The 72,089-nt window shown below is 45.5% G+C and overlaps 1 pseudogene; it reads right to left on the reverse strand.

The window, feature by feature from the left end:
• Nucleotides 1-33,875: 33,875 nt before the first annotated feature.
• On the reverse strand, nt 33,876-34,441 carry LOC121835155 (annotated as a pseudogene).
• Nucleotides 34,442-72,089: the final 37,648 nt, after the last annotated feature.

The raw sequence follows: 72,089 nt of genomic DNA on the forward strand, positions 1-72,089 counted from the left end.
GGACATGTTCTGTTACGCACTGATAATGACTAGTCATAAATATAACTACATGACTTGAAGTTAGGATTAACTGTGTTCAAATTCTGTAGATTAATAAATAACACATTTTAACAAAATTAAAGCCGGTTTTGCATGCACGAATTTTCTTAATTTTTTAAACAAGGTGTCACGAACGTGAAAGCTAGGTCACATTTTGAGGAAGTGTAGTTGTCTTTCGAATTTTTTTTTTTTAATGTCCTCTGCGATAAAAAAATAAAAAAGGCCTGAATGATATTTTAGCAAATCTATCATTGTCTTCGTCCTAATCAAGCCGTGTGTTCTGACACTTGTTTTCAAAAATCTGGAGTTGGGCAGGTTGGTAAATGATGGATTCGAAAATCGCCAGAAAACAAAGACAACAGAATGAATAGACGAAACGATGCGCTACTGTCAACTGAATTTGTATTCGAAAAAACAAACATAGGTGTGTATATATATGTTTGTTTTTCCGAATAAAAATTCAGTTGACAGTTTCGCCCATTGTTTCGTCTATTCCTTCTGTTGTCTTTGTTTTCTGGTGATTTTCGAACCTAACTTGTTTTAAGTAGTGTTCAAAATAAATTCTGTTCCTTTTGGACAGCAGGATTCTTTATATCTCTCCTAACACGTGAACCTTTGCAGCTATTGTAACCATTTTTTTTTTATTTCCGAAATACTTTTATTATGATGCATTCATTATCTTGAGCCCTTATGAATCCCCCCCACAAGGCCCGGATACTTAACAGCGGGATAAATGCCGTTTTGTTTTATTTCTATATCTTAAAAGACGGTATTAAAACTTCAAAGTAAGTTGTGGCGCTTCTGCCTCTAGTGTCTGCATGCAGAGGTCCGTCGGACACCTTTGCATGGACATATGCAATTCTATCGACAGGTGCGTATTTGCACAAAGCCCCCACATTATCGTGATTTGGAAGAGTGGAAACAAAGCGATCAACACAACAGTCGCACTCTACATAATAGCTCCGAGAACCACACGGAGCAGCCCTTAAACGCGCAAAAAACATACTTTCTCCGAGTGTTTTCTTCACGTTCAGCTTCGTATTTCAAAACGACTTGTGCCTGATGTACGACCAGCACTAACCTAATCAGAATCTGGCAGGGTATTTGCTTAGTACCTCCGCAGAAGATATTTTTTTTTAATACAAAAAGCGTTAAGCATTTGGGTGTAATGAGAATAGCCGCACATTACACTCGACAGACATAAAAGGTGAAAGCCGTATGAGCACTATAACGCCGTTCGGTCGATAGTGATCATAGAGCTTGGCATCAGGTTGTCATGTGACAACATAGAATGAGGTCACACGATGACGCTCACGTGACGTTACGATGTCACGTGACGTCAATACCCACACAGCATGCACCCAGCTCCTTCACAACAATTTCGGTGTGTCTCCATCTTCCTCAGATAGCATCGAGACCTGCTTGACTTTTTTTGACGTGCAACTACGTCTTTCTCCGCGCTTGAAAAGAGGGCGCAAAATCGCAAGTCGGTATTACGAAAGAGTGGCCACGGGAGTGACGTTTCTCTTGAGTATAAGTCGAATGACGTCGGGTCACATGACGTAAATTGATATCACGTGGACTACGAAGAAATTTAGTCTCCCCCATTAAATAAGCCGCGAATATTGACGTCACGTAACCTAGACAGCAGTTTTGTTTCCAAGCTAAATTTGGCGGAAAACTTGATGTCATGACCCCTAATTTAGGCGGAGAAACAAAATTTCGGTGTTAGAGGACAATAACATTGAGGGCGAAAACTGGACGACACGTTTCTCCAACTGGCAGCGTACCTTTATTTTGACATGCGTCACCAGACGCGACAGTCACCGCTCAGAGTTGGAAAGATTGAAGACTATGGGGAAGGAAGGGACGAAAGGGGCGGAGGGAAAGAGAAACATGTTTTCGAGCCGGCGGTGCACGCCGAAGTCAAAGAAGAAGGGGGGGGGGGGGGTAATAATAAGGCAAGTAACCTTTAGGAAGGATTAAGGCGTGGGTGACCTTACTTCAGTGGCGCCTACGTTTGTCGCGTTTCCGGACGCAGAAAGGAAACATCGGTGTAGGAGAAACTAAGCGATGCGGATTCAATGTTTTGCGGCGAATGGCGCATGGCGATGGCTTCGATAATTTCGCGGCCGTATCTTGACCTATATGTTCCAACAGCGGTGGCTGAAAACTCTGGTTTGCAGGACGGGCAGAAGCCGACGTGCTGGGCTATTGGATGAAGGCTATGGAGGGATGGGTTGGAAGCCGCCTGTTTTACCTTGTTTGCGTGCTCCCTCAAGCGGTCGTTTAGACAACGGCTTGTCTGACCTATGTATCGCGAGCCGCACTTGAGCGGGATCGAGTAGACGCTGGCTTGCTAATAAGGAAGGAACTTGGTAGCGTGTTTTTTTGAGGCACGCCTTTGGGGCAGTTGGTTTATTAACCTGTGTGCCATGTAGGAGCACTAGCGATTTGATTCTGTGGGAATCGTTGTGCACGTATGGAATGCACGCGAAGCGGGATGCGCGTGGCCTGCCCTTCGGTTGTGTGTTAGTGGCCTGGGTTGTCATCCGTTTTAACCGGGTCTCGAGTAAGTCTTTTGGGTAGCCCGCCTTGATGAGGCGGGTGAGCTGTAGGGAGCAGCTCGTCGAAAGCAGGTGAGCGCATGACTTCGATCGGGATGAGGTCAGGAGGTTTTGAACGACTCCGCTTTTTACGTTTCTGAATGGTTACTGTGGAAGGGAAGCACTGGTTTGCATGATCTTGGCTGGAAAGACCAGCAAATACCGGACTCCGAGGGATGCAGGCGAAGAGCCAAGAACTGCATTCCATCCTGTGGGGGGGCCTCGCTGGTAAATTTTAGGCCGAACGAATTATCTGAGATCATCTGTGCTATAGTTTTAGGATCTGAGGTGGCTTGGTGAATGATAAGGTAGTCGTCAACATATCGGAACACGGATGTGCTCTGGGCAAGAGCAGCAAGAGCTTCAGAAACCTGCCTATCCTCAAAGAACAGGTAGATCTCGCTTAAGATGGAGGCCAGGCACGAGCCGAGGTAAACCCCGGTCTTCTGGGCGAAGACCTCTCCCTTGTGCTCCACTATGGTTGAGCGTAGGTAAAGGTCCTGAACGGTGATCCAGGAATGCCTGGATCACCGTTCAGGCCATGTTCCCGGTGGAGAATCTACCTTCGTGGAAGCGGACGGTCCTGCAGCCGGCGCTGATGAAATCTTGGCGGTTGGCCTCCGGGATCTTCGCGGCCATTTCGTGCACCGCTGCTAGGTTGTAAACTCTCGAAGCGGTAGCTGCAGAGTGAGCTTAGGTCCCTTTAACAGGAAGACCTTGGTGGCCTGTGAGAGCTTGACTTTCGAGATGTTAAGCGGGTTCGAGCTGCGGCTTGGAATGTTGTGCCATTCTGGTCTTCAGACGCCGCAGGAACTGAACCCACGACGTGTCCAGGAGGTGACCCGCCGACTCCCTGAGGAACTTGTAAGGGGGCAGGGAAGCGAAGTCGACCCCCAGGTGCTTTGACATGGTGGTGGAGAGCAGAGCCTGCATGAGGCGAACGTACGAAGACACCTCTTCACGCGTTATCTGTTCGACATTGTAGTGCATGGGCAGGCCAGTTGCTTGACTGAAATCCGAAGACGCCTCCTATGCCCATGTGAAACTGTTTCTTGCGGAAACCCATACCCAAGACCCTGGGCCGCAACTGGCGATCTCATTTTGGAGATGATTAGAGAGGCTTGGAAAAATCCCTCAGGGACAAATGCTGACGGGACTGGTTGACTCGCTGATGGACGGGACTCGCGATACATCGGTCAGACAGGCCGTTTTCTAAACGACCGCCTGAGGGAGCACGCCAACGAGGCAAAACAGGCGGCTTCCAACCGATCCCTGCATAGCCTTCATTCGATAGCCCAGCACGTCGGCTCCTGCCCGTCTTGAGAACCAGAGTTTTCAGCCAGTACCACTGTTGGAACATAAAGGTCGAGATACGAACGCGAGATTAGCGAAGCCTTCGCCACGCGCCACTCGCCGCCGAACATTGGATACGCATCCCTTTGTTTCTCCGACGCCGACGTTTCCTTTCTGCGTCTGGAAATGCGACAAACGTAGGCACTAGGGAGCCTAGTAGGCACCATTGAAGTAAGGTCGCCCAGGACTTCATCCCTCCACAAGGTTACTTGCCTTATTATCACTCCCCACCCCCCCCCCCCCTCCCTTTCCTTCTTTGACTACGGCGTGCGCCGCCGGCTCAAAAACATGTTTCTTTTTCCCTCCGCCCCCACCCTCCCTTCCTTCCCTATGGTCCCTAATACTTCCACTTCTGAGCGGTGACTATCGTGTCTGGTGACGGATGTCAAAATAAATGTACGCTGCCAGCTGGAGAAACGTGTCGTCCGTGTTTCGTCCTCTATGTTATCCTCCTCTAACACCGTAACTTAAGCAGCACGCTCCAATTCCACGAGAAACTAAAGCTGTGCGTAACTAATGTGAGACCAGGCCCCGTGACATCAAGTTCCTAACCAAACTTAGCGTGGAAGCTGAATTTGTGTATATGTCACGTGATGTGAGGTCACTGGACATCAATTCACGTCACGTGACCCGACGTCAGCTGACTTATGCTTAAGAGAGACGTCACTTCCGTGACCAAGTTTGCGTGATATCGACTCGCAACTTTGCACCCACTCGAAGCGCGGACGATGACAGTTCTACGTCAAAACGCATTTATTCTCCGTGAGATTTTACGACAGAAATAACAATGCGTCGTACAACACAATATTGAGAGGACATAAACGAATCTCGGCGTGGGCGTATGGTATCCCGAACTCCTGCGGAAGAAAACCTGATTACCCAGGACGCCTGAGCACGACTCTTTCTTCGTAGATTCTTTCATAATTTTTCCAGGTACAAAGCGAACCTCGAAGATTGGAGGCCTTTGAAAGAAAGCTGGCATAAAAGAAGCCCCTCCGCACACTTCACTCAAATTTGTATGTTTCTTGTTTCCTTTTATTTTTATCCGCATTTTCTATCGCTTACGATGGCAATCTTTTTCTTGTGTAGGTGATCTGGTATGAAAGATAAACCCGAGAAACATGTCTCAGGAAAACAACAACAACGTATATAACTGCTTTCTGTTGCGACGAGCACATATCAGGAAACAAACACGGTATTAAACACCGTTCCACCTCATGATGGACCGAAGCCGCCGCTACGAGCCAACCTAGCGAATCCAGCCCTGTGATTGCATCACGTGACTAAGCGTTCCGCGCGGCGCTGCGCCCATCCTAAATGTCACGTGCCACTCAGCAACCTTTGCTTGGCAGCGATTTCCCGTAGATGTCTCCTTTGTTCGTCCTAAGGCGAAGTTTAGAAAAGCAACAGCTTTGGTTCGGGTTGGAGTTGCAGCGAAAGAACAGCGCCGAAGCACGGCCACCTTTGTTTGGATCGCTTCTCTGGTACATGGAGCGTCTCGCCTGTCGGAGCTCTGAGGAAGCGCTCCGTGTCTTGGGACTGGCGCTGTTTGGAAGAGAAGAGTGACGGGACAATACACCGTTTCAACTTACAACGTATACCGCAGTGGATGCTATAGGAGCCATCGGTAGCCAATCCAGTGCAATGTGGGCGCCACGTGACCTTCGAGAGGAGCGCATCGAAACGTGGGGACTGTTGTCACGTGACACGGGCACGGCGCCAGATCTGCGTGGATGGTGTGTAGCGTCCGTCGTGGTACGTACTGGGTGCCAACTGGGTATAAGTTGTATAAGTACGGGTTTTCCTGACGTTTCAGGAGGAAGACAAATCGGGTCGCTCAGGAACGAGTGGAGAGATGACGAGCAGATGGCGAGTTCGCAAGAGCCCGCTCCGGACAGACTCCACGTCGTTCATTGGGCAGAACAGAGTGTGACGGGGTTGACAACTGAAAAAAGGGTAAAGTTAAAAAAAAAACAAAAAAAAAACAAGCGTACGTTTGAGAGAAGGTGCATCTAGCGCCGAAATGTAAACAACATTGAGCGGAAACTTCAAAAAAACAAGCTGTCCTTTGCAGGGCACATATAAACAAAGTTGATGGTTATAAGCAAGCGAATGGAACACCCGATGTACGAACCGTAAAAAAATACGTGTTGTACGTCGGATGGTTTAATTTCTGCTTTGAAAACAAAAACAAGGCAGAAAGATACCAAAACAAAGTACTTCATAACCTTGATTTTTGTTTGAATTATTCTTGTGTTCTGAACTAGAACGATAAAAGTTAATGAACCGTTCTTCTGCCAGAATAAACGACGCATCCGAGTCGACCCGAAAGCACAATGGATCATTGCGACAATTTAGTTCACCTCGCAGTAAAACGTTGTTTAACTTCTAGGCCTGTTGAAATTTTACAGAACTGACTATTGGGCCAGCTACAGGCTGATTCACACATACCCGCTTTCTTACGTTACTTTACGTTACGTTCCAAAAATTCACCGGAAAATCTGTGCTTCGTATCAAGCGTGGCTAGGCGCTTACTGTAAAAAGGCTCTATAAGACTTATTTTACCGCCAGATTTTGTTTTAGAGTGTACCCACTTATCCTTCCAATCAGAGCTCTGCGCCCTCACGTCCTGCGCGCTTCAATCTCTTTCTCTTCTTTGCTATCTTTCAGTATAACCGCGGTACATAAAAGGGACAGATATTCTAACAGGGCTGAAACGTCCCGCATGTTTCCCATTCAGCGCTAGCCCACAAGCAAACAGTCGGACTCACTATTTTTTTGTGTTTTTTATTTACGATCAGACAAAACGAACAAACTTTCTTTTCAACGAGCAGACGCGAAGACTTACGCAACAAGTAACGAACAAATAGAGGCACAAACGATATGGACATTACAGGGTGGTGAAGAATAAAAAAAAAAACCGGGAACAAGAAATACAGCATATACGATTTGTTCGCGCCTATTTCCGACCCCGGATGGGAAAAAAGAAGCGAAGAAGCTCTCACGCAGAATGAGCCGAAGGTGTTGGGAATAAGGCTTCCTATCTTGCAACAGGGGAAAACCAGCGTATCTTTTTATCTGTACAGGACCTGTAGTGGTGCAAGCATCGGTGTCGGCGCGGTGGAAACGCCATCGCCATCTCGCTACAGCCCGGATCAGCGTCGTAGGTGGGGATGCGGAATATTATAATCGCGTAGTTTGCTGTATTACGTTGTTCCGCTTGTTATTTTGGTGAATGGGGCGATCTTAGGATGGCGCCGCTGAATGCCTGTGTCGTCAGGATCCGCGGTTGCGTCGTAGTGTGTGCTTATATCCGTCGCTGGCTCGGAAAGCGTGTTATTGCGCTCCGTTTGCTCCAGAATTTATTTTGGGGCATTCGCACAACACCGCGTTGCTTAGTCGAGTCTTGTGATAACTGCGATCAAAGTGAGGAAATAGTCATTTGGAGAGCAGCTCTCCTCAATTACCCTCCAATCTGGGGATAATCTATGTTTGCGCCTCGGCCAGGAATATTAGAACTACCCTACACAATTTGGCACGTTGGTACCTTAGACCAGTGGTGGCCAGGGTGACCCGGCCACAGAGCCACAAACAAAACCACTGAACTTCTCAGGGCCGCCTGGAAAAGGAAAGGCAGAAAAAGGGGGGGGGGGGGGGGATGGGGGCAAACGTTTGTGCCATGCAGTAAATGAAATTCGAACTTCTTTAGATCTATCCGAGTCAGAAGCAGTCCAATTGTACGTACGGCAGCAGTAGCAGAAAATTTTCAAACCAATTTCAATTTAAAATGCGTTCCATTTCTCTTTTTGGGGAAGTGCTCGCCTGACGGGGAGGGAGGGGGGTTAGGTTTACTAGGGAGCCGCGAGCCGCACTTTAACACGCAAAGAGCCGCAGCTTGGCCACCCCTGCTTTAATCCCACGTTGTGAAAAAAATAAAAAAAAACTATCTTCAAATTTTGGTTTAAAAACATGCTTTTCGTGTAAGGCTCGTCGAATTATGAGGCGCTGGAGAAAACGAGCCTTCGGCGTTAAGTCCTCAATTTAAACTCTTTTGTTCACGTTCCACCCATTGAAAACCAGGCGGAAGGAGTCTCAGCACGGACCTTGTATCGCTGCACCGCAGTATTCTTCCGGAGCATTGCTGTCACCATGGCAACGAACGCCGATTCTCCGAACGCTCTCTGCTATCCAAAGTTTAATATCTTTGCAATGAGCAGCCGCAGACTTTCGCCGCCAAGCGGCGCGAATGGGGGAGGGGAAATTAACACGCCCCCAGTGATACACACGCCGTCCGAAAAGGACATTCCATGTTTGTAGCCATGGTGACGGCAATGAAAGCAGACGGCCTTTATGCTGCGGAAGAACACTGTTGCGAAGCGATACGAGGTGCGTGCTGAGGCGTTTGCCGCATGCTTTTCAATGGGGGGGGGGGGGGGGGGGGGGGGGGGACGCGAACAAAGAGAGATAAAAAGAAATTAAGGACGTTTACAATCCCCTGTAACGCCAAATTAGAGCGCAGCTCTTAAAGAGGAGGAGGGAATTGTACTGGAGGGAGAAGGTGGAATGTCCCCCACTACTATACTCGGCGACAACTTTTCTTGGCAATGCAGTGGAAGGTACGTCCCGCGTCCACTCTTCCATTTTGAGTGTACGCAGGCTCTCCTCCTCTCCCCGGAAATGGGGGAGGAGGAGAGCCTGCGTACACTAGAAATGGGAGAGGGGACGCGGGACGTACCTTCCACTGTATTCCCAAGAAAAGTTGTCGCGGAGTATAACATGGGTGTGGATTGACGTGCCCTCAACGCAAGTCGCACAAAATGCACATCTTTGGTGAGAGCATCGCATGTACACTTGGCGACATCGTCATCGTCATCGGCACTGATGACGTTATCAGTGACGTCATCAGTGACGTCCCGTGTCTCATAATGCACCGCGTGGTTACGCCGACGGCGACGCCGCTCAAGCCAGAAACTGGCGCAAGAGCTGGGCTCTAAAAAGGACTTAACGCAAAAGGCTGGTTTTCTCCAGCGCCTCATAATTTGACGAGCCTTACACAAAAAGAGTGTTTTTCAGCCATTCAGGGCCCTATTCTTTTATTTGTAACAGGAATCTAAAAATCAAGGTGCCCACAACTTCTGCCAGAAAACACTGAAATAGCTAAATTAAACAAAAATTACGCCAACTAGATCGAACTAATAAGATCAGGTAGACAAAACTTGTTTCGACTAAGCTGGGCACATGCCATGACGCCACGTGGCGTCACGAGGTGACATCGCACGACGTCACAGTGTCACATAACTTTACAATGTCACATTATATCATGACGTGAAGCTATGACATCATATGACTGTGACGTCACACGACGTCATGGTGAATGTGACGTCACACTCTCACGTGACATCGTAGTGTCACACGACGCCATAATGTCACATGATATCACAGTCCTTCTTGACGTCTCTTCGCGACACTTTTTTGTTCGAATCCGGCAGATAAAACACGTTTTGTGTTTACACAAAGAAGGATTGGGTTTTGTGTATGTTTATACAGCCTGGAACTTGGTCTGGCTCAATCGGCGACGTGTTTCCCAGCTGTAGATGAGAAATTTAGCCAGTGCAGTACAACCGCTACCCTGGGGTCTTTAACGTGCACCACGCAGTAGTGATACACGACCGCACGCCGGTACGATGCTCATCCAGATCGAAACCTGCGGGAGTGGGGATTGAACCCATATGTGTTTCCACACACACACACAAAAAAAGAAAAAAAACAGACGCGCTATACGCTTTTTCGGCTTACATTGAGCGAGATGGAATATGCGTCTTTAATGACTCCTAGCTTTTACTCGCCACCATATTCAGAAGAAGAACGATGCTGCCAGAGCCCATCGGAACCACTAATCAACCCACCGTTACTAGATCAACTCAGTTATGGAACTTCCCATAGACGCTGTACATTGTAAGAGGTCCGAAATCGTGTCCGAATTTTTTTTTTGCAGCAAGGTGGCGCTGCCGGCGCATTAATCCGCGCATTTTCGTCTGCTACTGCTCCGCGGCTGCCAACCGCAGCAACTGTTTGCGAGTCCCAACCCGATTCCTCGGCGAACAGCATGGTTTACAGTTGGTTTTCGCCCTTTCGCCGGTAAAAAAACAACTTAAGCATGATAAGCGGTAGGACCATGATGGCATACGCTTTGTATTATATCAAAACGCCGCCGCCTTAGCTGTGCTGACAGCGCGAAGCGTTTCGAACAACCCAAATTCGTCGGCGCCACAATCAGGTTGCTACAATCAGGGCAAGTATGTACAAACAAGTATCGGTATTTCCCATATGTGACTGCCAACTGCAGCAGAAACCATTTGAAAGTCGTCTGCTACTGCCAGAAAAAGCTCCACGACCATCCGTAAGCTCAGTAGGCCAGATGCAACGGCCACAAGCGCGCCTTCAATGATGATGATAGCGAGTATTAATGCGGAGCGCGCGCCCTCTAACAGGCGCCACGCAAAGGGACCCCCCTCTGGAGTGGAGTTCCAGAACTGAGTTGGTTCTACTAACGCTGAATCAACCTACAAAACACAAAACACCTTTTTCTTTTTTTGCACCGCTTGAAATACGATTTGTAGACCCGCGCGATCTTGCGTCAGGTGAATTGCGAGAGGTAATTTGCGGCCTCCCTGCATCGAGCAGCCGCGGGGAGAAATCGAACTCCACTTGCCGTTGAGAGAATCCTTTATTGGCACGAAAAACTCGCGAATGGAAAGCTGCTGCAGGGTGTCGAAAGAGGGCGCCGGGATTCATTGTGGCGCTCACTTGTCACGCACAAAGCACGCACGCCGATTTTGCCCCTGGCGAGTTTTTCACACGCGACTTCTTTTGTTTCTCTTTCTGTGCCTCAGTCCGTTTTTCCTACGCTGAGCAGCTTTTTTTTTTTTTTTTTTTTCTTCGTAAAGGGATGGTCAGGCTGCTACGACATCATACAAAAGGTACACTGCATACTTCTTTTGAGACCTGTTGTTTTCTTGTTTGACGGACCTCTCGTGCTGCTTAAACAAAATCACTCTTAAACCATGTTCAAGCTAATGACCTTTTTCTTTTTCTGTGACGGTTGCCACATTGAATTTTAACGTACATAGGTTGGAGCAAAATACTACAGCCTCACTATTTTTTGACTGGAAAGCGCCACAACTCAAGGGGTTCGTGCCACTAGTTTCCTTTCATTTTCCGGCTATAATATATTTATTTAATTTATGTCTAACAATTTACTTTATTAATGCGAAAGCCATATATGTCTCATCGTTCAGTCGACCTTCAAAGTCCTTGAAAGAAAACACGCCGGTGACACGAATGGTATTAAAACCCACGGTTCGCCACTGGTGCAAAAGATGGCGTTACTTAAACCAGAATCGGCGGAATCGCGCGCGCGTGGCGCAAACCCAGCGGGAGGGGAGGACACTCGCTCGGGCAGCGAAGAGCGGCCTGCGACATGCCGCGAGATTAACGGCGCCAAAAGTGCGTCGTGAGAGAGCGCGCTGTCTTCGGAGGTTCGCTATCACAGGGATCGGTGCTTGGACATTTCCTTTCAAGCCGTCTAAAGGCCCGTTCACGCACATGCGTCCGTAGCGACCGGAACGACCGGAACAACCGAAAGGACCGCTGCAAGGGTCTGCAACCGCCAGTTGCCATAGCGACGGAGGGACGCACGCACGTGTCGTTCACGACGCAAGGAGTTAGAGCGAGCCCAACTTTCCCCGCTGCGTTGGAAACAACCGAAACAACCGCAACGACAGACCAATCATAGGTCGAAGAGAATAGGTCGCGCGTGTTGCACGCCGGTCGGGGGCCGGCTCCTTCTATTTGCAAACACGGCGTCGGTGGTGATCGTCGACGTGGACGGCGTGTTGAAAGCTCATCGTTCCGCGTAAAAGCGCTATCCTTCACTGTGAATTTTCGTCATGTGTCGCTAGATAACCCAGCACGTACTAGAAGGGAAGACCCACCTACTCGTGCGGCGATGTCGTGGCGGCACTCTCAAGACAGCAGAAACGTCCGTGCCGTCGTGTTTGTTTACTTCGACTACAGTGGTACTTTCTAAGCATTTGTGTCCTCGAACATCGCTCGGATTTCTTATATGGCGCATTTCATTCGTGTGCTCAAATTCAGGGTATTACTGGCGTGTACCGTATAAAGGATGCGAATTTTCACGCGATTTCATCACTGGAGAAAAGTGATTAGTGTTAGCAATGCTGAACGCTCGCAACGTCTATCTGATCACCAAATCATATTTCTACGTTGCTATAACGCTGGTAAGATTACATCGTCTTTTATAATCGTAGAAAAGGCGTGTGGCGAGACTTGTACTATCGGCAAAGTCGTCTATTAGAGCCGTAATCGTCCAAGACGGCGTACTCCATCTTTTTCTTTTCTTTTTTTCATCCACTGTACCCAGAAAGCCTATCATGAAAAAAAAATATGATTAAAGCTTTAGGCTATAGAAAACTGTCTGTCTATACTGTGTTACGGCATTGAGTAGCAGTGCGTCCTCCTTTTAGAGGCACCGCTGAAACAGCTGACGGCGGCGTAGAAGCGGTCGCCGTGCTGCCGATCCGCTGCGCTTGTTGCAGCGGTTGCAGGTGTGTGTACGCGCGGCGCAGAGCGGTCGTTCCGGTCGCTCCGGTTGCAACGCACGCATCGCGCTCGTTGTACATTTCTGAACCAGCCTTTAGGAATAACTAGGGTTCCGTGTTTTCGGTTAAATGCGAAAAAATCCCAAAATCACTCGACGGAAACTTTCTGTCAGTTCGGATTTATCCGAAAAACTACAAATTTCGAGATCACAGCGACAAAATGAACAGCAAAAAAGACGGAGTTTTACAACTAAACTTTATAAGAGCAGAAGGTTAGTACCCGAGGAGATTTCACTTGAGTTTCCTTTAAAATCGAGAACACAGAAGGGGTTTGCCTTTTAGCACGTCGAGGTTCCTTCGGGGCAACGGGTAACGGTACCCGGACAATATAGATATTGTTTTTGAATTTTTTGTTTCTAATTTACGCTGTAAAATAAACACCGAATTTTAAAGAACTGAGAATCAAACAAAAATAAACTCCGAGAAACACCCTCCGAACTTCACGAGAAATAGACTTCGAAAACACGGAATCTTATGGCTAACATAAGAGACCCTGTGAATTTTTCTTTATTGCCCGACCCAACTACGTCCTACATAGGATTCCGTATTTTTCGGAGGTCATTTCTTCAAAACATTCGGAGTTTATAGGAGTTTTTTTTTTTTTTGTTTATTCTTATATCACCGAAACTCGGAGTTTAAGCTCGCAATGTCTCCTAAGAAAAATAAATAAATATTATCCGGGTGTAAACGTATGCTAGATACAGAAAAATAAAACGCGTTTATATAAACTGATATTTCTTCAGCTAGATTTGATGTTTGTGCCATTGTCATTGGCAGTACTAATTTGTCCCGCGGCAAAAGTTATACACATGTGTGAATTCGATAAACATCGAAACCTTAAAAATAAACTCCTGGATGTAGTCACTGGGAAGCACGTATACATACTTTCAGGGCACCCTGGGCACCGCCAAAACCTGGTCCCAGCTGCGCCACTTGCTTGACACCACCAAGAGCAAGTCAGCCACCCGGCATATCATCTCAAAACTCCTACATCAATATCCAGGGACCAACAAGGACATTCTCAACGCTCTGCGGGACAACTACATTGTCAACAACATCCGCCCTCTCAGCCCGTGGAATACCCTGGTGACCCCAACGAGCCCAAGAGGCATGTAACTGGCGCCCCGCTGCGGCGAGACGCCGAAACACACTAATCCCGAGCGATGGATTGTCCGTTCGTGCTTCTCGCGTTCCTCGGGCTACCGCTTCTTTTCTCGTCGGGTTTAAAAACCATGTTTTGGGTCCTTGCCGCTGCAAAAGCTTCCCGCTGAACACCAGACTCGCCGACAAATGCTCTGTGCTACCAGAACCTCGCGCTCCAAATCTGCGACTAGGCGCTATATGGCTCTGTCATCGAACTGCCAGGCTTTGTGAGTATTAGCGCCCAGATGCTTCGGTGGCGCCCTCTTATAGTTTCCATCCGTGACGTCACGACTAGGATTCGCCTCGCCGTGACGTCCACGCGTTGTTACCCTGACTACTTACGATCAGTTGCGACGACAAGTTCGATGGTGTCTCGAAAAAACACAGTGGAAGCTAGGAGACATTGCATTCCGAAACTAACACCGTCAAAGTTTACAGTCTAACAATGCTCTTATACCCGTGGGTTGGCCAATCGGGGAAAGCTTACCGCAGCGACGCTTTCGGTCGCGCACGTCGCTAATAGGGGGGGCTATGCTCGCACATTCGCCCAACAACGGTTGTCTATATTTGAAGGCAAGGCGAAGCGTGCATTTTATCAAGGTGCTTCATTCCTCCATAAATTCACTTCAAACAATCCACACTTGCTGCTTTTTTCGTAAGTACGTACAACCATTGTTGTGCGAACGCGGGCAACAACACGGACTACCTCTTCTCGGGGCGTCAGCTACGCCACATGCTGATTGGGGGACCCAAAGAGCGTCGGGGCCTCCCTCTTTCCTACCACTTTCTATTGCCTCGTATCCGGTCCTTCAAACCAGCTTCACAATATAGTAACTTCTTTATCGTCTCAATAAAGAGCCCATCATTTTCAACGATTGTGACTATGTCGGACTCGTATTACGCAGAAAAGCTAAAACACTAATGGGTGAATAAAAAGAATTATTTTACAGGAACATACCACATGTCCCGCAATTTTTCCCATGGGCCACGATACGAGATGTTTGTCATTCATACAGAAAACAGGCAGGTATATATGTATATATCATCTCGAACCTCTCTCTCTCTATATATATATATATTTTTTTTTTTATATATTGTACGAGTTTTTTTGTTGTTGGAAAGCGGAGTCGGAGAGGGGCAATGGAATGCGTTCCGAAGTGCTCAGTGAAATAGTAAAACACCTCGCGTAATGGCCACGGTATAAAAGGAGAAATAGCATTTCTGCGCAACCGAGAGCCCGCATTCTTTTTATAGACTTTTTTAACACTCGCTCCACTGCACTGGAAAGAAGGACATCGTAAGAGTGCATGAACGAGAGTTGTTGTCATCGAGGAATGTCGTCCCGGAAGAGCGTAAACACTCCGGCGGTTTTGATATTTCAATCCAATGCTCTTGCATTTCTTTCTTTCTTTTTTGCAGTGCGCCTGCATTTGCAAATTTTGTACCCCCCCCCCCCCTCCAATATAAAAAAAAAGAAAATTCGATTGCGACGGTATGACACGGTTCCGCCATTTCATCTCGAATACTCTTGAAAAGAGGCGGCTTTTCGGAAGTCTGGCATGCACATATGGTAAACCTAAATCAGTGTTTTCTATTGTTTTCTTCTTTTCTTTTTTCTTTTTTTGTAAACAGCGAAGTCCCGAGCCGTTATGATTTTCGGGTGGTATATCTTTTGGGGGTTCGAATTTTTCTCTTTTATGCAGGAAACATAATCGAAAAACAGAAATAAACCTGAGTGCAACTGAATAAAAAAAATAATGCAGTTCATATAAAACTTAATTTGAGCAGTAAACTTCCGTTCACTAAAATTACTGTGTGAAGGAACAATGGTTAGGCTCACTATGTATTAAAAACGACCAATACAAGTTTAAATATGAATATAATAGACCAGGGGTGGCCAGGCTGACCCGGCCTAAGAGCCGCAAACAAAACCACAAAACTTCCAAGAGCCGCGGGGGGAAAGGGGGGGGGGGGGGCGGCGAATGGCAGTGTGGGAGTCCGTATAGATTGAATAATTTGATGTTCGAGGCAGTTTGACAAAATCTTGTATACCATGTATGATGGGAACTAATTCTAGTGTATTGACATTGGGAGGGCTGCTCTATATGGACAGCTGGTGTGAAATTAAGGGGGATTGTAGCTTGTGGTGTGTAGATTGCGATGCCGTAGTTCCCGTGGTTCCTATAACGAAACTCGAACTATTTTCAAACTATCCGAGTCAAAAGCAGTCCAACTGTACGTAAGGTAGCGGTAGCACAAGACTACCAAACCGCAACCTGTCATTCGATTTAAAACGCGTTCCATTTCTCTTTTTGGGGAAATGCTTGTGTGACCGAAAGGAATGCGAGGGAGGGGGGGGGGGGGGGGGGGGGTTGGGGAGGGAGCCGCGAGCCGCGCTTTGACACGCGAAGAGCCACATGCGGCTCGGGAGCCGCAGCTTGGCCACCCCTGTAATAGACTATAGACAACCGCAGTTTAGTCAGCTCCAATGAGCGTCTTTTGTCTCAGCTGTAGGTGAGAAATCTAGCTGGAGTAGCACAATCGCTACCCTTGAGTTGAACGTGCACAACCCAGCAGTGACTGGTTCACCACCATGTAGTTCACCACCCAGTAGTGACTCACGGCCTGACGTCAATACGATGCGTAGCTACCGGGTTAAACCAAAAAAAAAAAAAATCTGTTTTTTTTTTTTTTTTTTGCTTACTTAGAGCAACTACAGGTCGCAGTAGTTTGAAACTCCGGGAGAATGTGGCGCTAGCGGTGTTCATAAAACACAAAAGTAAAAGTTGAGTTATAAAAAAAAAAGACATTGCATGAATCGATTTTTATTTAAACCTAATATTGATTCAACCAAAATATAAGATTTTGTGTTGTAACCTTTATTTCAGTAAAGAAACATTGACATTTAGAAAGGAAATTTTATTTTCTTTCTTGGTGACAATTTTTTGCTCCCTATCATAAATGCTACAGGCGACCCACCACAATTTCAAATTTTGGTTTAATAAAAAGGAGTGTTAGGTTGACTTATTTCTATGGAGTGATTTTTCTGTAGGGTTTTCGTGACTTTAATATTTCTCTGGTAATCGCCCTCTTGTCCCGTGACGTCAAGACGATGGTATTGTGATGCCTTGGCACAGGATGCTATGGGCGTAACATGACGCTATGACGTAATGTGGCCCTGTGAGGTCACATGACTCCATGACAATACAAAACACTCTGACGTCACATGACATAATGGTTAGTGTGCAAATTGATTGTGCGTTGTATCTGGGCAGTAAATTGTGCGGCGCATCGGCTGTCGCAGTGGTACATTTGCGAAAAACGCCAAGGTACCGGGAATTTTTGTATTTTCCGTGCCACTGGATATTTTTTATTGATTTTTCGCTCAGTGAGTCTAGGTTACTCGACTTCGTAGTTGCTCGCGTGAAGTCTTAAGCTTTAGCCATGCTTCAGCGAATCCGAAAGGCGAGCGGGGAACAATACTCTAAACGCGGTAACTCGGCGATAAATTTCGAAACCCGCAGCTCCGCTCGACTGAGGAGTCAGTGCACACTGAGCGTCGAGAAAATGGGACGGAAGCAAAGAATACTGATTTTAAACTCCATTACCACAGAAGATTTTTCTTCGTCGGAAAAAAAAAGTGGGAGGGCAACCCTACAATTTTTATCGAAAAAAAAATACAAATATCTCTTTTCGAATCCCCTTGAGACTAGGAACGACGAACTAGAAAACGAAACCGTTGCACGATTCTGTTTCTTTCCAAGGTTTTCCCTTCAGGGAGAAGCAGCAAGAACAGACGCCGACGAAAACAATAAAAAAAAAAGCGGAGGGCCCACTTCAGGAACAGGAGACGCCTTTTCAATGTCCGACACGCGCTGCTGCTTCGATTACGTTGGCTCGGAGATGCCTCAGGGATTTACCCACTGTTTATTTTGGTCTTCTGTCTTTGTTCCGCTCACTAACGAGCCCATCGATGCGAGGAGAAACATTCAGTAGCATCTATACTCGCCGCTATTGTGTCTGGAAGAACGGCGCTTCGGAAGGGCCTGACCCGTTACTGAGATGAACTCATTGCGCCTTCACCTTACCAGTGCAAGACTATACGAGGTCTAACCTTAAAAGTACCGCAAAAGATGTTACTCGAAATCCAAGTCAATCGAGCATTGCGAAGGGATCACGTGACAACTTGTGACTAGCGATGACGTCGTGCACAGGCCTTGTCTCCTAGACGGTATTGAATAAGAATAGAACCTTCGCCACGACAAAAAAAAAAAAAAAATCTCGATGTATTACGCATAAACAAAATATCCGTGCACTGCGTTTTTTAAGCCGTCAGCGACCATAGTTTTAATTTGGATGAGCAGGAAAGATATACATGAAAGCTAAGAGGGTAATCGAATTGTCGGCAAGATCTCAGGGCAACCAACGTCTCTGTTTCTTTTCTTATTTGACACCGAAAAAACGGAGATATTTGATAAAGGTCAGTTCCAATTAAATGAAAGTAATAATTAGAAAATGTTCTGGTGTACATTTGCCACATTGAGTCAAAGAGTAAAATCGAAATGGTTCCAGTGAATCAATATTATATTACGATGAGAAAAATGCTCGTGGGGGATTGTGGAGTGGTATGTTGAAAACTGGGGCTGTGCCTTTCCGGTGCTTCGGTATCAGACTTTTACAAAAAAAGGTTGCATATAGGCGATCGCAAGCAAGATATCTGGCAGCTGTCATGTCTCCGCTCGTGCAGGCAAACGCGTTACAAGCTTGCCAAAGCTACGCTCAGGTCCACGCCACACATGCTAGCACGCGTGAGGCACCAGAGAGGCGCCATGTTTTCAATTGCCTACACACCTTTTTTACAAGGGCCCAGCCATCTAGAATATCGTCACTTCTGGTAGGCGTTAAAGCATTGCTTTCATCTTTCCACGGCGCTGGAAGGTGTTAACGAAAAATGGATTCATGTTTTGCCTGACCTATATTGTTTAGCATATTCCAGGTTCAAATGTTTTATTATTTTTTATTTCGCAACCCAGATACGGAACCCTCGTGATTGAGAACGAAAGAAAACTATAAACGTCTTTGGTGTTACGCTGTCAAGGCTAGCGCAGCCTGCACAGTGCTGCAGGCCCGCACTGCTGACTACGAGACTTCGTATTGCGTCTAATTTGCACGCGCTTGCGCACTTTGACAGGGTTGGAACACTGCCGATGCTACGCTATCATTGACAACGTAGCACAGAATAGTTGACACCAAGTATTCGCGTTTCCAGTGTTCACCAAAGTCACAGCCCGCACGTGCTAAATTACAGTCCAGTCAGGTGTCTCTCGCAATTTCCGCAAGCCAGAAAGAATGCACGGGCATAACACATAAACGCAGCAAGGAACGCGCCCTCATAGTCTTTTATGGAAAGACGTATTGTTTGTCTTCTGTATACCCTTTCACAAATTCAGTGCCATCTAGTGTCTCAGATAGCAATCTAATTTTGTGTGTGCTAATGGCAGTTAAAATCTAATGCCTTTTAGTCAACCGAGGCGGTACGAAAGTTACGGTGTTCTTAGATGTGCTGTTATTTCAATATTTGTTTCAGTGTCGATGGTATTAAGGGAACCATGAAATGATTTTCCAGCTTTGTCCAAATGAAGACCCCGATGGACCGATCTCACCGGGCAGTTTGACTACGCCACCGCTGCCGCAATTCTTTGAGGGAACAGAAGTATTTCTGCCTTTGCGACAACACCGCTGGAGCTCTGCGCGTGAAGAGCACGGGGCGGCACAAGTCTTCGCAAGCGCGGCCGTCTGCCTTCTGTGAACTAAAGTTATGGCAGCGTCACGCATGCGCCGAACACTTAGTGAAATCGGACTATTCATCTTCAATGTTCCTAGAACACGGAGGAGGAATACGTGTTCAATGAATTGCCTCCAGATTTGCACAAAAACAGAAAGATGAAAATTAACGTCCGCTTTACTTCTCGACTCGACCGGACACGGCCACCTACATGTGAGGTCACGTGGCCATGACGTCAAGTATGTCCTTCTACCGGAAACGGAAGTTCTCCCAGCCGAGCGAGGGAGCCGCTCTGGACACGAGCACTGCGCCGCATGGATGGGTGCGCTCGACGGCAAGCAATACCTCATCGAATATTACAGCGAAGCTGTTAAGGGCTAGGTTCTCCAGGATCGTGTCCGGTACCAAAATCTTGTCGACACAAACCTCCCCAAACCTCTGGACAGCTACCGCCATCTATAAGCGACGGCGGCAAGCACACAACCAGTCTCTTTGCCGCCGTCGCTCATAGATGGCGGCCACCATTTTGTCTCTCTCTTGCCTTGTCACTGCTGCAGAATGTAATTTGGGGGTCGAGAGCTCGTCAAGCCGTTTCGTACGGCTTTTTTTCTCGGCCTCCACCATTGTAAATGGAAAATAAATATATTAATATTATTAACCTTTCCAGCTATCATAGAAGAATGGATAGTTGGGCGGCGCGTTGGTGGGAATTCATCGTAGGAAACAGGGCGAAGAACAGACGAGGACGAAGAAGAAACACACGTGACGAGCGCAGCGCTCGTCACGTGTGTTTCTTCGTCCTTGTTTGTTTTGCGCGCTGTTTCCTACGCTCTTATCAGTTTCGGTTTAGATTCAAGATGGGCCGTGCGGGTGCCCTTTCGGGGAAAGAAGACTGGGTGCTGAAAGAGCGGTGACGTTCGCAGCAGCGCGAATGGGTCCGCAACCGACGTGAAGCCGCTGTTGCCTCGACTTCCACTGCGTCCATCGCTTCAGACTCACTTGCGAAAGAAGAGCACATCGCTCGCCTGGAAAGCCGCCGGCGAGAACAGAACCAGCGATGTAAACGGCGCCAGCGGGCCACGGAGGCCAAGCGCATGCGCGAGGCCCGGTGGCGACTGCACTCCACGTCGGCTGAACACTTCCAGGTTGCGACGGCGATGTTCCGGAGAAAGTTCGTGGAGAACCCATTTGGGCGTCACGTGCGCCGTGTGCGACCGACTCTGGTTCGCGGAGACTCATCCAAGATCGGCGGCGTGTCGCACGAGAAGAATCAGGAAACGGGCGCGTGCGCGTTGTGGCAGTGTATCGAGCAGGCGGACGTCTACAAAGAACCGGCGGGCAGAACGTGCCGAGATTTCCTGCTCAAAGGCGCGGTGCCCCGGTTCGCGATCGAGAACGGCTCAAATACCCACGCGTACCGGAGCACCTACCGAGGTTGAACGTGGTGGACGAGTGAGTAATGGATCCTCGACTCCAGTTCTTGAGCCTTCGGTTGACGTGGTATAACAAAGTCAACCGGGGACAATACGGTTTTCACATAACCAATTACCCAATCACACCTTAATCCTTACATTTATAAATGCTTAATTTCTTCCATAGTACAGCTTCGCCCAACTATCCATTCTTCTATGAACGACGGCGGCAACCAGACTGGTTGTGTGCTTGAATGGCGGTAGCTATCCAGAGGTTTGGGGAGGTTTGTGTCGACAAAAGTTTGTTACCGGACACGATCCTGTGGAACCTAGCCCTTAACAGCTCCGCTGTAAAAGGGGTGTCATCTTACACCCTTTTGTCCTATGTAATGCACCCCAAAACTTTAGTTCGACGTAAAGCGCACTAGAGTCGAACAGACGGCCCCAAATTTTACGAGGGGATTGATAACGGTGCGATATAACTTATTAAATAGATAAAAATGTATAAAAAACCACAGAAAGAAAACACCGAGGTTTCGGAGTAGGGCCAAAAAAGCACCTATAATTTATTTTGTAGTCAGTAACTCGTACATGAACTATTTTCATAAGTTGTACCACACGGATATATCAAGCCTCTCGTCAAAGTTAGTACCGTCAGCTTGACGTCAGTACGCTGTATGTCGAACTGAAGTTCTGGGTTGCGTTATAAGGGACAAAGGGTGTAAGAACGCACCTTTTTTTTAGACTGTATGCGGCTTTAGGACAGCGACAATTGTAAACGATCTAAAAAGAGTTTGTGGAGCAACAATGTGTCACTTGCAGACGGTCCTGAGAATCATCGATTGAGTGAACTTTAATTTCCTGGCAACGCTTTTGGTTGAGTTCTAGGTGAGGCATGCTTCTCTCGTTGCCCTCATATTAAAGAGAAACATTCACTGACTAACGATACAAGAATTACTGTTCATGTTTTCGAGCGCCACCGAAGGGGTTCTTTGCCTCGTTGCAAAGATTTTGAGCACGGTGCAACGAATTTTTAAATGTACAAATCTTTCTTTTTTTGGCGATCCAAATATTTCTTCGTCGAGCCCGCGTTTGAAGTTGGAAATAGTTACAGCGTCAATGACCGCTGTCAATGACTTTTTTTGCTCCTTTTCGTAATGTTCCGGAAAGATCCACGCTCGTTCTGAGGCATCTTTGAGAAAAACATTTGTGTGAAACGAGTAACTCCATTCGAGCTATTTATGTTTACAAGCATACGGGGAAGGGTTGCGATAAAGTTCAATGAAAGGAAACGTTATTTTTTTAGGTTTTGTCGAGTCATTCGGGGAAACTAGGGAGCAAGCCCATTGTGCATTTAGGCGCGCTAACAAACTTTGACGGAGTAATTGCTGGTGGCTTTTAGTGCTTCGACACGGTGTTCTTGACGGGCTAGGATAGAAGTACTACCGATGACATACCTGGTCACTGATCGACTTACATTTTTGTGCCTCCGTCTAATCGTTCGCATTTGTCGTCCGTGCTTTGACAACCAATAAACATTCGAGCTTTCGAATTTCGTGTATTTAAAGACACTGTTCTACGTCTTCCTGTCACCGACGGCCTAAAGAAAGCAAGGCGTGGCGAATTTCTAGCGTGGTTTTACTCACGGAGAATTGCACGAACTTAGTAAAGACACGTCTTGCGTTCCATGAGCACTAAATGAGTACAGGCATTCGAAAGCGGACATGCTCGATTGGGATACTAAGCTTCCAGGTGAAACGCGGTACTTCACACTTAGGAACGTTGGTGAGTTCGTATTCCCGTAGCACCCGGACACAGCCAACCGTATCGAACAATAGTTCCAGCAAATAACGAATTTCTATATACGAAGGGAAACAAAAATGTTGACATGCACAGGGTCAATGACCGTGTGAAAAGTCCATGCTTAGCGTCCCGACGCGCGTCCCGTTTTTCTTGGGCCAGTCATATTGGGCGCGTCGTCGTTCGCTTCAATCAAAGGCATCTTATGCGTCAACTTTCCCGTAAAGCACCGGGTAGAGCCGGTCCCCTCACTCTCTGTAGAGCTCTTTGCTGCGGATGACCAGGCGGGAAATATGTTTAGACATAATAAAATATCATCAGCCATTCCACTCTGTGAAGGTGAATGACCAGCGAAGTTGTTTAGCACACGACAGAAACCCGCTCCCCAGGAGCCGGAGGAAACTAGACACGCGCAACGGGACCGCCACCCCGGGAGAGCGGAAAGAAACTAGGCACCCAAGCGCTTGGAACGACAACAAAGAGAGGCCGGAGCGAGCGTAGACATGGCCGACGGTGGTCGCACAACGGCAAATCTTTGAGAAACCTTAATTATTTACCTGCGAGTGTACTGATTTTGAAAATGGTGCCTATTGATAACCAATCTACTGAATAGACATATTGCTAAATTACCCAATCATCAAGGAGAATGCGGGAAATGGTGTCCACGCGCCGCACCTGCCGGCCTGTGGTGCAGTAACTGCTCTAAAGCAAAAGCCTAAAAGAGATGGCATCTAGCACGCGCGTTCGTCAATGTTCATTTTGTGTATTTACTTCGAATCTTTTATACGGCGAAGGCGTGGGCGTGCGGCGCGTGCGTCAGTGCGAGCGTAGAGTTTTTGTTGACGCACATGAAAAATCCACGGAACCCTAGCCATAAACAGCTTCGCTGTAAAGGCAGAGTCACAGGCGAAATTATAGCAGCTCGACATCACGAAACTGGGACCAGATCGTGTTAGCGCCCCGTGTCTCGTGCTTTCAGATGAAAAGCGGCAGTACTTGGAGCGAGGAGGTTAAACCAGTGACAGTTTTCTATCGGACACGTGATATGCATTTTTTTGCGTTTTTTTTTCGATTTATATAGCGTGGCGTGTATGTTACTTATACTGGATGCTAACATAAATAAATAATTAGTTGAGAGTCAGCGCTGTGTCGTGTCGGTTACCTTTTAGTTTGTCCTCGTCTTTGCGCAGTTTCGTTCCTAATTATGTCTACTTACCGAATCTTCTGACAATTTTCTGACACAAGTTTTTCTCTAAAGCCTCTCAAAGCGCGAATATTTAATCGAGGCACTCGGGAGTCGCCGCTTTGCACTGGTCAGTTCTGATGTTGACGTCGCCTATACTGAAACAAATAAAGAAATATTTAGCAGGTGATCGGAGAACCAATACTGATCTGTCATTGACACGTTAAAGCGACGGTGCCTGTTGAAACAAATACAACTTCGTGACCTCCGTTAGTTTGTCGAAAGGGAAGCTGCTTTTAGAGCCGGCAGATGGCACTGAATTATGAAAAGGGTCTGTGGAGTGACGCTAAGACGCACATGACTCGTCTGCCTGGCATTTCTTGAGTTGTCATTGTCTTTCTACTGTCCACCGGGATCGAATACCGCTGTGTCCTGCACAAAAATGAAATCGGAGACATTTTTTTAGAGTGTTGCGTAATGCGGAGCGAAGTTTGCACCACGGCCGAGGCCGCCCCAAACTCTGTGGACCGTTCGGGACCTAAACCCTCATCCTAAACAATGACAACCGACTGATCAGTGCGGAAGGCGGTGCCGTTGAATTATTAAGGACCGCTACACGAGACGGGTACGTAAGGGATAGACCATCCTCGTATGCTCGCAATATGCTATTAGCCTTAATGACTACAGAAAGCGGGTGTCAGCGCAAACTCAGAGTGAGGGATAGCGACACACCTCCCTCGACCCGGCACGGACGGGGACCAAAAACACGCACGAAAATCGGCTGGTTCCGGTCGAGTGACCATGCGTAACTGAAGGGGATGTCCCTGCCTCGAGTCTGATTGAGCGAAAGGTCATTTTTCAAAACGGAGTCACGTGAAACGTGTAGCGACTAAGACATCCAAACCAGACGTGCGCCCTTGTTTTCGTTAGCTTGATATTCGTTTTCTTGCTTTCCGTCAATTTGGGAACGTACATTGCTAACCAAACAGTGCCCTTTGTTTCGGGGATGTGGAGTGTGTAATGTTTTATTAAAAATTAAAAACAAAAGTTCCGAACGATGCTGTGATTCACCAGAAACGAGCCAAAGTGATTGACAGGGAACAGGTTGATCCTTATGTTTTAATTCGGCGCGCCAATTCTTTATTCGACTGTCGGACGAAGGTGCAGGTGACAGAAGTGCTCAAGTGCTAGCGTGGTTAAACTCTTAGGATTTCGTTTTAATGCTAGGTGGCAATACCTTTGGCCGCTATTACAGAATTTAGCGAGCGGCGAAACTGGGTTATATTCCCTTAAAAGAACGGCACGGCAGTAGATACACCACCCATTCTATATCTAGCGTGAAATTCCTACCTTCGGAAAAAATTCGGTGCCTGGTGAGTGATACCGGCGCAGAAAAAGTCCAATCACGGCCGGCCTATAATGAAAAGGCACGCTTTTATACTTCCTTCTCACGAAGGAGTAGTTTGTCCCTCTCTCTCTCTCCCCCCCCCCCCCCCCCCCCCCGCCCCCCCCCCCCCCCCCGCTCGGTGCGGTCGCCGTAACCTCACCCCAACTATGGCACTTTACCTCTTTTTAGCAACTCTAACCTCACCGTGTTCGCCTCTCGGCTCCGGGGTTGAAAATGGAGGAATTTCCGGACTAGTTAGAGCTACAGGCTTTCCAGCCGCCTTCCTGCAGGGACTTATGCAAAACATTTTTTGGTCTTCTAAAAAAAATGGCATAAACAAGCGCCCACTTATCGTAAGCCGAATGTATTTAAATCAGCGCACTACAGTTTCAATCACGATGGTTGAAACAATTGGTCTGGGTGGTTCAGGCAGTACTCGGAAAGGTGACGTTGTCGTGCCCCCAGAACGTAGAAAAACTCCCATCGCTTCTAAACGGAAAGCAAAGCCGTAAGGAATGCCGCCGTCTATACTCCGTTTAAAGGGATGCTAAAACGGTTTTGTATTTGAGGAAAAAAACACTTAAATCGTCTTCATTTGGCCTCCAAAATCCCAAATATCGAGATGATTTTTGATTTGGTGCATGAACGCTGCAGAAATTAAATTTAAAAACACCGCCGAAGCCCCTCCGGGAGTAACATTAGCTGCGTTTCATCTACCTGCACCTCCTGCACGGGTGAAAAAAAGAGTGTAGGGCGGTGCACTCCCGGTCATACCGGAATACACATACCGGAAGTAGACTGCCCTACACTTTTCTGCAAAAGTACAGGAAGTGCAGGTTAATCGAACGCAGCTATTATATAGGGAGTATAGAGAGTATTCACTGGCGGCCATAGCGGTGTGCGTGAATGCTGAGCGCGTGCTGACGGCGACCTTCGACAGTTCTTTTGCTACGTGCATTCCGCACCATCAAGAGTGCCGGTCTTAGCAGCCTATTGATGTGAGCTCGTTCTGAGCATGCGCTCTAAACAGCACCCACAAATATGGCGTCCAGTGAATACTTCCTATACGGAGTGTTCGTAATCTCCGCTCTCGGACATCTTCAGCGCCTATCAAAGCTATGCACATGCACACTTGCTATTTCCAGAAAGGAAAAAAAAAAAACGGCACAACTGGTGTTAGTGCGGGGGAACATACCTGGCAAGCTTGCAGTTGCACGCGCTACCCACACGAGCGACACGTGCCTGGCGGCCAAAAGTACCTTTTATGACGTAACGACTGGTCGAAGTTTTCTCGTGTTTTCTCGCTTGAAGTTACACTTTCGGGAAACCGAACGGGATATTCACATTTACGGGGTACAAATACGGCAGAATTCACCTTTAACTCGTCTATTTTTAGTAAGCGTTTCAGCTTCCCTTTAAGCTGAGATTGCAGCCAATGCCACAAGCACGAGAGCTGGAGATCGCAGCTTTGAAGCATTTTTTTTTTTTTGGTAGAGGAGCACTTGCGCTAGAAATGCACGACCATAACGTTTATTATACGGGGAAAGCCTGGAATATCGACGACGGAGCCACAGGGCATGCGGCCGTAGGAAAAACGAGAGGAGGAGCGCGCGGAACGGTGACAAATATGGTAGCGCAGAGCAGAAAGGGCAGAGATGGTGTGCGAGCGCTCGGGTCGGGCAGCGGCCGCTCCCCGAACCATTTTCTTTTTTCGTGTTTTCGTCACCGTCATTTTTGTATTCCGGGAGCAACGCACCTCATGTGCGAGCGAAACCAAAGCTAGAAGCGCGAGCCTAGCGCTTTTTGCGTTCCTTCCTCGCACGCGCACTCAAGCAAAGCAGCGATGCACAAAGCGTCGATCTCGCGCTTCTATACTTCGTTTCATCTGATGTGCGAACGAAGACGAAGTTATAAACGTGAGAGGATAGTCCGAGGATTAGCGGCGAGATGTTTCGGTGGCGCCCTCCTATGGTTCCCCCTTGAGACGTTATTACCTTGCAAACAACAAGTTCGATGGTGTTTCTTATTAGCATGGTGGAAGCTTGAAATCATTGCGCTCTCAAAGGAACACTGCCAAAACCGTCAAAATTAAACTTCTTTCATTCCTCTTATTTCCGTCGATGATAAATCCCCTTTCCGACGTCATAGTCAGCGTTCGGCCAATCGTGGAAGGCCGACCACAGCGACGCTTTCGGTCACGCACGGGGCTAATATGCATTAACTGCATGAGCGCGCGTGCAAAGCAGGGAAGGGATGAGTGCTGAGCTCGCACGCCTAGCATTGCATTCGCTCGCACGTAAGATGAAACGAAGTATATCTTACGTGCGAGAGGCCCAAATACCGGCCTTTCCGGGCAGTTCGTCGCACAACCTCCAGCGCAAGCGAAACCGACGACCACGACCGTTCAAGGACCGTTGCGGAGAAGCGGACGCAGGGAGAAACGGGAAAGAGTTGACGTTGACTTTCTCCTGTCCGCGATACCAAAAAAAGGAAAAAGAAAAAACCGCACCTCCACGTGGTGATGGATGTTGAAAAAAAAAAATTCGGTTGTGTGTGTGTTTATACAGCCTACAACTTGGTCTGCCTCACAGGGGCGACGAGTCTCCCAGCTGTAGATGAGAAATTTAGCCAGTGCGGTACAGCCGCTAGCCTGGGGTCTTTAACGTGCACCACGCAGTAGTGATACACGACCGCACGCCGGTACGATGCTCATCCAGATCGAAACGGGCAGGGGTGGGGCTCGAACCCAGGATCCCTGGGTTCTGCAGCGCGAGCTTTCGCTCCACGTGCTCTGAGCTGGTGTGCGCTAGACCACTCGGCCACCGATCCCCCCGATGGATGTTGATTGGGGCGAAGCTCTGATGGTGCTTGTCTGCGTAGACGCTGAGCCGCAGCATGCCGAGCCTTTCGTTCATTTTCATCCATGTCACGCTGCGGTCAAATGCTCAAATGCGTATATAACCACGTCCCATACCACACATTCTCTTTCTGACATGGATGAAAATGAACAAAAGGCTCGGCAGGCTGCGGCTCAGCGTCTACGCAGACAAGCACCACCAGAGCTTCGCCCCAATCAACATCATTCACCACGTGGAGATGCGGTTTTTTTTTTTCTTTTGCCCTACACGAGCACGGCCGGAGGACGTCTCGTGAGCACGTGAGCTCACGAGCAGGGGCACGTGCACCCGACGGCGGACGGACATACGGACATGGCTAGCCCATAAGGAGCTTCGCCCCTAAAAGAGTGTTTCTGCGCTTGGCCGCTCGCTGTTGTGTGGCGATAGCAGGCAATCTCCCCTCCTCTCCCGATTCCCCGCCCCTCCTTTCCCATTTTCGGCGGCCTCATCCTTTTGCGACGTGCCAGGCTTTCTTCGTATAGAGGAGGCTATGGCACGTCTCAAAGCCAAGAGCGTGAAATAGCTCGTGCTTGTAGCTTTGGCTGCAGTCTCAGCTTAAGTGTGAACTAGCATATAAAGCACACTCACGCTTAAAGTGAAAGAAAGTATAGCAGCCTTTCCTCGCATGGAGGAACAACTTGCATGAGGTTTAACAAAAAAAAAAACAGTATTCTGATAATAAAAAAAAGTATATATATAACAGCTATGACAATACAATTAATGCAAAGGTGCACGCGAGCTTGACAGGAACTACTCTAGTTCTTTTTGTTCCCTGCTTCCCTTCACCTGGTATTATTTTCGTCAGCCACGACAAATGCTTTCTTTCAGCCGACACGCCAACAAGGAAGCCGGTTTTGGAGAACCTAAACTTGTAAGAAATCTCTAGACACAAACAATTCAAGAGAAAACACCGCGTCGCCGAAGCCGGCCATCTCCCGCTTATGGCTGACTGGTGATTGTCTTTTTTTTCCCCCAACTATCAACATCTTTCAGACGTGATGACCACTCGGAGTGGCCGGCACTCATGTCTTCTTTTCCAACCTCAACTTTTCGGCAGCTACAAAAGCAAAAAGGAAGAAAAGGCCCCCATTTCACGCATTACACTTTCTCACTTTCATTTTACCTTTCATTCCCTACATGGCTCGGAGATCTTCAATGACGCCAACCCCGCAATTACCGCAGCTCCGTTCGTTCAGTAATGTACCCCGAGGCCCTTCCCGCTCTGGGCTGTTTGCCTTCTGCGGCGTAGACCCGGGAATGGGGCCGGCCGGCCTCTTCGCCACGGATCTTTTTTCACCCCGCAGACAGGAAGCCCACGACTGTGAGCAAACTAACGCCAGAACGTCTTGGCAGATGTTCACCTTCTCAAATGAAACTTGCGCTTTTCTTAATCTGTGTTCTACAAGAGCCGAAGAGAAGGCGTGGCAGGGTCGATGGCAGATCTTGTTCGTACCCCCAACGGTTTGAGTTGATTCGCAGTGGATATCTTAAGCCGAACTCAGGCTGCTGATACATTACGCAAGAAACAGTCTGCAGACAGCCTCTGAAGTTACCGGATTTTTTCACCGGAAAAATGATCTATGCATGGCCCAACGCTCATTCTCCGCCCAAAGGTAGCGCTAGTGGTCCGAACGAGGTGCCAAAGTTTCAGCACGAACGGATATTTCATCAAAAAGTATATGGGTGATTTTTTTTTTTATTTCATTGGAAAAAGGGGTTTCATTTCCTTCCGTTTTCTTTTTCTGGCGTCACAGGACACCAAGTATTCGAGAGCTCCGCCGGCCACCATTTTCCATTGACATTTCCAGAAAATCTTTCGTAACTTTTGAATAAAATATAGTTTCGCGTTGAAACTTTGGATTCTGATTCGCACCTCCAGCGGTACCTTCGGACGAAGAATGAGCGTTCGACGATGCGTACTTTATGTTTGCGGTGAAAAAAAAAAACAACCTGTGGATTGTTTTCGGAAACACCCTGTATACAGCCCTGTCACATTGGTCCTACCAAAAACTGTCTGCAGAAAGGTTAGAAGCGTACCTAGTTTTAAAGTAAACATGCTGTAGGAATGCCTGAGGTGTGTTTGCAGATAACTGTCTATATAAGAAAGTCTTAGGGGACCACTTTTGCACACCCGATAGGGTACGGCGGGTCCTCCGGTACGAATTGCGTATGGCTTACAGCAAAAGACACGCATGCGCAGTTCATGCCGGAGGGCCCATCGTACCGTATCGGATATGCAAAAACGGTTCCCTAAAACTCTCCAAATGTCTGCAGCGAACAGCCTGTCGCGTGTAAAAGGTATGAGTTGATTTTATGTTTCGTTATGCTCAGTTCTTCGTCCGACCGATTCCCACGAATGCATCGACGAGATGACCTCAGTTGTGGAACTCCCGCGGAGGGGTGTACCCCCCCCCCCCCCCCCCCCCCCTCACTCACTTCAGTCCGTCTTCCGTCGTTTGAAGCGCCATCTAGATTTCCGTTTCGAAACTCTGTGTGCTTCATAGAGTTCGGCGGAACGCCATCTAGACGCTGTGCTTCGAAGCGTACGTATTTCATAAAATGCACTGATGTTACCATACCAGCCGCTCGGCGTAACGCGGGAGGTGAGCCGTGGTGAGAGGTTGGGGGAAGCGCAAAGCTAGCAGTGGTGAAACGCGATAATGATCTACGAGAAAAGAGTCAAAGTACAGGCTAGCTGGTGGACGTCAACCATTTCGTCGTTTACCCTGAGACTGGGGGTTTTTTAGAAGAGCAGAAGTAACATCATCCGTGTTCCGCCGATGCTAGCTCTGCACCTGCTTCACGAATTGTAACTTTGGCGCTTCCCCGAATTTCCCACAACCCTGAAGTTGTTCTAAAAAGAGTTGATTTAGTGGTTTTCAATGACTCTCTTTAAGTTTCTAATTGGAACCATATGTCTATCTTCATGTATTAAAAACTTAATTAACGCATTTTAATTATTTCGCTGACTTATCACAAAGATTAGCCACCCACATAATGTCCAACTGGCCGTCGCAGCTGGGCAAACCGTATTAGTGGATCTTTTACGGAATTCTTGTAAGGAATGAGTTCGAATTGAAAAGAAAAAAAATCACCCATTATACAATGCTTGACGATGTTCTTTATCAACAGATGTAGTTACTCCTGTGTAAGTGGAGAGGAGGTTGAAGCTGGAATCGGTTGTCCTCCCACTGGCCTTGCATGGTAAGGGAAAAGGAGACGCTGCTCTCTGGCATCCTGTAATCGAGCGCAGGCGTCGACAATTGCGGTGGCGGTGGTTGGAGGCTGGAGGATGAACAAGGTGAAAGCCTCTTCGGCAATCGGTAGCGGATTCTCTCAGCCTCTGGCATATTCTGGTTGGAACGGCGGCGTAGAGCACGGCCGGACTGGAAGCGCGCGCTCTCTTCCTCTTCTTACGGCCTTTGCAATAGACCGGGAGTCAATGGCATTTTTTCTCCGCATGTAGTTTACTTGCTTGCAGCGCCAGGGGCGAAACCATCTCACCCTACTTCACCCCACTCGGAGAGTCCCTTCGAGCTCCTTTGCGCTGATGTTCGAGCTTCGTAGGTTGTTGTTTTGGCAACTTTGGTCTGGGGTACGTCGGTGGCTATCTGGTGAAACTCATTAGGGGGTTTGGGTGCGAGTAACAGAGGTGATCCTCGATCTGTTCGTCTTATTGCAAGGCCAGGATAAAAGCGGACTTTATTATCCATACCTTAGGTTCCTCGCACTTCTGGACAACATTGTTGCTTTTTTTAAAGGCTGTTAAGGACCTTCCGCGTACAAACGTGCACGAAGTTCAGCAACTAGATAGGGTGCAACTCATTGCACCCTATCTTGAAGACGCGCCAATTCTAAGTTGCCCAGAGGGCATTGACAACAGTCACTCAACGCGCTTGGCTGGTTTAATTTGAAACAATTTCCTCAGAATACGTCTGATTAACCAGCCAAAGACGGTCACGGACAGAAACGAAAAATCAACTGGATATTTGCACAAGCCCTCGAGGAAGCACTTTAGGCTCTAATATGCACTTTGCGAAAATTGTACCTACTGCTACACCCTCGTCTAGAGCAGCTGACCAACTTCATGTGCGGCCTATGAAATGATGATGCAGACGACGGCAATATATAGATTTTGCCTGCTTACATTTCATGAGAGTGTACGAATAATTTATTATTTAAAGATCCTCCACGTAGAAGGGGTCCGTCTCCTTCTGTTCTTGAGTTGCAACAGAAGTCCTGGAGGTAAAGACGAGTATAGTTTTTCCGGAATTGCATTCGCTGTCTCTACTCACTACGTTTTACTCCAAAATCTCTTGGAGATGTGCGTCAAATAATCACCGTTTTGGGCTCATTAGGAGCACATTAGATATGGGCTGAGGGTCTAAACGTAAGGATCAAGTGTCAAAGGCTATCAAAATCTCGGCCGCAAGTTGCGACAGCGCTGAGATACACTGTAAGACGCGATCAGTGCCAACGGCAAAGGGAAGCCCAGGGGTTAAAGGGAAGCTACGGAGCTTATTGAAAAAAATTAGTTAGAAGTGGATTCTAGTGTATTTTTACCCCGTGAACCCGAATATTCATACCATTTGCTGCGCAAGTATTGTTAAACGCGAGAAAAACGCAAAAGGCAGTCGCTGTCCGTGACGTCATCGACAGATCTTTAGGCTGCCCAAGGCTAAGGAGGCGGGGCTTCAGCCCTATTTTGAAATTGCTTGTATGGCTCTCGGGCGCGTCGCATTGAAATATAAATGTGATATCTGTTATTCTAAAGGCCACATGAACGCAATTCAAGCGTTTTGTCTCAAAAGTAGAAGTGCCCCATCTTCCCTTTAAAGTCCCTTCAGGTGTGAGGCGACAGCGCCCCCCGCCCCCGAATTGTGGCGGGAGGTGGCGATTGCCCCAATCGCAGAGGCCGTAAGAAGAGAAGGAGAGCGCGCGCTTCCAATCCGGCCGTGCATAGAGTTAACACATCCTAGATGTAGGCCATAAAGCTTTCGTTTGATGGCTGAAAACGGGCGTTGAGGCGTCGTTCCGTAGTAGCTCGTCGGTTTTCAGGGTGTCCAAATACTTATTTTACTTGGCTGCTAAATCACTCCAGGGCAAAAGCTCAACTTCGTTATTTAAAAAAAACGTTCTCGCAACATCGGTAAAATAAAAAATGGTATTGCTAAGCTTTGTTGCGTTGTCCCAGCGGTTGTGTCGTCCTATGAACTGATTTTTATGCTTATTTTTGCATCGCGCTGCGTGTTCTGCTCCCCGAACAATTCTACCACACACATTCTCCATTTTCTTTGTAGCGGAGAAAAAAACCGAAACTTGGTGTGTCTCCGCCACCTTCTTAATCCTGTGGCTAACTTTGTCTACGTAGGGCACCACTACCGCTATCACTCTCGGCTTGCACTTCTCTGGGACCACAGAAATCTTCCGAAGCCTTTGCAACAGTGATTCACCCACTCCTCTAAGGAGTGCTGATGGATAGTCTCTTTTCTTCAGGCTGTTCACCTGGAATATAAAACTGTCCACCATCTTCTGTGGACAAGACTTTGCCACGTGTGCGCGGAGACAGGTGAAGACTATACCTCTTTTAACCATCTTAGAGTGGTTGGAACTGTAAGGAAGTAGACACTTCTTCGATCTGGGAGCGTAACGCCAGCATATATGTGATTGCTCAAGCGACAACGTAAGGTCCAGAAATTGAAAGTTATCATTTATAGATTCTTCCTTTGTAAAGTGTAACCCCGTGGAGGCGGCCCTAAATATTCCCAAGTATTTTTATACAAAATCAGCTTTTTGGGACGCTTCCCGTGGGTGAAACAGCCCGAAATAATTATACACGTATCTGAAAATGCGGACAACATCGGCTTACATCATTAGTTCAATCCGTCTTTCACACTTTCCAATCCGTCTTTCACACTTCGACAGATATAGATATCACTTAAGACTGGCGCCACGCTTGAGCCAATGCAGATACCTTCTTTCTACAAATGAAACGCCTCATCAAAACCAACATATGTAGAGCTGAAATAGAAACACAGCATATTTAAAAATCTTTTCTCATAAATTCCGCAATTATTGTTAAAGGTGTTAACCCCTCTTGTTTCTATATTTTCCCGAACCGCAAGCAGCAATTCTTTCTGCGGAATCGAATAAAATAAGTCGACTACGCCGAATGACACCGCATCACATGAGCCAGAGTTTGTGCCTTTCAGATACTGTACCACGCATTCAGCACTCTCCCTTCCAAAGAGATCTTGAAGTATTAACCGAGAAAGGTGACAGTGCAGGTACGACCCACACTGTGCCTGCCATGATCCTGTCTCCGTCACAATCGCCCTAAACGGGCTACCCTGCTTATCTGTTTTCACGGAGAAACACACCTCCAGATTTAGACTCTTCGCTCCAGTTACCAATGCTTTCAACCGATCAAGACCCATAGATCCATACATCAGCGCTCTCTTTCGCCGTGATAAATGATATCCGACCCACTTTTTGTTTTTATCTTTTGCACTGCTTGCTTATCCTTCACTAAGAAAATATCTTCTGGCACTAAAACGAACCCTCCCTCCTTATCCGCCACAAGCAGTTTAATGCGTTCTTGCAGGCAAAAGGTTGCTACCTGGTTGACATCATTGCGTCTAAAAGATCTCACTGTAGTGCCTTTCGTAAGAAGTGGTCCCACACCCTCCAAAATGCATCTTTCCTTATCCTTTTCCCCGACACGGTCCCCCGAACTACCAACAATTGTCAGAAGTTCCTGTGGCCTGACCACCGCTTCACAAACAAATTTAGGGCCCTTTTTCAAAGCGCGTAAAACACGTTTGGTTGCGGAGGCGTCCCCCACCTGTACAACGTTCCAAGAATCCATTGTCACGGCCTTGCTTGGACGACCCAAAGTCAACCTGAGAGTTTGTCACAAGAAGTCAGCGCTCTGCGCAACCTGGCGCCAACATTTCCTGAACTTCCGCTCCGCCGCTCTGTTGCGCCTGGAGGATGAGAAGTACCCTACCTTGAGACGCTCCCGTAGAACTCTATCCTGTCGCCAGGCCTCGTACCGCAGAACCTCCGTAAACTTTTTTGGCTCGCCCTGCCGACGGTCGTAACTGAAAAAGTTCCAGGACCTCAGCCGGGTAACCTCCTGCTCGCGGTTCAGGGAAGTAAAAAAAATGGGGGTCGTCACCTTTCAGAATGATTGCGGAATTGATGAGGAAAGATTTTTAGACTGTGTGCCGATTGGAGCTGATCGAGGAAACACTAGCGACCACGTCGAGTGTAGACCTCGTCCTTTACGGGATATCGGGAGCACTCGGAACTTACGCTGTCGGTTATTCCTCTCCCTCGGGAACGTCAGAAAAAAGAAATGTTTCTTTTGCAGGAGGTGGCGGGTAATCGAGTCGTCTTTCTCTGGGAGTCCGAGGGCGGAATATCCGCTGCACTTCCTAGGTTGAAACTTTGGGGGGAAACCTGGGGATCCAAAACGTGGCGTTAGGTTGCCCGCATGCCGTATCGTACGCTGTTCTTTAGACCGCGACGGGACCAAGTGTGCAATCTGCCACGCGAACTGCGCCCCGCCGCTGACAAAAGGCCGTCGCTGCTCATGCACGAGGGGCTGTTGGGATCGCGGCGCGGGCAACGACTGTCAATAAATGACTAGTTGTTTTGGAACCAGTGCTTTTTGTCGTTCTCCGAGATGGGTAGCAGCGAGGTAATTTCCACAAACTTAAAACAAAAATACCAGTCAACTCCTTCCTTTGTTTTTCTTAGCTACATTTGTGGAATCAATACCCCAGATTCTAACTTTATTTCAAACCCATGCGTCGAGAAACTGACGGAGAAGAGGAGACGACAGACTTCGGAGACGTCAAAACTCCGAGCTCCGATCGAAATGATTCGTGGGTAGACCTTAAGCCTTGTCTCCACTCCACGCGTCGAAGGCGTTTTAATGCGAGAGCAAAATGCCGGACGCCGACATTCCGCACTCTAACGCGTTCGACGAGTGCAGTGGATACAAAGGCTACCAACTTTAGGTCTACCCTCGTAAGACCCTAAAGCTGTTCGCGACACAATAAAGACCGAGTGATTTCAACCGGAGCTCGGCTTTCAGACGTCCCCTGGCGCTCGCTTCTCCTCCGTTTCCTCGCTTTCCCGGCGCATATAGTAGAAACCGAATGACTAAAATTTATGATGCTAAAAACGATTAGCTGAGGTTCGTTAGCTGTTACATTTACTTACACATTTTGCAGTAAAGAATCTAAACTGCCGAAGGATGAACAACGATTAAGAAGAACTGGAATCTCGGTGCACAATCTCTCACGAGTTCTGCAAGGTATACATAAAGTACGACAGGGGGGACGATAAAAATATTAGCCCAATCCATAATCCATTTATATCGTAGATAAATTTCTTCCGCGATAGGCGACTTACTCTCCCCTAAACGTCGTATAGTCCGCTAACTTTACTCGAAGCGACTAAGAAAGAAAAGCAAACAAAATATCGCTAGTGGTGTTGCCGGTGTTACGCGCCTGCGGAACCTCTCAAAAGTGAACGGTGGGAGTCGAACAACGCCGCGGTGACTCGTAAACCATGTAACGTGAAGAAAAGAAGAAAAAAAAAAACGAGACACGTTTATGACTACTAAAACTTGAAAGGAAACATGGCCTCGCGTTTGCCTCGGCGAAGAACAAGCGGCTGCCTGAATGCCAACGAACGGAGGCCTAAAAAGACGGGCGCGTTCTTGGAAAGCAAGAAGCTGACAGGAAATACAAAACAAAATGGCGACTATACTTTGTTCCCCCTTGCAATGGACCACAGCTGACAGTACGAGCCATGCCAGCCAATCCGGCGCCGCGAGCTGGTTGCGTAACTACGCATACCGCCTTCGCGGTGCCCCGAGGGTCGGTCACGTGATGTCCCTCAAACGGCATTCGAATGGTTCGGATGGCTCCTGTAGGATCAGTTGCGGACCATCGTATGCTGAAACCGGCTAGGATCCCAATCGTAAAAAGATTCATCGGAGCGTTTCGGCGCAATACTTCAGCGCGCTTACTAGCGGACACTGCAAAAGCGAGGCTGAGAAAAAATAAATAAATGAAATAAACCAAAGCACGAATGAAGGCTATAAGTAATATGCTACGCCGTCGTCGACGTCCGGCAAAATTCACCTATACGTTCGAATATTCCCCGGCGTTATGCGTCTGTTCGTTTGAATTTTTTGCTTCGTTACACTGTCTATTTTTTTTCGCGCTATTTAACTTTGTCCATTCAGTTGTGTATGTGAATTCTTTTTTTCGAGTAACAAAAAGGAATCAAAGACGGTGAGGTTGTCAAAATAAGCAAGTTAGAAACGAAGAATAGTGTACAGAAAGATTTCGAAAGCAATTCACAAAATACGATAAAGAAAGAAAACGAAAGAGGGACAGGGTAAAAGTTGCTTGTAAAAATTTAGTTGGTTCTTCTCGGTTCTGGTTTTTGATTATCTTATTCTCGGAGCTGCAGCGGTCGGGTTTTTCTTTTATAAACAGAACGACCCAGACGAAGAGGTACCGATAAAAGAAGGGACGGCGGAGTGCTGGATGTTCAAAGAAAGTGCGGGGGTTTATATGGGTCCGAGGTTAGAAATGGAAGCCAAGCATGGTTCGGGGTTGCGCGGTGCATTGGATAGAAACAAAGAATAAAAAAGAAGCAAACCGGGTTAACGCCGGTTTTGCGAAATGGCCGTGCGGTTAAATATCCCGAGCACCTAAGGGGACGAGGGAGTCGTAATGTTGTTGGTGCGTTTTCTCCTCGCTGTAGTATTAGCGTAAATAATGAGCGCGGCAGCGCGTTAGCACATGGAAAGCGCGTTGCAGTCAGACCAGACGAAGGAGGGCCTTTGAACCCTGGAACACACCCGGGTTGGGGAGAGAGAGATAAGCGTGAGAAGGTTAGGCGTTTAGAGTCACGGTAAACATTTAGGCCATGATTCGTGATTTTGAACTTAATTATTTTTGTTATATTCCTTCGTTATCCGCAGCGTACTAGAGTACTGAACCTTTCATCGTTTACATCGAGTAAATATTTAGTGCATTTTCGGTCTATAAATTGCACCACCCTATAAACGGGGGTTTTCGTCGAGAATTGTGTATATTAGCCGCACTTTCGATAGAATTCGCACTTCTTTGCGCAGTCGATGGTGTCGCTGCAGTCGCGGACCTATGCTAGAGAACCTAGATTCAAAAGAGAATCCCATTGAGCCCACCGGGAATGTTTGCAATTTAAGGGAGGACGCATCCTTCGCCGATTGGTCGCAAGTGTGTGCATGTGCTGCGCTATTGCGTGGTTAGGAGGAAAGCAGGCGGAAAGGCGGAGCTGCTCGCACACGATCATTTCATTTTTTTAATTTATTCGCACCTTTAGGGCCTGTGCAGGGCATTAAATAAGGGGGTGGGGGTTATTCAGGATTTATACAATATGGATACGAAAATACATGAAAAGCACTAAATGAAACTAAACACTTACCACATTTAACACACCCAGGACTGCTCAGAATTACATAAAGCATAAAACTAGTCAGACAAAAAATGAAGTTCATTACAAGATAGAAAATTACTCGGGTACAGAGTGGTGAGAATGGATTATGGGAGGTTGTTCCAGTCGCTGACGGTCTCAGAAAGAAATGATCGATTAAAGACGTTCGTAGAGCCTGAAATACGTTTGATGGCACATCTGTTTAGGTGTGAGGATGTTCGATCGGGGGGTGAGAGCAACTCATTTCTAGGTTCTGGAATGGGCTAGTAGATTTTATAGAGGTGGTAGAGCTGAGAAACTTTCTGTGGAGCAGCAAAGAGGACGTGGTTAGTTGGCTCTTCACGGCGGAAACACTGAATGAAGGATCATAGGTAGACAAGATGAAACGGGCCACCCTGTTTTGAATTGCTTCGAGATTGTTAAGTAGGTAAATTTGCCGGGGATTTCAGGTAGTTGTGGCATTTTCTAATTTAGGTATGACGTAGGTGTCGTACGGCAGCTTATGGATGAGGGAGGTGCAGTGCGTAAGTTACATGTTATTAGTCTAGGGGTTCTTGATGAGTCAGCAGCGATGGCTTCAATGTGAATATTTCAGGAGAGGTCTGGTGTTAGGCTTGCACCAATATATTTATACATCGTAACAGTCTCAATAAAATCGGAGTCAAGGTAGTGACTATCTGTAGGACAGTACAAATTTTTATAGTGAAGCGAATTAGTTGGCACTTAGGTTTATTTAGCGACATCAACCAGTCATTGCGCCATTTGTTTATTTTAATTAACCTTATTAATTTAAATGGAGGCTTTTGCCACCTCCGTGCAGCTCGTATCGCAAACGAGGCCCATAAATCACGTGACCTTCAATAGAGAAGAAGGGAACTCTCCGTAATGCAGGCTCTCTAACCTATTCTGCCAGGCTTCAGATTGTCTTCGGACCGTCAGAAGTGCTGGTCATCGGTGGGCGCTCTGCTGTTCCTCCTTCGTCGTAAATGTCCATAAACCCGACTGCATCTTGTTAAGTTAAAATGCGTGCTTTAAAAAAGAGTGCATTGAATCGCGCGAACGAAGAGTTTCGGGGTAAAAACAGCAAATTATGCACCGAAAAGTAGGGTTTGTATAATTTGTTGCGTCACAAGGATCGCGAGAGTGGTCCTTTTGTCAACTTACCAGAAAGAAGTGGCGCTTCTATGACACTCGCAGGAAGCTCGCCCAGAAAGCAGTATCCAATGCTCCCAGAAGGAGAGTTCTGCTCGATGCCCAATGCCCTTCGGAAAGCGTTTGGCATTCAGCGGAGAAATCGTCTTAGACGTTAGAAGCCTATCCACCAACTCAGCCCCCCCCCCCCCCCCCCTGACGTCACACCACGGGGGTGGCGCTGCTGTCGGCTCTGCGCATGCGCAGACGCTTCTCTCGAATCTGGTTTCTGGGCACACGCAGTGGCCACACCTGGCGTGGGAAAACGAGGGCTTGGTCGTAAGAGGGGAGTTGTTGTATTTTCTAAAACAACAATCTTGAGCGATTACTCTCCCGCAAAGAACTTGGGAGAGCCAATCGCTGCTCTCTTAGGAACAATGTTGGCGAATTAAGGCCCGTTCACACGCTTGGGACCTCTTAGAACCAGGTGCCTTGGAACCTCTTAACATCTCTTACAAGGAATCTATGCATGTGTGTACGTATTTTGTGGCGCATACTCTTTGAAACGAGAGTCTACAATGGACACGCCCCCACGCCCCCCCCCCCCCCCCTTTCCAAGGAAAAAGAAACAGTTTTAGAAAAGGAGTGGTTCCATCCCGCAAGTTCACACGTGAATAGACCACCAAGCCTCAAGCCTCTGTTTGTAACACGAGAGACAATTCTGTCCTCTTGTAACGAGAGGAAACACTGAGCAGTGTAAACGTGCCGGTGTGGCATAATTTCTATTTCTCTCGCGCATTATCCTTTCTTTCTTGGCTCGAAAATCTTTTGTCGACGTTATAAGCGAGCCTTTCTCATAGGTATTACCCACATTTGACCTCGGAAATCCCGCAAAACCTTCCCTCTTGTGAAATGCAGTTCCAGGGTCATCGCATAGATGGCGCCAGAATGCCAGTGTGTTCCCTCGTCCTAAGAAATTTTAAGAAGTTCTAACAGATCTCGCCTTTCTCGGGCGTACTCGGTTGCAAGGGTGTGAACGGGCCTTTACGAGGACGAATATAAATTTAGACCTAGAAAAAAACTGGCTGAGATGTGGCACCGAACATAATGTTCCACCGTACTTATTGCCACAGCGCAGACGCTTTGTATTTTCTTATTTAAAACCCCCCTGAAGATCTCTCGCACATTCATTGCATTTAGGCGGAATCTTCGAGCCTGGAGAATTCTGGAGCAAAACTTTGCAAAAGCATATAAAACTTTTACTATCTCGTCTAATTCGTGTTTAGTTATCTGGTAATTTGTACCGCACAAAGTTCTAATCATGTGCACACATTTTCTATAAAATAATGCAACGCGGCTCCACCCAAAGCGATTTTCCCCCTCCGAATATCGGGCGAGTCGATGTACCCCAGAATATTAAACAGCCCGCCCCCTACAGCGTCCATCCGGCACTCCAAAGGCCCATCTCGGGCTTCCGGGAAAACGGGAACCAACACATCCCTCTACTTCCACTCTCTCCGCTTGTTCCAAAATCGCTCACCAGATGGCGACACAGTCCCACCCTCGCATTTCCCTCCACAACCCGCTGGTCCGCGCTCGCGCGAACACGCGAGGTCGCCGCCGATCCATCCGCTTCGTCCAGTCGACGGCGCGAGACGGCTAACCGACACGGAGTCCCGTCCGGAGTCCTGGCACGGGTTGTCACCCCGCGTTGCGAGCCCAGACTCGGACAGAGTCCGAAAAAAAAAAAAAAAACGTCTCCATCTCTCATCGGCCATGTGTGATCTCCAGAGTGCGCCGACGTCCTTCCTGTATCCGTCTGTGTCGTTGAAAATGTGTACTGGGTGTCCCTGAGGAATTGTGTGTACACGAAGCGAAGGTGCAGCCATGCATTCGTCGTACAGCTGTTCGTCGTGGCTGCGTCGACCGCGTTCACCTACGTCGCTATCGGCTCTGTCGGCGCCGGTTTCGTCGGATTTACGCGTGAATGCGACGAAGGCTTGTGTTGTTAGCGTCTGCTGCTTTCAGCGGTGGAAGTTAACGTGGTTCGCCGCCGTGATTGGAGTACTCTGCCTGTCCTGGAGCCCTGTCCATGGCCGGTACCAAGCGGTAACAGGTCAGTGGAAACGCCGTTGCTGTGTTTGCTTTTTGGGAAAAAGAGATCGTGGAAGGTGAGCGGTTTAGATTAGATGCAGCCCAACGCTTCGTTACCTTCGGACCTTAAAATATTGGTCGCGACCAACAATGTGTAGTATATTGCACTTTCTGGACTGTATGCGTTCATGTTGTTCGCCTAGGTTCATGGTCACAATGACCGCGACTCTCTGTTCTATGTACCATACAGAATCTCAACCTAAGTATGAGCGGCACAAAAAGTGTATTGTCACTGCACTGTCCGTTTACATGTGCCTGCTATTACCGGCTAAAGCAATCACACACGAAACACAAAGCACAGGATCAGGGCACCTTTGCTCTGCGTGATCGATTTAGTCGGTGATATCCAACGCACAGAGCCTAGGGGTGCCGTGACGAGGCATATGTGGTGCTGACTGATTGTTTCCATCAGATTCGTATTGTTGGGTGAGTTCGGACTTTCTGCAAAACGAAGTCTATAACACGGAATAAAGAGTAGCCGCTCTAGTGGCCTTGAAAAGGAGGCAATATATCAAAACCAAACTCCGCTGCTCGGTTTAGAAACTCCATAATGGTTTGAAGCTGTATTTGGTGTATAAAGATAATCAATTAGCCAAATAAAAAAAATGAAAAAAAGGCGTTTGCGGTTACGCAGCACTGCAGAAATATTTCTCGGGTCTTCAAAAAAACTATTCTTAAACGAGAAACTTTCGTGGCGTGTGTCGTCTGTTCGCTTAGTACGCATTGGTCCTAAATTTTACGTTACTAATTTTCGGCTGTAATGTTTTTGCTAAATCGGTTTTGAGGTCTGACCGACGGCACATCCGATTAACGGAACGAGAAGTCGGTGAAAGAGGCAGGAGAATTATACCGATAAAGAAAAGGGAGTCTTATAGCCAGTATCTAGAAATGACAAACTTTATGACACAAAAATACAGGCCATCCGGTTTAGATTCTAAAAACAAAAAGCAAAGAAAGTGAACAAAAAATTCGAAGAAGGGAAAGCAGGTAGCCAGAAAGTCATAAAACTGTTTTATGTTTTATGTTTTACGTTTTCTTTATTATTGATCTTTATCTCTTCTGCTTTGGTAAGTTAAGTGTGTGAAAATACACATAAAGGGTTTAAACTTGTTATCGACGGAGAATAATAATTAAAGAAAATCAAGATATACATCGTTATACATGTTATACGTGTTATGCATCATTATACATTGTTATGCATCGTTTCGTCATATTCTTGTCCGCAGTTGAAGGCACGAGCACATGCAAACACGAGCACATACTAAAAACGCAAGTCACTGAGCATTCCCATTACATTATTGCCTCAGCCATAGTAAGACACGTATGGAAACATGATGAACACAATGACGTTGCACTTTTGACGCTGTTTGATAGGTCCAACGGGCTCGTAGACAGAGTGTCGAACCGAAATTTTTATCGGTTCGGTTCCGGTTCGGGTTCACGGCTTTCGGTTCGGTTCCGGTTCAGTTCCGGGGAGCCAAAAATAACGGTTCGAACCGGTTCGAACCGGTTTGAACCGCTAAATTGAGAATATATTTTCCACGTTCTTCTGGACATATACACTATTTACGCCGTAAAACGATTAACGCTTGAGCATCCTCGATCGTCCGTGCAATTTACTTTTGTTTTTAGGTACCAAAATGTGAAATTCAGTTATTTAATTTTGACGCAAGAGTAGAAGAAAATCTCCATTAACGCACATAACGTCGTGTTCATACGACTCGACATCCCTTTGTTTACCAGTAACACATATTTAACCTGAATTAAAATGCTTAGGTACAAGAGTGAAGAGGTGAGCTTGTTGGTACATCTGGAAATAGATCGGCTTGAAATTTAGAACTATACTGCATTTTTGTGTCCTTTCTTCCTGTTTAAGTAAAATTCTAAAGTTCAAGCGAATTTATTTACACAGTATAAAATATTGTCGCGAAGTGTGGTAGGTCGCCCAAAAAACCCGTGATTGATAAACTTTATGTCGCAGTATTAAAGTTGAAATTGTGATTGTGTCTTTGAACCAAGGAATTAAATATATCACATAAAATTATAAAATGAGCACCTCGTGGCCATATATATTACCAGATATTGTTTACGAAATACACTTCACAATATATGTATAAGATGACGACACAACTTAGCTAAAAGCAATGAAATTTTCAAAATGTCCCAACAGTTTTAGAATAATTCCTTTTGGACAATCTTTTATAGGAACACCGAGCCGCAATCAAACTGCTTGTTGATCTAACCAAACATTGTTTACACTCAGTACCGCGTGCATGCGACTAATCATGCAGCAAGGAGTAATCGCAATTGTTCACCCTAATCTATACACACCTTCGCACTCCGATCGAATCTGGACCAAAATAGCGCTTGTCCAAATGAACATTTTCTTATACAGGAGAAGCTGGCATAGCCTGGCTGTTGAGGTTTGTTCTTGACAAGATGCCGTTCAATTTAATTTGCGAATGGGCATCACCCTTGCTAATCGATGATTTTAACGCGGTAGTGTTAAGGAGCTCATGTCGCAGAAAACCAAATGTCGGTGGCGTGACTAGAAAATCTTGGTTGGTCGATAGGGTGATGACGTCAGAGCTACATGCCCTCACGCAAGAATTTCAAACAATCCACAATGCTCATGTGAAACGTAACATCACGCGTGTAATGAGAGTGATTAAAACATGACATGTAATGCGAATTAAAGTTCGCCGTATGTCTCAAGTGATTTTACTTTTTAAAGTAATTCCTTTGCCTTAAATAAAAAAATTAAGAATTTTAGGTGGGATATGAACCCACGACCCTTCGGTTGCGAGTCAGACGCTTTTGATTAGGCCACGCGAGTCACGCTTTCGTGGCAAATGAGAGTGCGATGTAAACGAGACCTGTTAAGGCTATGGCGTTCCACTTTTAAAGGCGAACTTTAATTCGCATTACATGTCATGTTTTAATCACAATCCTCCAAAATTATTTTTTGTTAAGTAAAACACAATAGTATTTCACGTTCTACTCGACATGGCAGCTACTTAATTGGACACTTTCTGACGGTTTGCGTGCGTAATCGTCAAAGTTCCGCCGCGCGCCCTTGTTTACTTTGTTTTTGTCCGGTCCACAGACACATAAAAGTAATGTTCCCCACATAAAAGAGCGATAACAGACTTCTATATGCTTGAGAAGTTATATGTGTGAGGAACACATAGTTATCTAAATTAGCTTCAAAATCAGGAATGTGTGTAAGGCTGTCCCATACGTGGCTGTCGAGGATAGAAACGACGGAAAAGATTGGCAGAACAATTTTCAGATAATTTGGGGGGCATTGCCTTAGGTTGGTCGGCCACTTATTTATGTTGTCAAATATTCAGTTAGTTATTAAATATATTTTTATAACAATCAATAAATTTTACTTTATAAAGTTCCCATAACCGCTTGAGACCGACGCGGAAGGACGATACTCGAAGCTACGCGAGCTGTGGAGTCTGCATAAAAGTGTTTTTCTGTTTGCTGATTGGCAGTGTGAAACATCGGGTTTCAGGGTACGCCAAAAAGGGCTCTGTGCTCACATAATAGATTGGAAGTCAAATGCATGAAATGTTCGAAAATAGAGAGATAATTAATGTAATTTTTCTAAACAATCCCTTACTTAACGGCCTGCTGCAAAAAGATATGCGGAAAAATGCACGCAATGAAATTTATAATTTTACATAAATAGGGCGAAGGACAGACAAATATTCTTAAAATCTTAGTATAAATCACATTTTATCAGCTTCCATGAGCTCGAAACTTCGCCAAATACTGCCTCGGGAGGCTAATGTTATATTCGGTTTTACCTGCACTTGTTTTGGCCCTCACTTTAGAACCCTAAGCTAGAATAGCCATGCGCGCTAACATTTCTCTAGGCTGCCTTATATCATCGCGAGACTGCTATAAAAATTGCACTAATCTACAATTAGGACATGTATTGCCTGTTTTGCAAACATCACATTTCACCAGAAAGCTTAACTGTTTAACATGGTATGCAAGTGACGTCATCACACTATAGGCTGTAGTCATTGTGATTTCGTCCTGCTGAGAAAATCGAATTCGATGGCGCAAAATGCATGCTGCATAACCTTCAAGCTCAGTGAAAGCCAAGTATTTTAATATCACGCATTACTATTCTTAGTGGATCGTCGTGAGGAACGGCGCGAGCCTCTGGAAAGACAAAAACGTGCTATTTGGCAAGAGCCTCTTGCACACAAAGTAGTTTCCCGGCTAGCGCTTTTTGGTCTGCGCCAAAGATGCGGGGAAGAGGAACCTTTACAACACAGTAGGTTTTTAAAATTAACCCCCTCTCCCCCACACACACGCACGCGCGCGCGCACACACACACACACACACACACACACTTCTTTTTACAGCGGGGCTATTAAGGGCTAGTTGCCCCAGTATCGTGTCCGTCAGCAAACAAATGACGACAATAAACTCTGGACAGCTACCGACATCTACAAGTGACGACAGCAACCAGACAACCGGCTTGCCGGTCATCTGGTTGCCGCCGTCGCGCATAGATGGCGGCAACATCTCCAGCCTTTCCACTCTGGCTTGCCGACTTGCGGCCGGCAGTTACTCCATTTCCACCATAGTACAGCTTCGCTGGTCTTCCTTCTTCACCGGAGTGGAAAGGCTGATTGATGGTATTCCTCAGAAATTGTCCCCTCCGTTCGTGTGTGCTAATTCGACAATATTAGTTTTCACTTGTTAACAGCAACCCTTCACTGCTTTTATTTTGCACCCCGTGAAGTTTAAAGGGGTCATAAAACGATATCGGGTTGGAATGTTCATGACTTTGCAGAGGCGTACTGGTCCTAGTCTGACCCAAGTATACTCGCAAAGGCCGCCACTGATTTAGAAGCTTCTTTGTCGCGGTGAAATTGCGAGGCCAAAAATGAGACTATTTCTTTTAGTCTAGCCTTCGCAAATATTGATGACGTAATTGTGGGATTAAACCCACCCGCCTCACGACAGTCGAGCGCGGCTCATGGATTGGACAAGAGCACTGCGTGAGCACTGGACTTCGGCTCGTAACAACCAATGCCTCGGTGGACACTTGGGTAGTGGCTCGTGTCCAACCACTGCGGTAATGAGAATAGCCGAACTCTAACAATGCCCGGAGCTCCAGCACGCGTTTTCTTCCTTTCCAACCCCAGCGCGGGGGTATGATTAACGTTGGCGGAATAAGACAGGCACCAGGCCACGTGGCCGCTTCTGGCTCCGAGTTGAGGGGATGAACGATGCTCATATTTCTCTAACTTCTTGGCGACTGCCATTGCCTAGTTTAAAAAAGAAAAGCAAAGCCAAGTTCAATCAGTTATTAACGTTAGGGAGTAATCCTGAGTAGAATTTAGTGATGTATAGGTACCTTTTAATAGCTTCTTTAAGCAAAATACAGAGGTGGTTGAAACTTGGGCAGTAACTTGAGAACGACGCTCGAGTGAGACTTACAGCGACTGCCATGGTTCGGCTGACCCTCTGAAGTCACTAAAATATGTTTTAAAGTATTCGTTCCGTATACACATGTAGTTCTATCGAACGTCATATTAATAAGTCGCATTTAGTCATTTCAATACTTCTATTCTCGGTGACATCTTTCGGATGCAGTTCAGCAGCAACGAAAAAATGTTTGGGTGCCACAATGATGTAAAATTGGTCTCGCAACATATTTTTGTACTTTCAATAAATACTGCTAAGAAGTAACCCCTCACGTTTATAGCTTGCAAAAATATGCATTAGTTTCACTCTCCGCGCAATAGCAGATGCAGAAAAAATAAAGGAAAAAGACAGCTGTCGATCCCCTCCTCAACTCGCAATTTGAACAAGCGGCCGCGTGATCTGACGCTAATTATATACAGTCAGTGTTCATCATAGTAATGCCCTAGGTGGCTATGGTTTGGAAAGCAAAAGCTTGGGCTGAGCTTCAGATATTTTTAGAGTTGGGCTATTATCATATCTAATTGACATGAGCCCTTACCCGAATGATTGACGATGCTGACTGTCAAGAACCCGTGCACTCGACTAGGTGTTATGAAAACCGCTTACTTCACGGTGTCACGTGACTCGGTGAAAAATCGTGATGTCATGTTACGTCACGCTGTCAACAAGGCTAATGCATGTAGTGACTTCCTCAAATTAAAGCGAGTTGACGCAGTGAGTCACGTGACGTCACGAGGTCACGTGACATTATTTGACAACATGTATTGACACCATGACGTCACGTGACAACGTGACACATGGTTAATCATAGTGCCAATACAAAAGCGCCACGAAAACCCACAATTTACCATACGTTGCCATTCTGTATATGATAATTTGAGCAATAGATAGAAATACAGCCGTCAATTTTTTATTCCCATATGTTCATTTTGTGATACTAGCAAAAAATAAAATAATAAATTACCTTGAACCGTTTTGAACCGGTTACCGTTATATTTGTTTTCGGTTCGGTTCCGGTTCAGTTCCAAGATGGCGGCGACGATTTCGGTTCGGTTCAGTTCCGGTTCGGCTAAAAATAACGGTTCTGTTCCGGTTTTCGGTTCGGTTCGGTTCCGGTTCGACACCCTGCTCGTAGATTTAGCTGCGTTCGCAGTTCAGGTGAACCGAAGTGTAAACAGAATCACTGGGGTTCATATCACATAAAACTTCTGTGCCTTTTTTTTTTTTTTTTTTGCTAGCTTCACTAAATAACTGTTTTAGGAAATAAAAAAAAAAGAATATTTAAACTTCTCATTTTGTGTTCACTGCAAGTTGTCACGCGTTCGATTGCCAGGTCGAGCCGCCAATGTTCACCGCAGCCACGTGACTGGGTTGGAAATGATGAAGGTTGTATCACACGGAGCGACTCTGCCAAAGAAATTAATGTAACAGCCGGCAGCGTGAAGCTATTCTCGACGATGAGTTTCAAATGCTCTAGGAAGCGTTGGACTTCTGTCGGTGGGCCCTCGTTTCATCGCGTACGAGCGCGACGCGTTAGAGCTTGCTTACAACCCAACGTAAGCGTTCTAAACCGGGTACAATATTTGCTCGGCCCTAAAAATAACTAGAACGTACGCTATTTTTTTATTAATACGGACCAATGCTGCGAGACTTTTTCAATGTCTCCTTCATACAGAACTAAGGCGGCTGAAACAACCGTAAAAAAAGATGGGTTGGGCTCTGCCGTTTAAGACGTCAAAAACACTGCTTATACTTATACTGCAATTAAATGCAAAGGCCCAAGCAAGCTGGACAAGAATGACGAAAATAATCCCCGTCTCCAGGAATTATTTTCGTCACTGCTTATACATTCTACAAAAGACAGCCTGCAGCACAGATTCGAACGCAAGTCATCACGAGATCCGTGCTTCGAATGCCGCATGGCCATAAGTTCAAAAAGGGAACTTGGCACGGGGCATTCGAACCACGGACATTGCGGTGACTCGTGTTTGCAGACGGTCTTTTTCTTTTATGTATGAGCAGTGCGATGCCGGCTTTAGGGTCACGTGACATGCCGTCAAGAGATGTGTTTCTTTACTGACTTCGCGGTTCTCTTTTAGGGCAGTGATCACAAATAAAGGCATGATGACCGACAGAAATTCTGCCCTGCCTACAGCTCAGCTAATGGGACATAACAACATAAAGAGTTATAATAAACAATAACAAATTCAGTATGAATATATGTCGCCAACGACCAAAGCGAAGGAAAACAAAGCAATAAAAATATAGAGCTTGAGTGAATTCCAAGATAGGCGTGGCTTAGATGGATAATACAAATACGCAAAAGGTAACTGAAAGGAGACTACAAGTACGGGGTATCATGCAAGTGAGAAAACGTGCTTTTTGCGTGGATAAACACAATTATATCAAGTCACCGAACACAACCACGGTTCGAGAACAGCTCGAGGGAGAAAGAGAACAGATTTTGTCGATGACCAAGAATTATGGCAATAAAAGTAAAATAAGAGGAGGACTCACAGCTATATATGTACTCTGAACACGAATCTTAACGTAGTTCCTGTTTCAACTGGTTGCAATACTGCGCATAGACTGAAAATTTTCTTTTATGCAACAATGGATAAAACAAGAAAAATAAATGGCCTCGAGTGACCCAGTGGTAAGCATGCATTCTGAGAGCAAGGCGTATTAATCGTAGACATGTTCTCGGGTTCTTCCGTCTCCCCGTTAGAGAGCGCTTCCTTCGTTTGCCCCATAAGCTACCACCTCCTGTCTCCAATTCATTACATTCTTGTCTGTTCTCCCCGGCGTCTCGCATTTTGCGAAGGAAACATTCCTAATCATCACTTCGTTTTCGTGCATCGGCCTCTCCTTGCGCCAGATGGTATACGTCGGCTACACGTTATTATTTTTACATACTAGTTCATAAATGACACACTGCAATGGTGTCCGGAAGTTTCATCGCTTTTGAACAATTCGAACGCGTATGACAATCAAGTATTCCTGCTAAAAGAAGGAAATCCTAGATTATGTGTGAAAACCCGGCGTAGCTCCATCCACGGGGAGTAAGAACTATCTTTGTAGAAACGCAAAATCATTAACGTGTTCGATCACCGTATCTTCAACTTCATTGTGGATTAGTATCTCCCATGATCGGACTCACGTTGAGCAATGACTACCGCGTGGCGCAAGTATTATATGTATATTTTTTATTATAACCCGAACGCTTTCAAAGGAAGGTAGCACATGAGGGACGGGGGAGTGCACAAAATACAAAAGAAAAAAAACTATTTTAAGGGAAAATTTTCAATCGTGCGTGCAAAACAAAATACACAAAAACAAACTAAAATGGTCGATAATATAAATATAAAAAAATTCACTTAACTTGGCAAGACAAAATAAACTAGTTAATATTATCACTGCAAATGAGTTCACGAGATCTTGCTGCATCATCTTGGGTGGCTGTGTGTGCTGGTAGGGTGTTCTGACGGAAGATTGTTCGTGGTACGAATAATTCTTCATAAAGTGATGGGTGGCATGAGATGTCTAACTTTGTATGAGGGACGTAAACGCTTTCAGTTTTGCTTTACTGGTCAAATTACCCATTTACGGTTTAGAGCGCAAACTCCATTTTAAGGCATTTTATCTTCCGACTCTCTAAGCCTCCTCTCTTAGAATTAAACTTGTTTTGGTAGAAGTTTTCAAGTTAACATTAAAAACGAGTCTGTTGGTAAAAGATCCGTAAAGAATAAACATGAAAAAAAGAATGAAACACAAACGCAACAGCTCTTGCGTCTGAATCTCGTTTCTATTTTCGTGTTCGCTTTTTTTCCTGATGTTTATCGAAGTTATTTTGTCCATCTTGTAATATACATCCGGAATTCGAAGGAGAATAAGGTTTTAAAAATTCAAGGTTCTGAGCACCTGTATAAGTAAAGTGACCTTGTCTGAGTGCAGTTGGTATGTCGGACGTTTATCTGTACCACAGTAACACACAATCAGTCGAGGAGAATCAATACTTGGCTGAAGACTAACTCTTTCCCTTAAGCTTTATTGTGAAGCGCCCTTTTAGCAAATGTTTTAAAGTATTGCATATCTTTCGGTGCTATTGTTTATTTTGCTGTTTTTGTTGTTGCGACTGCGTGTCATTTGAAATTTAGAACTTTTGTTTCACTTTTTTTCTCGTCTCTTCGCACAATCTATTTCAGAACGCTCAATCAAGTCTTAAAAACGTTACTTTAAAAAAGTAATAAATTACAATTACAAATATTTCTTCGTTAAAATTTGTTCAATTAGATCACTTGAGAAGAAGAGTAATTGGCCGTTACTTGAAAAAGTAACCGTTAGTTTTTCGAATACTTCATATTTTCGAAACAACAATTTTTCTGTCGGTTTGAAACCGGTTCCTTTTTTCTACTGTCCATTGTTTGTTTAAAATTACGCAACTAAAAACCACTTAATCTACAAATTTTGGAAAACAATCCTTCTTTCTAAGGTTCGGTTCGAGGGCTTCTTGGTAAAAAAAAAACACTCTAAAAAAGTGGTTTCGGTTACAATTCATTTAATACATCCAAACTAAATTAGATTACATTAGTGATTAATACCGAATGATGGTACTCAAATGATTTTAAAAGTACACAAAAACTAAATGATTTGGTTCGAGTTCATTACATGTAATGATTATTGTAAAAGTCTGACTCCATCTTACTTTTTTATATTTTTTAGTTTCAAAATACGATGTATCAGGTAGCATTTTTAAGTGTAACATACCCACCACGGCCCCATTTATTTTTTCTGTCTCAATCCAATTACTATACTTGTCGTCAAATAACACAACTTTCTTTGCGGTAACATAAAACTAAGTCGGCGTGTACCGTAAGGGCTTTAAGGATGAAATAGATATGTAAATAAACTAAAATGGCGGCGTAAATTTGACTACCGAGGCGTTAATGCCAGGTTAAGATTTAAGATAGGCAAACTGGACTTTCTTAAGCCGTGCTTAAGGCGAAACAAAATTTCACATGAGGTGGCCAACCTTGAAATGGGTTCCTTCCAAGACGTCAGAATCAAGCTGCAAACATGGAAAGACGCCGGAAAGGTTGCTGGACAGGAATTGACTTTGGTGGCGTTTCTCTTAAAAGGTTACCTAATAAACATTCAAAATATTTTAACCTGTGGTTCAGATTTGATTAGTGGAAAACACAAATTCATAAGAGCTATTTTGTGTGCGTGAGTGTGTGTGTGTATGTGTGTGCGCGGGTGTATTTTGTGTGTGTGTTTGTTTGTTTGTGTGTGTGAGAAAGGACCGATCTCACCAGCCAGTTTGACTGCGCGACCGCTGCCGCAACGCATCGAGGTAACTTGAGTCTTTCTGTACGTGCGACAACCCTGCTGGATCTCTGCGTGCGTGGAGCACGTGACGACACACGCCCTCGCATGCGCGGCCGTCTGTACCTTGTGAACTGAAGTTATGGCGGCGTCACGCATGCGCCAAATGCAACACATGTACGCGCCCCGGTAATGTCCAAACAGAGGAGGTTGGTTTCTCCGTAGAAGTAGATCGATTGCGGTGAAACCTTCACATAATATTGTTTGAACTACCAGTAACTGCTCGATAACTTCATCATCTATTTTTCCACCTCAATGTTGAACTCAAGTATTCCTTCTCTGACATAGGTGAACACTTTTCTTTTATGTCACTAGAAAGTTGCTGTAGTTGAGCCATCTCTCTTGAAATGTTTTACCATACCTTAAGCAATGGCTCGCTCGCAGTCCAGCATATTGCCCAGCATTGTCCGTAATATTATTGGGCAGTCGAGTTAATTTTAAGGAAACTGAGGGAAAACTCTTCAAATGTTTCCTACTACTTACAGACCCCCCGCACAGCGTAATATTTCTCGGGTTTAAAAAGCGCCACAGAGACACACGCCACAAGCACGAATGCTCAACATGACAAAGGACAGAAGCCGTTGTTTGGAATGCAGTATACACCATGAATTGTTTTACTGCTGGCACTCTTGGTAACACCCAGTAAACACGTTGCATGTTCTTCCCTCAAAAATAGTCACGTTGTTTTATCTTAAGGTACGTACTCTTAATGTTTAAGAAGGATGTACAGCCGAGTCTGGTTTTTCTCTGCATTAAATATTTAAACGCACGGAGGAAACTCAGATGCCTATGTCATTATCAAGAAAAAGAAAAAACACAACAAAACATTATATTGATCGTCTCCAAAGATCTTTGCTTTCACTAGAGAGCATCAATATTGCGCAATCCCTGCTTTCGATTCTAAGGCGCGCTTCGCGTGTCTGTGCTGTCGCTTAGATATTTATACCTTCCAAGTCTTGAAGGTACAATTTAACTTACTTACGTTGTCATGAGATCAAACCTGATCTTATGTAGTAAAGTTCTTTTGAAGTAGGGTTTATCAACTTACTGTTCAAAACGCCTACACTTGCCTCTCCCCTTTTTTTCGTTTTCGTTTGGCTTTTGAAGTCGTAACTACATAGTTCTCCAGGCTGACCTCTTCATGTTTCTAAGTAAACAGCCCCCCTCTCTAAAGTGGCGGCTGTAAAATTATTCTGCTAGTAACTATAATCAAGTAGTGTAACTACCACGCCTCGGTACATTACAGTGGCAAACATCTTAAAATTACTACTATGTTAAAGCGTTTGATCAATCAAGTGATGTTAGCGAAAAGCGCTCCTGCGTCTAACCCACTATTATCTTCTTTCCCTTAAAAAAGAAAAAAAAAATTTTTAATTTTTAACTAAACCTATCTAGGCGTTAAAACTTACCCCACCGTGCGGCTCCTCAATAACAATTCAAACATAAAAGAAAAAACAATGCAAATAAACATTTTGTTCAATACAGACACCACTTTACATGCATGGACAATTTAAACATGTTCATCTATTCCTATATCATAAATATTTAATTGTACACACATCCAAATGAAAACCTACATAATCATGGATTGCTAAACTATCTTCTGATATATTTGTGTATGTACTAAAAATCGGGCGGGCTCCATAGCTTCATGTGCCGTCAGTTTCTACGAGGAAGTCACAAACTGCGTGCAGCCCTTGCCTTTCGAAGTTACATGCAACAACCGTAGTTGTAGCACTTTTAAGGCTGAGGAAGGACGATTGTTTATTAGACGAAGGCTGCTGCTCGAGCTGCTGACGCTACCTGCGATACGACCTCACTAAAGAATAGTATGTTACACATTTTCTACCGTTAAACTACAGTTTTCTCTGAGCATGGCGTTCCAAATAAGCTAAAAGAAAAGCTTCATGGTAAAGGCGACATTCAGGCTGAGTCTCTGAAATAATGTGTACTAGATTTTGATAAACTGTCTTCTTCAAAGCTAGGAACGAGAATCTAGACTCTAGAGCGTAGAAAGGAGGCTTTCGAGTATGTCCTTTAAATGATGCATTATTGTAAAATAATTCAAAACAATATCTCGTAATGAAAACTATAACATCCGAAAAAAAGCTAAACTCTTTCAGACTCCGTGGCACTCAACCATAGCTTCTGAGAGTCTATCAGTAGTTGGTAGTACGCTAAATAAACAGTCTCTAAATTAAAATAGGGAACAAAGTATTAAATTTCGCATAATTATTGGTTACATACGTGTTCCAGTGTTGCTCTTTCGGATATTATCAACCGGATGACAATTATCCTGCGTAGTAGTCAACAGAAAATGTGTAGGTAAAAACGTAATACGTCCAAACAACAGGCATACGTGGATCATAAGCTTCCGGAAGCACATGCGAGAATTTTCTAGGATGCACACCATGATGCGCAAAACAATGTTTGCGGCAAAGAGGATATTACGTGCCACCTTTTACGTTATTTAGGCGTCCCAATGACGTCACTGTCATTTCGTTCTGCGGTATACGTTGTCGCACTGACTATTCTAATAATCGCCTTCTCCGCGCTGCCATCCTTGTCTAGCTGAATACTGGGGCCTGAAACGTGCTCTGAGGATACACAGTAGGAAAAATATCAGCTAACGCAGTGGCTCAGCATTGTTCGCCCGGGTGACAGCGATATAAAGGTGATTACGAATGCGAAAAATGGCCCTTATCACCGTGAAATAAGGTACAGTTGACGTCATGCTATCACCGCGACGCCAAGTATCACGCGGGTGCATGCGACTTGGCTCTCACCAACGTTACTGGATCAGCTCAGGCGCTGAACTCCCGCGGAATGGGGTACCCCCTCTCGCTCACCTGTCCGCCTCCCGTCGCTTAAAACGCCATCTAGAGTTTTGTTTCAAAACTGTGTATTTCCTGGACTACGGTCGAGCGTCACCTAGACGCTGGGGTTCAAAGCGCATGTATTACATAGAATACACTGCAGTTACCACAGCCGTCCCCAAAACGGCGGCGTGTCGGAAGACGGGAGCCGAACCCAAAAAGGATAAAGAGTGTTTTTTGTTTTGTTTTGAGAGAGAGAAAAGATATATATATATATATATATATTTTTTTTTTTAACACCACCACAACAAGTTTACGAAAACGACTGTTCACGGAAGATGATTTACATCAGAATTAAAAAGTGAACTAATCCTCGTCAGTTTATAAAAACAAAAGAGAAAAAATAAAAGTATGTCATTCATTGAAGTCATATTTAGTCCTTAGTGTGTGACTGTTCTTTTGGCGTGCAGGATTAGCATACTTATACGGAGTACTCTGTGTGTCTATCTCTTTTTCTTTTTTTCGAGGGTATGTGACCCATTTCCCGTAAATTGGGTTAAATTAACCGTAAAATATTTCCGGAAGCCCTTTACATGGGCGGCGGAAGAGGAACAATTTCATAAGTGGTATTCGAGGATGTTGCGTGCAATTCCGCCGCCGCGATGGACGAAGGATGTGTACCCGCGCTTCTAAGCGCGTCGTTACCCCGCCACTCACCGCTAGAGGGAGCGCGGCGCTTCGAATGAGCCATCTCCCCGAAGCGCGGCTAATGGGGACAGCGTAATTGAGCGGCAGCCGTTTTGCCGCCTCCCGCCTTTCTTCATTGTTATTCTGTTTCGCTTACTCACGCCCTGGCGTGTCTCCCTTCCAAGAACACAGCTCCGCGCGGTGTCGGATATCCTCCTCGCGCACACTGTAGCGGTGTTTCGGACGTCTCAAAAATGACAAGATGAACCGATCTTTTTTCTTGAACCGACAGCTTTACAGAGACACCTTCCACGGGCTTTGCTTCCCCCCCCCCCCCCCCCCCCCCCCAGGTGTTGGCTTTTAACATCATCCCACTAAGATGGCGCCATCGCAGCAACTAGGCCCGACACCATGCGTGTTTTGACGCATTCAATCAACTTGAGACACAACCTAACGCTAACACGAGGCTTGTGTCTAATTTGCTTCTGAACTCCTTCTTACTGTGAGGACATCGAAATTTTGTTGCGCGGGCTTAGATTATTTCAGGTGGTGCATTGGCTTGAGGCTTGGAAGGTCGTCAAACCAGCGTCACGTGGTGACATCTGTAATCACCGTGAGACGGTGGTTAACACCATATACGAGTATTCCGACTGGTATGTGCGCTGAAGGGTTTTGAACGACTTTTTATCATATCAGAAGCTCAACTCTGCGCGTTCCATTCGACAAATACTGGTTTTTCTACTCCCCATAGGCATAAAATCCGTTTGAGATGCCCGTGGGTAAGGGTTCGCATATCCCCTCCCCACGAGTATTTCAAAGGTCTGCAAAACTAAGGCCTTCATAAAGCCAATGAATTGGTTTTCGATTAAGTGTCTTGGATGTGGCTCTTGGGTTGCGCTGGATCGCCGATTTCAGAAAAAAAACTTCTAAATAAACACTTTCGAAATTGCCATCTTGGAACGTTACCCTATACTAACAATAGCGGCCTATACGAGGACGACTCTTCTTTTATTGAAAATTACTACCGCTACCGCAAACCTATGGTTTATACACCAACTTTACTCTCTGACGTCGTGCATCCGCGGTGGCGCTGCTGTCGCCACCACGCATGCGCAGAAGCGCCAACTCAGACGAATCTGGTTTCTGTGCATGCGCATTGCCCAACACTCGGTGTGTGCAGACGCGGGCTTGTTTGTAAACTCGGTGTGTGCAGACGCGGGCTTGTTTGTAAACAGTCCGATGGTGTATAACTTAAATCCCGTAATAAGCAATTAAAAAAAAAAACTTGGGGCGTTTAATTTTTTATGATGCACTTACCAGAGCCAATCACTAGTACCTGCGGAGGTAACTGTGAGTGCAATGATACTGTACATATGTTCGGACCTCATGAAATGCAATCTGCGCTGTCACACGGTGACACCAAGCAGGACGTTTGGCGTTCTTACGTAGTCCTTTATTAGTGACTCGGCGTAGGCAGTTTTTTTCTAAAGGCATAAAGTTCAATCCAGCGTCGCCATTCAAGAGCCTCCTGCGCAAAGTGCAGCGATTGGCTCTTCCAAGAGCTTTGCGGCACAGTATCCACACCGTGTGTTTTAAGAGTAGGATTAACGACTGCATGGCAGTTGAGTTGCTCATCAAGATCAAAACAAAAATTACAGGAGGACACGTAAGAGTGCTTACATGTAGGAATGCGAAATCATTCCTACAAGCAGCGCGGTACGTCTTCCCTTTTGCACACGGCGCTCCGGCGTTGACATCACGCTCCCCCACTGCGCAGGCGCGGCGAACCCCGCCGGCTCCGCGTCTTCCGTGACGATGCATCTGCATTGCTGTGCTTTTGGCCAATGAAAATTTACCTGCCCTTTCGCTGCTACAGACGGTAACAGACAACGCCGGCTTCGCTCTATGAGACAATTAATGCGTTCGCATAAAAAATCTTCGTCTTCGGACATAGTAAATCATTTCACTATGGTTAAAAAAAAAAACTCTGGCTTTTTTTTTGGCTTATTACAATTTGGAATTTTTTTCTCGTGCAGATGGTGTCTTTATTATAGACAAGCTTTCATTTAAGTTTAGACGATTTTTTAAACAGTACTGGTGATTTAAATTACCTTTAGAATTTGTTCAAAATTATTGTAAGTGAATGTATTAACCGTTTTTGCCAGTAATTGTAAAAAAGCAGAACAAAAATCACCCCTGGATTTCTAGAAATACATTACAGGTAAAAAGACAATTGAACCGACTAAAAGAGAAAATGAAAGCACGCACCAACTCGTTAGATATGACAGAACTTCCCCCCCTCCCCTCTTTCTTTGCAATGAAAGACCCAAGTTACAGTCCAGAAAAGTTGTTATTTTGTCGATTATTTGCCAAAATTCATATCTATTGCACCAGAGAAAGTTTTGGCGATTAATTTCTCTACATTCTAGGGATTTTCATATTTTCGAAATTGGCGTTAGCTTAACCCTGAAGAAAACATAATCTCAAACGCCTTCAATAAACATTTTAAATAGTTGTTTACTCGAGAGAATGTGTTGCCAAATTTTGGAAGTAAATTATTCGCCTATGCCTGATATTGTAATTAGTGGATGTCGTATATTGAATATGCTTTTGAAATTGGTAGTAAAACAATTCCCTGGGCCTGATAGTGTTCCCAATGCATTTTTATCCCCATATGCTGAATGAGCCTCAAACTATTTCTTTGTTCTCTTTTCAAGATCGCTGTCCGAAGGTCAGATCCCAGACGACTGGAGAAAGGACCGAGTCAAGCCACTTTATAGGAAAGGAAACGAGCAGTGCATTCAAAATTACCGTCCAATTTCATTGTCTTCAACTGCCTGTAAACTTCTTGCACATATATTATATAATAATTTATCAAAATTCCTAGTCGGACACTACATCTTGACCAAAAATCAGCATGGGTTTCGAAAAGTTTTCTCAACATGTATTCAATTCATTGAAACTGTTCACGATTTCTCCTGGGCAATAAACAATAAAAACAAAGTGATGCTCTTTTCATGGATTTTGGAAGGCATTTGAAAAGGTCTTTCATAAAAAAATTACTATACAAATTGTAAAAAAAAAAACATGTAAGAACACGAAGTTATACAAATGGATTTCAGCATACCTTTCAAATCGTCATAATTTCGTAGTTTCTGGTGAACTTGCTCTGACAGACTTTCTGTTGACTCTGGAGTTCCCCAGAACTCCGTGCTCGGGCCTCTCCTTTTCTTGTTGTTTATTAATGATATAGTACGAGATTTTCCGGTAAAGATCAAGTTATACGCTGATGATTGTATAATTAACACGGAAATAGCTAGTGCTTCCGATATACCTTTGTTGAATACAACTTTTTTCAATATGTCGCGGAATGGTGTACGAAGTAGCAAATGACCTTTACCTTTCAAAAAACGGTTTGCATGAGAATTACTCACAAAAGAAACCCTTTGAAATTTGTTTACAATATTAATAATATTCTTCCATCAGAGGTAGCACAATGTAAATACCTTTGACTATGGAGCACTCATAATCTTACTTGGATGAGACTGGTTGATTTCATGACATCTAATGCCCTTCGAAAGTTCTTCTTTCTTAGAAGGACGCTGAAACTTTCTACCATTTTCTTGCGTATTCTAACATATAAAGCCATAGTCTTGCCAACATTAGAGTACGCGGCTATTATTTGGGATCCCTTCACAAAATCAAACAATAACAAGCTCGATCCTGTGCAAAAAAAGGCAGCTCGCTACATTTATAATAGCTTTAGACGTACTTTTATAACCGAACTGTTAACCAGAGCTAACTTAAAGTCATTACGTATCAGAAATCGGCATTCTCGACCAAAACGTTTGCATCAATAATTAAATGTAAATTATAAAATGGATCTGTCCCACCTAATAAGCTTCTCATAAGGCTACGCTACTCGACGGAAGCATGCCCTAAAAATAACTCCTTTTCGATCTCGTAATACTTGCTTCAAGTACTCTTTTCTTTTTTTAGCGAACTGTTACTGATTAGAATAACCTCTTTGAAGGTGCTGTTATCCAGCCGTCATTGTCCTTGTTCAAATTCCTCCTAAATGTGTCTTGTCCCCTCTGTAAAATATCTGTTCCTTTGTTTCTCCGACTTGTTTCCGATTTCGTATGCCTGCCCGTCTTATTCACGAAATGTACCCACCAGCTAGAATCCCTTTCAGGGATTGCAGTATCAATAAATAAATATAGATCCAAACTAGGCTGGGCGGCGCATGCTAACGTCCAGTATAGAGGGTATAGCAGTTAGCATCCATCCATTCATCCATCCGTCGGCATCATTGGTACTTCGCCGTGTAGTTAATTTTCAAGACGCTTCACATGCAACCCACTTTGCTCAACGAGTTTCCGCTGGGGGAAAGCACGGCAGTCTTGCCCACGAACCAGCCTCACGAAACGCTCTTATCAATTGCATAAATATGTCTGCTGAACAAATTATTAATATGTCGCTAGTCCAGGAGTTATCCGATTGCCCCATTGTTTCAATACAAATAAACATAAGACATTCAAGTTTTATTTGGTGCTCTGTAGTGGTAATTTTACGCGAGAGTTGAATTTTTTATCCTTCCTAATCCTCCATCAAAATATGACTGTAAATATATTATAACTGTTTGATAAATTAGGATTTCAACTACCTTTTTCGGGGAAAGGTTTTGTGAAAAAGCTCTGTTATCGGTGCCGAAAATGGCCCTTCCACCATACTGCCAGGACTCCATTGAAATTAAGAATCAGTGTAATGTGATGTATTTAAAAAATGATACGTGTTGTCGCCTTTCAAAATTTGAAAATATTTACTCTTAGTTATGTAAAACAATATTTTTACGATCTTAAAAGTAAAGTTTATATAAGCCAGAATGTTAAGATCGAGTTTTTAAAAACAATTCCCGTGGAATTTGAGCCGTGGTTAGCGACGTAATTTCTGAGAACGAAATGTAAGAATTTACTACCTGTTACTTCTTGAAATTCCCATACAAATTGATTCAAATGCTTAATCAGATGTAGCACATTGACTCAACTCGGTTAAGCATTTAATTAAATTATTATGTATCGATTTGTTCTTGATTGAAGGGGCAAATATTCTTCTGACAGTGAGAAAATATGTTACACTTCAGTGCACATTTCAAAGCATAGAACGCTTTTTAACAAAAAATTATAATGCGAAAAGGTTGTCCGCCCGTCCGTCCGTTCATTTTCCCGCTAAATTTAGAAGAGAAATTGGTGTCACTTTACCTGACATCACGTGACCTAAGCACCCTTTCAATTTGCGTACTAAATTTTGCGAGAAATTCGACGTCACGTGACTTCAACATCAATTCAGTTTCTTCGTTAAATTTTGCTAGAAAATTCACGTGATTTATCCTAGACTCCGGTTCAGTATTCCGCATCTGATTTGTTCCCTTAAACATGGCTTCATATGCGTTTGTTTGTCCTTTTGGCCCTCTTGTTCCCCTTCTTCAAGGATTATTTTCGTCAATGTGTTTCATATTGTCCTAAATTGACCGGGCTGAGCTGGCAATAAGCATGATTTCTGAGTCTTCGTAGAACCTTTCGAAGGAGAGTCTCGTGAATTTAATATTGTTTTCTGCAATCTGCTTTTTTTTTTAATATTCAAATAATAACATAAATGATGTTCGCGGATTTTAAAAAAAAGTGTCGATCTTGTTTGTAATCAGTCGCCGCAGGATTTAACTTCTCGCTGCTAAGAATGCATGCGGTTGACCGAAGGAAAATAATCGATTTAGGGACTGCGACCGTAAAACGTTTCGTTTAAAGCTCGACCGCGGTGAGCCACTCTAGCCAAACAGGCGCCGGTATCCAGCAATGTGATCTGGATTCCGCGCACCAGGGTGCAATCTATTTAGGACATGTGAGAAACTACCCCCATTTCATTGGTTCGAGTCACGCCAAACATTCACTGTACCATACGTATTTTTATGGTAGAAAGGCGAAAACAGGATTTTGCCCTACGCTATCTTGCATTCACCTGCAGGGAACTGCTCGGTGATGGAGCCAATAGAAAGTTTTAGGGAACCGTCTTTACACATCCGATACAGTACGATGCATCCTCCGGTACGCACTGCGCATGCGCTACCACAGAAGACTCGCGCATGCGCAGTTAGTACGGGAGGGGCCATCGTGCCGTATCGGATGTGCGAAAACGGTTTCCTACAACTCCCTATCCATGCAAAGCCAAAAAATGCATCGGTCTCGACGCTCGTCGCCATGTGCGCGTCTGCAAATGCCGGCTAAAGCAGTTACGCACAGAAAAGAGCGCAGGAGCACACCGCATTCAGTCTGCGTGATTGGCTTAGCCGCTGATAGCGAGCGCACAAAGATAACGAAAGCCGTGACGATGCACTTTTGGTGCCGTGTGATTGCCTACACCGGATCGTAGTGTCGACTGCGGTCGGACTTGAGGTGAAGCGGAGTATTCGCCCCTTTTATGTTTGGCAACAGACGCCCTCTATTCGGTAGCCCTGGCACTCTTCCTGTCCGGGTATATTTTCTCAGTATGTACGCAACATTCTTCCATCATATGAGTGAATCCTGTGCAAGAGGGGCGGAATCGACCATTTTCCGGTAATAGCGCGTAAATTGAACCTCGCAAATACTGTGAAGCCCGCCGTCAACTTAGGAACCGGAAGGGCTTTGAGGGCTATTTGCACACTGGCGCCACCTCGTTTTAAATCACGCGAGAAAGAGCGAATAGACGCTTACAAGTGCGGCCTCTGGGCGCCGCCATCTTGCTGCAGCTGTGGGTGTAGATCGTCTGATAGCCACACATTACTGAGGCCGTGGGAACGCCTCAGCGATGCTTGACTATCGGACCATCCACCCACTCCAGCAGCCAGATGATGGCGACACCCAGAGGCCATACTTGCAAACGTCTATACACTCTGAAAAAAATTAGTTTTTGAAAGGTTTCTCGACTCTCCAAGAACCGTTTAGTTTCGTGAAGAGCTTTTCCGCTTCAAGCAATATTGCCTCCTGCCTCACTGGAAAGGCAACTGGGCGATGACTAACTCTTTCGCATCAAAAAAACAGCTTAAGAAAAACTTATATGTTTTTATGTCTTTTTGTTTTGTTGCAAATAACTTATTAGTGGGTGATCAAAAATATATTTTTAGGGTGAGGAAATCCAGTCCAAGAACCCCAAATGTTTATACGAGCAAATTTTTATTAGAGTGTGGGAGCCCATAATGGCTAGTCAGAGTTCCATAACATATGAAACAGAAATACTGCAAAACACGATTATTACATATAGAAAAAAAGAGTTACAATTTAGATATTGCCAGATGCGTCGCCGAGCGAGCGCGTGCCTGGCAAAGTGGTTAGCGTGCAAAACGATAGAGCACAAACAAGCTGCTGAAGGTTTAGCATTTTAGACAAAACCCCGAGACTGTGGGAAAAGAAGGACAACACAACAAAAAGTCTCAAAGTCCGGTAGACTTTGTGTTGTGTTTTCCTTATTTTCCTCTCAGTCTCGAGGTTTTGTCTAAAATGGTTAGCTTGCTTGGCTGTCGCGCGAAGGGCCCGGGTTTGATTCCAGGGAGCGGAATTTTTATTTAATCTTTCTACTTGGCGTCGTCGTAAGTGCGAGAACCTTCTCTTCCGATCCAGTTACGAATGTTCTACGAGCCGAACCTTCTAGGCCAAATGTTTTAGAGACACACGCGAGTACAAAAGGTGCTCCGCGTCGCGAGCCGGGGTCGGTCTCGCCCCAGCGTTCGACTCTGCTGTTACGCCGACTTCGACACCCGCGACGCTCTGCTGTTTTCTTCCGTTTTCTTTTTGTTTTGAACACAAGTTCGCCCCATTAAACGTTTCAGTTTTCTCAGTTATTCCTCGTTTTTCACCTCGTCATTCGCTCAATATATATTTCAGCGTTGTTCTAATTATCGGCGCTTGGTTCATACGCACCGACGTTCATTGATGCATGATTCATTTGATGTAGAAAAAAGCGATTTTCTTCTTGCAGCGTTCGAAAATCGCTCGTTCTCGAACCGCGCCTCGAACAGCGACCACAAGTGTAGCCTGAAACCGAGTGCCAGTAGGTTCACCCCCAGTTCTTTGCCCGGGCGCTAGTTCGAGCCGAATCGATATTGCCTGTCTCGTAGGAGAGGAAGATTATCTGGGTAATTCGGTCGGATTTGAATAATTCTTTTCGCTCCGAGGCCCCCTACCTTCTTAGGCGGCGCGGGCAGGATTTATCTTGCCAATCAGCTTACCGTAGACCGCGGCCGGAAACTCAGCCCTTCTTAGTTTGGACTGCAGTGATGGGCACAGTACCAAGCAGAATCAAGGAACTCGGTACGATGTTAAGAAAGTTTTACGCAATTGGTTGAAACCATAGAGTAGACATCTCCTGAAGTAAGGCTTTTAGATAGATTCCGACAAGTGCAGTAAAGAGCCTTGTATCTAAGATCTTTTCAAAAGGATGAAGAGGAATGTTAAACATACGAAGAATCCGATTGCCCTTTTGACCTTATTGTCGGTGACAAGCTAAGACTTCAGAGAAAGCTCCTCGACCTTTTTTCCACTCCCTCCTCTCCAGCGTCAGCCGTGCTAAAATGGAAAAAGATGGGTGGGACTTACACCATACACCTTAGTATGTGACGTAACAGGGTGCTTCAATCGTCAATGAGAACGATTTTTTGTTTTCTATTTTTGCTTTTTTACCAGTTTTGTGCGGTCTATGGTGCGACACGGACTGATAACTTCGGCAGTGTCCATGCACCATCTTTGTGTCCACATGTAATTTATCTCCCCCTGTTTTTTTTGTGTGTGTTTTTTTGTGTGTTTTGTTATATAGAGCGCAACAACTGCTTTGTGCATTTTCGAATGGTGAAACTCAGGGGACAGGATTACGCTTATAACTGACACTCGTTTTGAGTGTAGCTCGAATCGTACACACAGAACTTACAGAAGTACTGAAGGCCAACTCTCGTACGGTTTCTGACTTAGATTAGTGGATCCACGAGATGCGAGACACCTCGCGCGTTGCTGTGAGCTCTTAAGCAGTAATTTGAGTGACCCTTCAATATTTTGGTGCATTCCATGAACGCTAGGTTCGGAGAAAAAAAAAAAAAAAAAAAACTTAATGCCGTAGTTTCAGTCGCCGGTTCTGCACAGCGGATAGGTGTTAGCACAATCGGTCACCTTATTCTTCAGCTCGTTATCCCTACTTCAATTTTCAAATAATGTTTGATTTCCGAAGGCATCTGTCGACGGTGTTCTCTTTGTGTATGAGCGCGTGCGCGCGTCTTTTAGTGCGTGCGATAAAGATATTGGGTCGTTGCTTCAGCCCGAAGCACTATACCTAAAAGCCGGAATCTTTTCCTTGTTCAACCTTTCTTCACAACTATTTTATGACGAACAAACGATGTCATTCATCAAAACAAACAAGCGCCCGAACCAAAACACGGCCGCGGACAAACGCTTCAGTCGCCATTGGCGGCTTTCTTGTATAGCTTATACCCTAATAATACAAATAAAACAGATAGGAAAAAAGAAACACACACACATATATATATATATATATATATATATATAAATTTTATTTTTGCGAGGACTGGGCGAGGCATTGTAGCCTCGGAAAAGAACCGTTCTTTTGCGAGGAACAATCTTTCCCGGGGTACAAAAAAATATATAAATTGAAGTGAGCCTGGGGATGAAAGAAGACGACAACGATTAGAACTGGGGGGAGAAGAAAGAAGAAGTAAGATAGAATAAACAAGTCTGATAAGCTTCCCCAGTGTGGTAATAATTTGTAGACCCCTACAAATTTGGCGCAGCCGACAGGATCAGCAAAATGTGGGTAACCTTCAACATAGATCCAAGCTCTACTAAAGAAATTGTATTTTTGAGTTACAACGTTCAAGATGATGCCACGACAGATCTTCCTCGACATATCAGTACACCAGAGTTGGTTGAGCTGGTCACACAGAGGGCAAAGAAGTCAACCACGGAACTTCTCAGCTCCAGATCCGTCAAGGTAAACCTGCAACTGTCAGTGTTTGAAGAAATGGTACTGCAGCCATGTCGGAGATTATCGAAAGAGACTTCGGTATCTACCTCGAGCACGACAATGATGCTACAAGCCCTGCAGCTACAGCAACAGCAGATAACCCAGCAAAATGAGCTGATGCAGGCCATCGTATCCTCCATGAAAGAAAAGGAGAAACCTAGATTTGAAGCCGTGAAGCCAGACATGTTTGACGGATATTCATCGAGTCCGGAGGGATGGATTGACTTCTATGAGTATGCTTCAGAGAAGAATTTCTGGAACTCAGAGCAGGACCGCATCAAGAACATGCGCCTCTTTCTGACGGGCGTCGCAAAGAAGTGGTTTGAACTTCGCCTAGTGGACCACCCGGAAGAAAGCTGGAAGGATTGGAAGGCAAGTTTTCTCACCAGTTTCAAGAGGAATCCCGTAGATAGATGGGATCAAGCTATCTTCTACAAGTACAAGACAGGTCTGATCCTCGAATATTTTTTTGAGAAGAGAAAGCTGCTTCAACTTGCCGAACCCCACCTGCCAGAGTCGGCAATAATATCATTGATACTTCATGGACTTCCACGTGAAATCCAAAAACAAGTACAAGCTCGAAATCTCAAATCCGTCGAAGACTTGCTTCAGAGCTTGCAAGACATCAACATCTCCAGCAACCCCATTGAACGAAGTTTTCCACCTCGAGCTGTCGCGTCGATGACGCCAAACTCCAGCCATGCCATAGATAGAAATCTTCAACATAACGCTGTAACGCAGCATACAAAACCAAATGATGCGCGTCAGCAAAGGCGCCCGTGGGAACAGTCAAGTTACAACTCTAACCAGAACCAGGCGGTCCGCTTCACGGATGCCGAGGAGCAGTCGGGAGGTTCAGGACAAGAAACAAAAAACGAATAAAGGAGGGTGGTCAGTCTCACCCGAAGATGCCAAACGAGACTGTGTACTTATCTTCGAGCCTCTTACATATCACCGTTGATATTGATGGTCGTAAGACGCGTGCCCTTCTTGATAGCGGCGCCTCAATATCGATCATCAACAAGACGAAAACAGACGTATTAAAGACCTACTTAGGAAAAACAATTCAAGTTCAAAGTTATGATGGCAGAAAGAACCTTTATGAGGAATGGACAAATGTCACCGTCAACTTCGAGGGTCAAAGTATTGAAGTTGTTGCTCTGGTTATTGGTGGAGTGGATTATGACTTCTTACTCTCACGGCCAGACATGAAACGGCTAAAAATGAACATCTACTGGGATGATAAAGTCACAGTCGAAAAGACGGCTGACCGCAGATGTTTGGCCTGCAATCCTCTAGGTACTCAGCTGCAGCTCATTACTGCAGCTGAAGACATTCCTAAGTTATACCCTGAATTGTTCAGCATTGGCAGCTACCCTCCGGCTACCCCCGAATTCACGGTGCCCTTCAACATCAGTGACAAGACAGTGGTGCGTAAAAAGCCCTATAACATGACCAGAGAGAAGAAGGTGTGGCTCAAGCAGGAGCTGCAAAACATGCTAGATGCAGACATCATAAGGCCTTCAGTGTCTCCGTTTGCGTCACCTATCGCTATCGCACCCAAAGAGGACGGGACCTTCAGGCTCTGCACAGACTACCGTGCTTTGAACAAGCAGACTGACCTAATCCCTTTCCCAATGCCACGAATTGAAGCCATCATAGACGAAACAGGAGGTTGCCGATGCTTTTCGCGGATTGACCTGTGCAAAGGATTTTGGCAGGTGCCTTTACAAGAAGAAACCAAGATGTACACAGCGTTTACAACACCCTTTGACCTGTACGAGTATAACCGCCTCCCATTTGGCTGGAAGAATTCCCCTGCGTGGTTTCAGAAGATGATGAACCAGGTCCTGAAATCGTACCTGGGGAATTTTTGCAACGTGTACATCGACGACATCATTGTCTACTCAAAAACAGAGGAGGAACACCGGCACCACTTATCACAAGTGTTGGCAGCACTTAGCTCTGCAAAACTGAAGGTTAATTTCAAGAAGAGTGAGTTCTTCCAGACCCAGGTAGTTTTCCTCGGCAGAGTGTTTAACGGCTCTACAAAAAGCACAAAAGAAGAGTCTGTGGCAAGGATTTCTCAACTGGTTAAGCCGTATGACGTACACTCTCTCCGAGTGTTCCTCGGTCTGGCCGGGCACTTCAGAGCATTTATTAAAAACTACGCTCTGAAGACAAAATGCCTCACTAGGCTCACGCAGAAGGATGTGATCTTTGATTGGACGGAAGAGTGTGAGAGAGCGTACCGAGATATGGTTCAAGCTATCTCCTCAGACCCTATCCTATCATTACCAGATTTCACACTCCAATTCGAACTAAACACGGACGCCTCTCATTATGGGACAGGAGCCGTGCTTTATCAACGAGACGCAAAGCAGCCCGCTCACAAGCAGCTTCGGGTTGTGGGCTACCACAGCTATACATTCAACAAATCAGAGTTGAATTACACGACCACAGAAAAAGAGGCAATGGCAGTTCTGAAGGCTGTCCATTATTTTCGGTCGTACCTGGAAGGGGCTCTGTTTAAGTTGTTCACAGACCACCAAGCCCTGACCCACCTTCTTAAAATGACACAGCCAAAAGGCCGACTTGCGAGGTGGGTCAATGAGCTCCAGCAGTTCCAGTTTGACATTATACACCGCCCTGGTCTACTGCTGACGGACGCCGATGCTCTTTCACGCCTTCTTATTCCTCTAAGTGGCGGAAGTCAGGGAACTGTAAACCGAGCAAAACTGTGGGAGGGAACCGAACATATATTCTTTGAAGAGGGAAAGTTCCAAGTACCTCCTTCAATGATTCCTACAGTTTTGCAAGAGTATCATGATAGCCCAGAATCCGGTGGACACGATGGCTTTTGGCGAACCTACAAAAAACTCACCAAGAGATTCACCTGGCCAAACATGAAGCAGGACGCAAGCAAATACATTCAGTCTTGTCACGAATGTCAACTTCACAAGGCAAAGTTCAAGCAAGCTACTGACGTAATGACAACTCCGGAGTACTCCAAGGAACCATTTGGGGTTGTCCACTTGGACTTCGCAGAGTTGAAAAAGAAAAGCGAAGGAGTAAAACAGACGCAAGCGTTTCTTATTTGTATTGATGAATGCACAAGAATGGTAGCCACTCGAGCTGGAAGAGAAGATGCGAACAGCGTCATAGCTTTGCTCAACCGAGAAATGTTCAAGAACGTCAAAGTAATAAAATCCGATAATGGACCAGCCTTCAGAAGCAAGAAACTCGAACATTGGGAAAGACAGCGAGGTATTTCACTGAAGTTTTCTGCACCGTATCATCCTGCAGCCAACGGCCTTGCGGAACGAGCAATTCGGGACATTAAGCAATACATGAAAATGTACCCAGATTTTCCAGGAGGCTGGAAGTGCTGTCTCGAAGCAGCTGTGTCTCACCACAACAGATCGTACACGAAGGGCCTGGGATGTAGCCCGATCTTTGCGGCCACTGGGAAAGTTCCCTTTCTATCGGCCGATCATAAGCTGGGGTTAACAGAGAAATTGCGACTCACAGGAATACCCAAAACAGACGCCGCAAAACAGAAGTACAGGGGCACCATGAAACAAAACTTTGATAAAAGACACAACGCCGCAATACCAAACCTAAAGGTTGATGACCTTGTTCTCGTCAGAAAAGGAATCCCGGGGTCAAGCGCCAGTTTTTCGGGGCCTTACCGCGTCGTGAAAACGGCTGCCCAGCAGGGCATATTGAAGACGATTTGGTACTTGGGCCCTAACGAGACGACGGAGACTGCCTCAATAGGAAATGTTTTTCAGTATTATCCCAGGAGGGATAACTTCTGAAGCACGGGGAAGTGAAGTGAGCCTGGGGATGAAAGAAGACGACAACGATTAGAACTGGGGGGAGAAGAAAGAAGAAGTAAGATAGAATAAACAAGTCTGATAAGCTTCCCCAGTGTGGTAATAATTTGTAGACCCCTACATAAATAAATAAACAAGGAACCGGGTTTGCGTCAGAGCCGGCATTTGGAGCTGACCTTCCATCCATTCCCGGCTTTTGAGTGTGCGTTCCCTGGTCATTCCCTGGCGAAAGAAAAGAACCGGGAAATGCATCTCCACTTAAGCGTCCTCGGCGACTCGTCCTATCAATCTCCAGCAGCTGAAGCGGATGATGCAATATTTCTCGCTCTCTCGCAGCGACCCGCGTGGATTGCGCTGCATCGTCTATTGTTGAACTTTTATCGTTCTTCTTCCTTTTTTTGTTATTCGAGCGGAGCTAAAGGGCACTGGCGCTGAGATTCGAGAAATGGTGCCGTGCTCCATGGAAGACGATACATTGGCTTTCACAGTGCATGCATTGTCTCTGAGAAAATTTTAAATCTGCGACGCCCTTCGCATTGCGCGGGATTGCATTCAAATTTCTATCATCCTAAGGAGATGATGATATATAGATTTTTTATATCTATTGATGCGAAAGATATGCAAACTGTAAGGAGTTCTAGATAGAAAGCTTATTTCGACTTTTCGGGGTGGAGACCGCTATTTCAAACAAAAACAGTCGCACTTCAAAGGGCTGCTGGAGATGTATAGTGCTTACGCTGCATTCACACTTGCGGTTGAACCGCGTTCGCGAAGCGCTTGCGAACAGGGTTGTCTAACGATCCAACGCAATTTTACGCGCGTTGAATGATGTAAACGAGCGTATTCATTTCGCGGCTGCGATTCGAACACCAATGTGAATGTACCTTTAGTGAAACGACGTTTCGGCCTGATCTTATATATAAATTTTAAATAAATAAATATATATATATATATATATATATATATATATATATATATATATATATATATATATATATATATAAACGAATTTGTGCAGATGAATGAACCGAACTTAATCCAATGAATTAAAGAATCCAAGTTTTCAGGAACCCGCCGAAAGCCAAAAAACGGCGGAGCCAGGATTTGAGCTCTGGGCCTCCCAATGTCCGGTCGGGTGTGCTAACCACTACACCACTCCACCTTGGCTTTCTGGCGTTTCCTACCTGTCTTATTAATGCACAAGAAACGAAATGTATCCAATCGGAGGTGTCCTGGAAACACACGCCGCCGCGTGGAACGCGGTGCGACGCTTAGTGTCACGTGACACTAAGCGTCGCACCGCGTTCCACGCGGCGGCGTGTGTTTCCAGGACACCTCCGATTGGATACATTTCGTTTCTTGTGCATTAATAAGACAGGTAGGAAACGCCAGAAAGCCAAGGTGGAGTGGTGTAGTGGTTAGCACACCCGACCGGACATTGGGAGGCCCAGAGCTCAAATCCTGGCTCCGCCGTTTTTTGGCTTTCGGCGGGTTCCTGAAAACTTGGATTCTTTAATTCATTGGATTAAGTACGGTTCATTCATCTGCACAAATTCGTTTATATCGTCCTCGGAGACCACGTACGATGGTGTGAAGTGCCCGTGTTGTATATATATATATATATATATATATATATATATATATATATATATATATATATATATATATATATATATATATATATTCTTAAGGTGTTTTAGCTGGGGAACAAGCAAATGTTGTTCATGGTTTCTGAAATAACTAAGGCAGGATTCTCAACACGAACT

This window comes from Ixodes scapularis, unplaced genomic scaffold, assembly GCF_016920785.2.
Source record: "Ixodes scapularis isolate PalLabHiFi unplaced genomic scaffold, ASM1692078v2 PGA_scaffold11__112_contigs__length_91849675, whole genome shotgun sequence".
Taxonomy (NCBI): domain Eukaryota; kingdom Metazoa; phylum Arthropoda; class Arachnida; order Ixodida; family Ixodidae; genus Ixodes; species Ixodes scapularis.